Source organism: Scardinius erythrophthalmus (assembly GCF_964197995.2).
Source record: "Scardinius erythrophthalmus genome assembly, chromosome: 16".
Lineage (NCBI taxonomy): Eukaryota > Metazoa > Chordata > Actinopteri > Cypriniformes > Leuciscidae > Scardinius > Scardinius erythrophthalmus.
In genome coordinates this window covers 22,157,386-22,211,252 of record NC_138236.1, presented here as the reverse complement: position 1 = coordinate 22,211,252, position 53,867 = coordinate 22,157,386, and the positions used below count along the sequence as shown (strand labels likewise).

The window sequence follows — 53,867 nt, the reverse complement described above, 5'->3', positions numbered from 1 at the left end:
ACACAACCTGTTGGTTTAGGGTTAATCCTCTGTCCAACACAACACTTTGCTAACATTGGCATAATACTATACAAGTTGCAACATATACGCCGGGTTTCACAAGCAAGGCTTAAGCCTGTAGTCACAGACTAAAATGCACATTTCAGCTGTTTTACCTGAAAGCAACTTGCACTGACTTATCTTAAAATATGTCAGTGCCATTGTTTTGTCTCAAGATGGTGTGTCAGTGAGAAACATTGAGGAATACCACAATACTTATACTGTAGCAGTGACATTGTCAGGCTTTTCTATTTACAATGAAGTAAGCTAATGCCTGCACAAAATATGAGCATTATAATATAACAATATAATATGTAATGATACAGTGGCTTCATTACGGAAGAGGATTAGGGCCAGGCAATAATAAAAAAAATAAAACCATCTCGAGATTAAAGTCATTATAATGCGGGATTAAACTCGTTAAATTTCGAGAAAAAAAGTCGAAATACAATCATGAAAATAAACTCATTAAATACCCAGACAGCATGGTAACATTGATTCAATATTGAGTTTTGATCCAAACCATCATTTTGGTTGACATCAAAATTTCAATGTTTAAAATGTGTTGGATCAGCATTGAAATGTTAATGAAAGGGAACAGCACACATGGTTGAAGACTGTGACATTGAACTAACAGTGAGTCTTAGTTTATGAGCACACGATCTTGCAGGCATGTATCTGTGCAAAACACTACTGGGTGTTTCCCAATCAGTGAGGCGTTTCAGTTCATGATGGGCACTTTCAATGGTGTTATCTCATTTGTTCTAATACACTGGGGGTTTGGTTTAGGGGTGGGCCCTCATGATTTTAGCAAGTCTTTTGAAAAACCAATTGTAGTTTGCACTAAAAGTTGGCACTAATTGGTATACTCCCATTTTGGTTTTGCATGTGGGCTTCTCAGTAGTTAATTGATGCTTCCTTATTAGAGAGAAAACACAAGGTGCATCCTATACGGAAGTCTTGTGTGTTTGACATGCATGAACTCTCCGAGTTTCAAACAATGGTGCATATAATGTATTTCTGTTTTTAGCATGCTTTTTACTTGCATTTTATTTATTGTTACTAAATCTACTAACATACATTACTTTTCCAAGTAAGTAAAGTGTTGAAATAAATCACACAGATAGCATGGGAACATTAATACAATGTTGAGTTTTGATCCAAACCATAATTTTGGTTGAGATTGACATTTCAGTGTTTAAAGTGTGTTGGATCAGCATTGAAATTTTGATGAAAGCCAACAGCACACATGGGTGGAGACAGTGACATTGAACTAACAGTGATTTGTAGTTGATGAGCACAAGATCATACAGGCAGGTATCTCTGCAGAACACTAGTGGGTGTTTCTCTATCAGTGGGGCGTTTTCAAACCACAATGGGTATTTTCAACCGCTTTACCTGATTTGCTCTAATCCAGTGGGGGCTTGGTTTAGGGGTGGGGTGGTTTAGCAAGTCTGTTGAAAAATGGTTGAAAAACATTTATTGTAGTTTGAAATTGGCCACTGATTGGTAAATGCCCATTTTGGTTTTGCATGTGCACTTCTCAGTAGTGTAATGCTTCCTCATTAGAGAGAAAACATAGGTGCATCCTATACAGAAGTCTGGTTTGTTGAAGCACCTGACATACTTACATGACTTCTCTAGCACAGTTTCAAACAATGGTGCATCTACATACTTAAAAAAATGCACATTACTTTAGTAAGGTTTATTACGAATTTCCTGAATAAAGTTCTAACGTCATTTAACACATTTCTTGAAGTGCAGAAGACGTGAACATGAGCAAGAAAGTTACACTACAAACATAGCCCATGTCTTGCATCCATCAGTGCTTGCATGCAGAGCACATTGCTCCTTTAGTAGGAATGAAGGCCGACGAAGATGGACAATAAATAAATAGAAAGCACCCCCCTCCTGATAATGCTGACATTGATTATACACCGAGTTGTTGTCGACAGCATAATCACCTGACCTGGGACTTGATGATATCCTGTGCCTTATCACTGCTTAATCAGGTAATCAATCATATTCCTGAATCTGTATTAAATTTGAGAAATTTCCACTGAAATATAAAAATAACAAAAAACATCTTGTGTTTATTAAGAAAGTGACTGACATGGCTATTTTATTTTGTGATATTTGAAAAGATTAAGTTCTACATAAGGTGAATCTGCAGCTTCAAAGGGATAGTTCATCCCGAAATGAAAATTCTGTCATTATTTACTCATCCTCAAGTTGTTCCAAACCTGTATGAATTTCTTTCTTCTGCTGCACAAAAAAGAAGAGAGTGAAGAATGTTGGTAACCAGACAGTTGAGGGTAGCCATTGACTTCCATGGTATTTATTTTCTACTATGGAAATCAATGGCCATATCGTCAACTTTCTGGTTACCAACATTCTATAAAATATCTTCTTTTGAGTTCAACAGAAGAAAGAAACTCATACAGGTTTGGAACAACTTGAGGGTGAGTAAATGATGACAGAATTTTCATTTTGGGCTGAACCATCCCTTTAAAGAAATTTTCATTGTAAAAACCAAAGTTATTTTATTCTACAAGATAAACGTGTTACTTGAATGCTATGTAGTTTCACAGAAATTGAACTGAGATATTGTTAATGGCTATAGCCCATAGGTGTTTGTTCCTCTTCATGAAGTCATGAGTTTAGCTCCAACACCTGCCTGGAAGTTTCCATTGATCCGAATGACCTTGATTAGCTTGATTAGCTGCTTGAGGTGTGTTAAATTAGGGCTGGAGATAAAATCGGACACCCCTGCCGTAGTGATTTTTTTTATATCGAAGCATTAATAGATTTTAAAAAAAAAAATGAAATAATCAGAATTTAATGATACTTTAATCATAGTTAGAATATTTTGTGTTCAGCAACTTTTTTTAAAAAGCGAATTATATTGTGTTTAGTATATTAACATTCTTGAATGTGGCAACTGAATTGACTTGTTCTCGAGTAACATCATGCTTTCTTTTTCAGATTTCAGAGAACCCAGAGGAAAAGAGGCAGTGGTCTGATGTATGACAGATTTTTAAAAACCTGAACCGTTGGACCACCTGTAGTTATGACATCAGACTTCTGAAGCCAATTTTATTTTTAAAGGTTGAAATGCTTTTGTCCTATTTCTCCCCCTTTCTTTTTTAAAGAATGATCTTTTAATATATTTTTGTCATTGATTGATTGAATAAAATAAATTAACTCAACTGCTGGAAATGTGTCATTTATATTTTAAAAGGTTTTTGCCAAATTTTTGGTCAGGAATTTGTTGACGCATCATTGAAGTGTAGTTGAAATATTAATGTTGTTTCAACATTAACTTAGTACATCAGATGGCAACATTGGTTGACATTCCTTTTCAGTTGTATTTTCAGTGTTTCAACTAAATGTATTTAGAATCAACATCACATTGTAACATTGATCAAACCATATTACCAAAGATTATTTAAGTTAATTTCAGTGTTGATTCAACAGCAGTGATGTAGATTCAACATCATAGGGTAACATTGATTCAACAATATTACCATTGATTTTTTTTAGTTAATTTCAGTGTTGATTCAACAGCAGTGATGTAGATTCAATATCATAGTGTAACGGTGATTCAACAATATTACCATCGATTTATTTTAGTTAATTTCAGTGTTGATTCAACAGCAGTGATGTAGATTCAACATCATAGTGTAACATTGATTCAACAATATTACCATCGATTTATTTTAGTTAATTTCAGTGTTGATTCAATAGCAGTGATGTAGATTCAACATCTTAGTGTAAAGTTGATTCAATATTACCATTGATTATTTGTGTTAATTTAAGTATTGATTCAGCATTGGTGATGTAGAATCAATCATAGTGTAATGTTGATTCAACATTAACTGAGGGTGCAAAAGTGACATTGAAACAACATCACTTTGTAATGTTGAAGCAATATTAACACCATTGATTTGTGATTGAAATCTGAACATTATTTCAATATTAACCGAGGGTGCAAAAGTTATGTTGAAACAACATCACTTTTTAATGTTGAAGCAATATTAACACCATTGATTTGTGGTTGAAATCTGAACATTATTTCAATATTAACTGAGGGTGCAAGAGTGATGGTAAAACAACATCACTTTCTAACGTTATTTCAATGTAATCAGCGTTGACGCATCAACACTGACTCAACGTTGTTTCAATGGTTACATGCTATCTGGGTATCGAGAATAAAGTCGTTGTGTTTCGAGAAAAAACTCGTTAAATTTCGAGAAAAAAGTCGAAATACAATCTTGAGAATAAACTCATTACATTTCAAGAATAAAATCGTTGTGTTTCGAGAAAAAAAAGTCGAAATGAAATGTAGAGAATAACGCATTCGATCTGTGTTCATTAGCCTACTGATAGAGGACATGGCAGAGTTGGATCACTTAGTCAAGCTATATTTTAGACTTTCTTTAAGTAACAAAGCCGTCTAGGTCGGCTAGAGGAGGAGCTGTAGCCTACTATCATGGAACAATGTCCACTTTAATGCACCCTATAGGCGGGTGAGAAACAGCGCCATGAATTATGCAGAAAATGCAAGACTGCTCTTTGTGCATTGTCAAGTCAAGTCATCTTCATTTATATAGCGCTTTTAACAATGTAGATTGTCTCAAAGCAGCTTTACAGAGATAAGCGTATAATTTAAGGTAACAGAGATTGTTTCGGCTTTACAGCAGAGTTAAGTTATTTCCATCTAAAGTTAGTTTTAATTGATTTGGTTCCGTCGCAATGATCATTTGTTATTAAATTAGGGGCCGCTAAGACGACACCATTCTCTCTACACAGACTTTAAACGCGAACCTGTGAGAAACGCTGATGGCGGTCACATGCGCATTTAGAATGGGTTCTATAGTTATGTGCGTTACAATATACGCAGGTTTGGAATTCCCTACAAGCCAAGCCTAAACAAAATACTTGTCTTTCCTTATAAATTTTGATAAGGAATTTTATTTTATTTGTTGCTTTGGGGTAGGACCGCAAGACGAATTTTCCCGACAACGCCTTATCTGTAGAGTGGTAGTGGGATCCTCCATAGGGAGAGACTAGTTGGCACTTCAGCACTGCGTTGTCATCGGTCCAGGGGAAGGTCCTTCGTCAGATCTGGATACGGCCTGGATCCGGCAGGCTGCAGGAAAAACCTTGGGATAAACACAGACACTAAAATTAGAGTAGATGCCATTCTTCTCATGATGTAACGAGTACATCAGGATTTTTGGGAAGTGTTCCCGGTTCCGGCTGACCTAATCTATGCAGCATAACATTAAATTATAGAAGTCTATAATGTATTATGTGAAAGCTAGGTCAAAGAGATGTGTCTTTAATCTGGCTTTGAACTGACAGAGTGTGTCTGCTTCCCGGACAATGGTAGGAAGACTGTTCCAGAGTTTTGGTGCTAAATAGGAAAAGGATCTACCGCCAGCAGTTGATTTTGATATTCTAGGTATAATCAACTGGCCGGAATTTTGAGATCGTAATAGACGTGACGGACTATAATGCGTTAAGAGCTCGCTCAAGTACTGCGGAGCTAAACCATTCAGTGCTTTGTAAGTAATCAGCAATATTTTAAAATTTATGCGATGTTTAATAGGGAGCCAGTGCAGTTTTGACAGAACTGGGCTAATATGGTCATACTTCCTGGTTCTGGTAAGAACTCGAGCTGCTGCGTTTTGGACCAGCTGTAGTTTGTTTATTAAGCGTGCAGGGCAACCACCCAGTAGAGCATTACAATAATCTAGCCTTGAGGTCATGAACGCATGAACTAATTGTTCCGCATTTGTCAATGAGAGCATATGACGTAATTTAGATATATTTTTAAGATGGAAAAATGCAGTTTTACAGATACTAGACACGTGACTTTCAAATGAAAGATTGGTATCAAAGAGCACACCCAGGTTCCTAACCAACGACGAAGACTTAACAGAGCAGCCATCAAGTGTTAGACAGTATTCTAGATTATTACGTGAGGAAGTTTTTTGTCCAATAATTAGAATCTCTGTTTTTTCAGAATTTAGAAGTAGGAAATTACAAGTCATCCAATTTTTTATATCCGCTATGCATTCCGTTAATTTTGTGAATTGATAAGTTTCGTTAGGTTTTGAAGAAATATAGAGCTGAGTATCGTCAGCATAACAGTGAAAGCTAATTCCATGTTTCCTAATGATATCTCCTAATGGTAGCATGTACAGAGTGAACAGCAGCGGTCCTAATACTGAGCCTTGTGGTACGCCATACTTAACCTGTGATCGATGAGACATCTCATCATTTACTGCTACAAACTGATAACGGTCAGATAAGTATGATTTAAACCATGCTAGTGCATTTCCTGTAATGCCAACATAATGTTCTAATCTATTTAAAAGAACGTTGTGGTCGATGGTGTCAAATGCAGCGCTAAGATCGAGTAACACTAATAGAGAGATACAACCACGATCGGATGATAAGAGCAAATCATTTGTGACTCTAACGAGAGCTGTTTCGGTACTATGGTACGGTCTAAATCCGGACTGGAAATCCTCGCAGATATCATTTCTTTCAAGAAAGGAACACAGTTGTGAGGATACTGCCTTTTCTAATATCTTTGACAGAAAAGGTAGATTCGAGATCGGCCTGTAATTGACTAATTCTGAAGGATCAAGTTGCGTTTTTTTAACAAGCGGTTTAATCAAAGCCAGCTTAAAGTTTTTTGGTACGTATCCTAGAGACAAAGACGAATTAATGATATTAAGAAGAGGATCTATGACCTCTGGAAGTATTTCTTTCAGTAGCTTAGTCGGTATAGGGTCTAACATACATGTTGTAGATTTAGATGATTTAATGAGTTTAGTAAATTCTTCCTCTCCTAAAGCAACGAATGAATCAAATTTTTCCTCAGGGAGACTACAATGCACTGCCTGATGCGATACTGTAGTAGACGGTTGCATAGTTATAATTTTGTCCCTGATATTATCAATCTTATAAGTGAAGAAGTTCATAAAGTCATTACTGCTGTGTTGCTTGGAAACTTCGGTGCTTGAAGCTTTATTTTTCGTTAGTTTAGCCACCGTTTCAAATAAATACCTAGGATTAGTGTATTGTGTAATGTGTCAAGTTCAAAGCTTCATAAAACAATAATTCCAGTAAAAACTGCTTAAAATTTGGATTTCGTTAGACAACAGCTCTTCTATAATGGGATAATGTCCACTTTAAAGGACAAGTTCGGTATTTTACACATAAAGCCCTGTTTACAGATCGTTTCTGATGAAATAGAACGGTTATGATTAAACTTTTGACAGATGCTGCTGTCGCGAGAATTTTAGGTTTATTTCGCTTTCCCCTCCCCCCTCAAGAATGGTAGTCTATGTGCACTGGAACAATCCTTCCTAAAACGCATTAAACTTTCATTTAAAAAGAGATGAAACTCACCGAGTGGTCAGGGGTGTTCACTGATATGCTCATACAAAAATCGCTGCAAAAGATGCTTTCCAACAGGTTTTATCATAGTTTTTTATGGAAGTAAAATAATCTCAAATGTTTTTGAAACAAAAAGCCTGTTGAATTGCACTACTTGAAAAATAATAGGCATTGCATTAACCATGCTTGCATTTTAATGCATTGTATTTTTAGGGCTTGCATTTTTATGGGCTGAAATTCAACATGGTTGAATATTTAAGCTGTGAATTTTTCAATTAAAAACATTTCAAACACATTTTCATTATTAAAAATTCCATAATCCATATTCACCTTTCATATTTCACTTCCAAAATATTCAAACTGTTTAAAAATACAACCTATAATATTCAACAGGCAATTTTCGGTCCATTTTATTTCGCTTCCACAAATTCAGTGGTTCAAATTCGACAGTAAATTCAACGGAACTGCAGGAAAACCAATAGATTATCGAGCATACTATCCATCTGCTGTTAGTCAATCTCACCAGCAGGAGGTGCAAAAGCGCGTGTTGTTGACGAAGACCAGCAACTGTTAGAGCAAGCCATTCATTCATTAAACTCATTTAACAGCAATGTAAGTGTATTTGTGATTATTATGACGGCGGTTGTATGTTAAATTCAGTGTCTTCACGGTTACTTTCCCTGTGTAGCCTACAATCATCTTTCTCTACCGTGAACAAGATTATAATGTTATTCCCCGATGCGGATACGCAGATCCAATGTTACATTTTTGAGGTTGACGTATATTTCTCTTGGTTGTTTAGTTGCCTTAACTTTATATTGTGGCGATGTGCTGCATGCAAGCTATTAGGGTTTCCCTCAAAACGTCAGGATTCCCCTGCTGGACATATAAAACGCTTAACGTAGCTTAATGGACTTATTACAGTGATATAAAAGACCAAACTCGCAGGCAAGCAGATGGACTCAGAATAACGCGCAGAGCGTTTCCCCAGTGATAGACTGGCATTGACGTTGGACATTCGCACATTTAGGGACCGTCTCTAAAGTTTATACTACTTTGGTATACACGTTTCAAACTTCAATATCATTTGAATAGAACGACTTACAGTCATAAAACCAACTGTAAAGTGTTCATGTGGTGCCAGCCATAATGCACACCCTTTGGATTTTTGATATTTATTCAAATAAATTAAAGTTTGCTATTGAAGTTAGAAACGTGTATGCCAATGTTGTATGCAACTTTTGAGACGGTCCCTAAATGTGCGAATGTCCAAATGTCAAGCCAATTTTACATTTATTAGGCTACATTTAGTCATTTATTTAGCAGACGCTTTTATCCAAAGCGATTTACAGTTAAACTAACAATAGGAGGACAACAATATGCAAGTACTATGACTCTTCACAGTTTAAGCTAATGCAACGTACTTTCTCTCTCTCTCTCTCTCTCTCTCTCTCTCTCTCTCTCTCTCTCTCTCTCTCTCTCTATCGTATGAGTGTCATTTGTTGAATTTTATTTTGGGTAAAGCCAAAATGGCCATTTATATTAGTAGAAGAGACAAAATTGAGCAAAAAAGTGAATATAATGTTGAAAGGGTGTTTGTAGCGATGATCAAATCAAGGATTGTGATTGATTTTCGTTTTTATAAAGTAATGGACTCTTTAAATGTTTTTGAAGGAATATGGTGTCACAGAAGAGCTTTGTGTTCTGTCATTGAAAATGAACTTTACTTCGCACTCTCTTTATAAAAAAAAAAAAAAAAAAAAATTTGTAATAAAATATACATTGTTTTTATGTAAGTAATCTTTTTTGTTAAATAAAGATGCTTGAAAAATCTCTCTCTCGTGTGTGTGTGTGTGTGTGTGTGTGTGTGTGTGTGTGTGTGTGTGTGTGTGTGTGTGTGTGTGTGTGTGTGTGTGTGTGTGTGGAGAGAGAGAGAGAAGAGAAAAGAAAGTGTTAATGATCAAGTGTTGATTTTATGCCAGTAGGGGAGAGTGGGGTGATTTGTGCCAGGGGGGGGAAGTAGTTCCACCCTTGTTTCTGGAAAACCATAGAATAATTTGGTCATGTGACCACATAATTTTGAAAAGCAATCAATTTTACTCATCCTCCAAAAAAGAGAGATACATGGCATGAGAGTTAAGCACATTTTAGTGCAAAAACTGTTTTTTCCCTTTCAAAGTAAATTTTCTATGATTAAGGTTTTTTGATTGTAGTGTCTGAACAATTATAGACAAGTTTGAAAACATTTCACACATGTTTTAGTGCTTTAGTAGGCTACACAATGAGTCTATACAGTTAGCATGATGTTAGCTCTTAACTGCTGGATCATGCTAATTATTCAAACTTGTGGGTCTGGGGTGATTTGTGCCAAAGGGCATGGGGTAAGTTGTGCCAGATGCAGACCACCTAGAGACCTACATACTCACAGGGGATAATCTTGAGAAGTGAGGAGATGGGCATTCCTCATCATTGTTTGACTTAGGCCTGCCTGCTATTTGTTTAATTTAGCTAACACTGATTTCAGTTTTAAGTTTGCACTATGTTAATAAAGAGAAGTTTTATTCAGTTTTTAAGTGGCCTAAGTCACAATAGGATGTTTAGAAATTAGCCTAGTAACTTTATTCTTATGTTACATAATTGACAGACAGCGTTCTGTCAACAGGCATCTATTGCCAAAGCCTTTTTTGCCTGACATGATTCACAAATATCATATATTGTGTTGCTATGGTGCTCTAAATGGTTGCTAGGGCGTAGCTTGATAGCTTCACAATGGTCCTGAGAGACTGATTGGTCGTCTGAGTAAAATGAGCCTGCCCCCTTGTCTCTATGACACTGTGATCCAGAGTTGTGTTCAATACAAAATCCCTATGCAACTGACCATAGTAGGAAAAACGCATGCTATGGTATTCCAGGGTGACAATATCTAAATAAACCTTAAATTAGTCATTTTGTATTGAATTTGTCTTGCTTTCATATAGCATACGGTTCATAACAGTAAAATGTTCTGTTTTACTTCAGAAAGCACTGGCACAACTTACCCCAACACATTTCCCCAAAAGGCACAACTTACCCTGCACCAGGGGCAAGTTGTGCCATGAGACCACATTTTTCCCAAAAGCTATATTTCTGAAACTATTTATTTCAGATCCAAAGTTATTATTCTCAGGGATGCACAACATCCTGAAATACATGTACATCCTTAAGTTGAAGGCATTACTGTCATGGCCTCACTTTAAAGTCACTTTGAGTAAAAACTGGCACAACTCACCCCACTCTCCCCTATATCACGAAACGCTCTGCATGAAACTTTGCGCGTTACGTTCATATTCTTAGTCCATAGTAGCCTACAGCCTACATCCCCATAAAGGTGCGAGTTTGGTCTTTCATATCACTGTATTAGTCCATAGCGTTTTGCCCCGACAGAAGGGGAATCCTTGAGTGTGAGGTATTGAGGGAAACCGATTATAATCCTGTTCTTGTAGGTAGAGAAAGCTGATAACATGTAGGCTACAAAATGTAACAATGAAGTTATTGAATGAAACATAAACACAGCTTTTGTGTCTTTATCATCTTTTCCGCATATACTAATCATTTTCATTTTATGAATGAATGGCTTGCTCTAACTGTTGCTGGTCTTCGTCAACAACACGTGCTTTTGCACCACCTGCTGGTGAGGTTGACTAACAGCAGATGGATAGTATGCTCGATAATCTATTGTTTTTCCTGCAGTTCCGTTGAATTTACTGTCGAATTTGAACCACTGAATTTGTGGAAGCGAAATAAAATGGACCGAAAATTGCCTGTTGAATATTATAGGTTGTATTTTTAAACAGTTTGAATATTTTGGAAGTGAAATATGAAAGGTGAATATGGATTATGGAATTTTTAATAATGAAAATGTGTTTGAAATGTTTTTAATTGAAATATTCACAGCTTAAATATTCAACCACGTTGAATTTCAGCCCATAAAAATGCAAGCCCTAAAAATACAATGCATTAAAATGCAAGCATGGTTAATGCAATGCCTATTATTTTTCAAGTAGTGCAATTCAACAGGCTTTTTGTTTCAAAAACATTTGAGATTATTTTACTTCCATAGTTTTTGTCCGACTCCATTGACTTGTATTGAAAGAGCTGTGTGGGGTACGGTATTACTCCGCCGCTTCTTCTTCTGCTTCTTCTGTGTATTCAGTGAAATGCCAGTGGTTTGCTTGCAATTGGCAAATGTGCATTATCGCCACCAACTGGGCTGGAGTGTCTATTATTCAAGCTCTCAACGGAAGAATCTACGGGTGTGAGACGTTTGGAAAAATAGATCCACAGTTTTACAACAATGGTAAAACACCTGTTGGAAAGCATCTTTTGCAGCGATTTTTGTGTGAGCATATCAGTGAACACTCCTGACCACTCGGCGAGTTTCATCTCTTTTTAAATGAAAGTTTAATGCGTTTTAGGAAGGATTGTTCCAGTGCACATAGACTACCATTCTTGAGGGGGGGTGGGAAGCGAAATAAACCTAAAATTCTCGCGACAGCAGCATCTGTCAAAAGTTTAATCTTAACCGTTCTATTTCATCAGAAACGATCTGTAAACAGGGCTTTATGTGTAAAATACCGAACTTGTCCTTTAACGCACCCTCTGATGCGGCCTAAATGCACAACTAGTAGGAATGATGGCGCAATAAGGCGACTCTGAATTTGTTTGCCCCATTTAAAACTTTAACGGTCCATAAAAAACCCGGTAGCCTACAGAAATTTGTGCCAATATTTCGGTTTCCACTAGATCAATACCGGTATGCTCTATTACTCCCAGTCGGATTTAACGCACCCTTACATGGCTGAGAAATGCAGAATTTCTTCATTCATTTCTAACACAGCTTGGTGCGAGCAATGCCATACACACAGGGTGCTTAAGGAAGCGTTGCGTCATTTAAAGGGGGGGTCCACGCGTCAATAACGAATAAGTAACTGGATTCAGCCTCGTATGCAATGAACTCTGATCGAATGCGTTATTCTCTACATTTCATTTCGACTTTTTTTCTCGAAACACAACGACTTTATTCTCGAAATTTAATGAGTTTATTCTCACGATTATTTCGACTTTTTTCTCGAAATTTAACGAGTTTTTTTCTCGAAACACAACGACTTTATTCTCGAAATTTAATGAGTTTATTCTCAAGATTGTATTACGAGTTTTTTCTCGAAATTTAACGAGTTTTTTCTAGAAACACAGCGACTTTATTCTCGAAATGTAATGAGTTTATTCTCAAGATTGTATTTCGACTTTTTTCTAGAAATTTAACGATTTTTTTCTCGAAACACAACGACTTTATTCTCGATATTTAATGAGTTTATTCTCAAGATTGTATTTTGACTTTTTTTTCTCGAAATTTAACGATTTTAATCTCGCATTATAATGACTTTAATCTCGAGATGTTTTTTTTTTATTAATTTAAAACATAAAAAAATAAATAGTAACACCTCATGAATACAAACTTCCCAGGAGGACCTAAACGCACCATACAGTATGTTAAACGCACCACCATTAACCGTTGGCCTGCTGTCTGACCAGCAAGGTCAATTTAACAATAATTGTGCAGTTTGCTTGTATCCAGAATTACAGAGTTTAAATGTAAAAATACACTTAAATCTAAAAATAATAACATTTACTTCAAAATGACAAGGAAATATGTTAAATTGTTAGTATGGATATAAACCTTTAATATAATGAGCTACATATTTAATTACACAATTTGATTGTAATTTTACACAACTTTGTATGTAATTAAAAAAAACAGAAAAATACTGTATAAATAATACAGTAATTGTCATGTGAAAAAAATAATCACTTTAATTTGTAATTAATGATATAATCCTTAAATTAACAATCAATTAATTAATTTGCAGATATTGTTTGTAATTTTACAGAGTTTTGAATATAATAAAAAAACAGAAAAATACAGATTAAATAATACAGTAATTGTCCTGTGAAAAAAATAAGAATCACTGTAATTTGTAATTAATGATATAATCCTTAAATTAACAGTCAATTAATTAATTTACAGATATTGTTTGTAATTTTACAGAGTATGGAAGTAAAATAATGTCAAATGTTTTTGAAACAAAAATCCTGTTGAATTGCACTACTTGAAAAAAAATAGGCATTGCATTAACCATGCTTGCATTTTAATGCATTGTATTTTTAGGGCTTGCATTTTTATGGGCTGAAGTTCAACATGGTTGAATATTTAAGCTGTGAATATAAAAACATTTCAAACACATTTTCATTATTAAAAATTCAATAATCCATATTCACCTTTCATATTTCACCTCCAAAATATTCAAACTGTTTAAAAATACAACCTATAATATTCAACAGGCAATTTTCGGTCCATTTTATTTCGCTTTGCAAAATTCGCTTCCACAAATTCAGTGGTTCAAATTCGACAGTAAATTCAACGGAACTGCAGGAAAAGCAATGGATTACCGAGATACTCTCCATCTGCTGTTAGTCAACCTCACCAGCAGGAGGTGCAAAACTCGTGTTGTTGACGAAGACAGAGCAACAGTTAGAGCAAGCCATTCATTAATAAAAAAAAAAAAGAAAATGAGCTGAAAATCAACACTTGAGCAATACTAACACTTTCTCTTCTCTTTTATCTCTCTCTCTCTCTCTCTCTCTCTACAGTATATATATATATATATATATATATATATATATAGGCTATGCCTACGTGTATTGCATTAGCTTAAACTGGGAAGAGTCATAGCACATATTGTTGTCCTCCTATTGTTAGTTTAACTGTAAATCGCTTTGGATAAAAGCATCTGCTAAATAAATAAATGACTAAATGTAGCCTAATAAATGTAAAATTGGCTTGACATTGGACAGTCGCACATTTAGGGACCGTCTCAAAAGTTGCATAAAACATTGGCATACACATTTCTAACTTCAATAGCAAACTTTAATTTATTTGAATAAATGTCAAAAATCCAAAGGGTGCGCATTATGCCTGACACTACATGAACACTTTACCGCTGGTGTTATGACTGTAAGTCGTTCTATTCAAATGCTATAGAAGTTAGAAACGTGTATACCAAAGTAGTATACACTTTAGAGACGGTCCCTAAATGTGCGAATGTCCAACGTCAATGCCAGTCTATCATTGGGGAAACGCTCAGCATTAAACTTTGCGCGTTATTCTGAGTCAATCTGCTTGCCTGCGAGTTTGGTCTTTTATATCACTGTAATTAGTCCATTAAGCTATTCGTTAAGCGTTTTATATGTCCAGCTGGGGAATCCTTAAGTATTGAGGGAAAGCCTAGCTTGCATGCAGCACATCGCCACAATATAAAGTTAAGGCAACTAAACAACCAAGAGAAATATATGTCAACCTCAAAAATGTAATATTGGATCTCCGCATCGGGGAATAACATTATAATCTTGTTCACGGTAGAGAAAGATGCATGTAGGCTACACAGGGAAAGTAACCGTGAAGACACTGAATTTAACATAAAACCGCCGTCATAATAATCACAAATACACTTGCACTGCTGTTAAATGATTTTTATGAATGAATGGCTTGCTCTAACTGTTGCTCTGTCTTCGTCAACAACAAGCGCTTTTGCACCCCCTGCTGGTGAGGTTGACTAACAGCAGATGGAGAGTATTTCGGTAATCTATTGCTTTTCCTGCAGTTCCGTTGAATTTACTGTCGAATTTGAACCACTGAATTTGTGGAAGCGAATTTTGCAAAGCTAAATAAAATGGACCGAAAATTGCCTGTTGAATATTATAGGTTGTATTTTTAAACAGTTTGAATATTTTGGAGGTGAAATATGAAAGGTGAATATATGGATTATTGAATTTTTAATAATGAAAATGTGTTTGAAATGTTTTTAATTGAAATATTCACAGCTTAAATATTCAACCATGTTGAATTTCAGCCCATAAAAATGCAAGCCCTAAAAATACAATGCATTAAAATGCAAGCATGGTTAATGCAATGCCTATTTTTTTTCAAGTAGTGCAATTCAACAGGCTTTTTGTTTCAAAAACATTTGACATTATTTTACTTCCATAACAGAGTTTTGAATATAATTTAAAATAACAGAAAAATACTCTAAAAAAATACTAAAATTTAGAGTTATTCTCTGTAAAATTAGGATATACAAATTCAGTGTTTCTTTACTGAAAAGACTCAAACCCAACTGGCTTCAGATATTTTTTGAGCTTGGAAATGATTATGAGAGATATCTGAGAGGTAAATCAACAAAATTAAATTTCTTGGTCACAAAGAATGAGCCACGTAGACAGGATAGCGATTGAAATGTCAAAAGGGTAGGGGAAATTTCATTCGAAAGAAAAACCAAACTTTCTGCCTAGAAAACAATACCTCTTTTAAAAATGCATCCGGTTCTTAAGCAAAGGCAGGAGTGAGAGTGGGAGCAGAGGAAGGGAGGGAGTCTTAGATAAATACAAGTTAAAGGGTCATAATGTTGTCTAACAGACATCGCTTTCCTTCGAGACACAAAGGCGCGATAAAAACAACAGTTCACCATCTCTGTGGTGGGTACAGGCTGGTCTGCAAGTAGTGATACACTATGTGAATGGTCGTAGAGCACTGCACTCGCTCACTGAAATCACTGAACTCACAGAACTCACACTGTTATTGCCTGAGAGAAAACATGTCCTTGGAGAACATTTCTTACACTGTTGAAATTTAGGAAAAAGACTGGATTAACAATATTTTATATTATATAACAGGATTTTTTTTCTTCATATTTTGAAATACAAATATATTAGTGTGACTCTACATGCAAGAAAAAGGTAAGAAAATTATACATTTGACTAAATACATATTTATGCATTTGATATGTTTCTTTTCAATCAACACATATCTATTTATAACATTTTAATTTTAAGGTACAGTTTGGGGTCGGTTGGGGTCCATTTCCAATTATTATCAAGTTTCGCTGCTTCATATTTTTGTGAAAATCATGATACATTTTTTCATGATTCTTTGATGAATAGAGAGTTCAGAAGAGCTACATTTATTTTAAACAGAAAACTTTTGTAACATTATAAATGCCATTACTGTCACTTTTGATCAATTTAATGCTCCCTTGCTGAAGAAAAGCATTAGTTTCATTAAATGCAATACTCTAGAGCCTCGGATTCAAGAGAAACAGTGCGGTTTTCGTCCCGGTCGTGGAACACTGGACCAATACCCTCTCAATACCTCAATACCCTCTCCAGGGTGCTGGAGGGTTCATGGGAGTTTGCCCAACCAATCCACATGTGCTTTGTGGATTTGGAGAAGGCATTCGACTGTCCCTCACGGTGTCCTGTGGGCTAAGGTCTGTCCAGTCCCTGTACAACCGGAGCAGGAGCTTGGTTCGCATTGCCGGCAGTAAGTCAGACTTGTTCCCGGTACGTGTTGGACTCCGGCAGGGCCCTTTTTCACCGGTTCTGTTCATAATTTTTGTGGACAGAATTTCTAGGCGAAGCCAGGGGCCGGAGGGTATCAGGTTTGGGGACCACATGATCTCATCTCTGCTCTTTGCGGATGATGTTGTCATGCTGGCCCCATCAGACCAGGACCTTCAGCATGCACTGGGACGGTTTGCAGCCGAGTGTGAAGCGGCTGGGATGAGAAACAGCACCTCCAAATCCGACGCCATGGTTCTCAGTCGGAAAAGGGTGGCTTGGCCACTTCAGGTTGGTGGAGAGTTCCTGCCTCAAGTGGAGGAGTTCAAGTATCTTGGGGTCTTGTTCACGAGTGAGGGAAGGATGGAACGGGAAATTGACAGACGGATCGGTGCAGTTTCTGCAGTAACACGGTCGATGTACTGGTCTGTCGTGGTGAAGAAAGAGCTGAGCTGCAAGGCGAAGCTCTCGATTTACCGGTCAATCTACGTTATACCCTCACCTATGGTCATGAGCTGTGGGTCATGACCGAAAGAACAAGATCCCGGATACAGGCGGTCGAAATGAGCTTTCTCCACAGGCTGGCTGGGCGAGATAGGGTGAGGAGCTTGTCACTTGGGAGGAGCTCAGCATAGGTACAAGAATTACATAATGTCTATCCAACCAACTCCCAGATTTCTACTTCTGTGGATCTTTCTAACATATGTGTATTTTGCAAAGTTGAGGAAGAAACTTTGCTTCATTTATTCTACCATTGCAATCAGGTTAAATCTCTTTGGGATATCTTAAAGTGTTAGTTCACCCAAAAATTAAAATTATGTCAGTAATTATTCACCCTCATGTTGTTCCAACCCCGTAATACATTCGTTCATCTTCGGAACACAAATTAAGATATTTTTGATGAAATCTGACAGCTGGATCACTCCTCTATAGGCTTCAAAGGGAATGAAACTTGCTGGCCCAGAAAAGTTATTAAAGAGATCGTTAATATAGTCCAAGTGACTACAGTGGCTCAATCTTAAGTATATCAAGCAACGAGAATACTTTTTGTGTGCAAAAAAAAACAAAAATAACGACTTTATTCCACTATTCATTTCCTTCTCTCTGGGCCTCGAGTTGGTTCACGTAGTGTTTTTGCGCAGGGCGTCAGTGTTGTTAAAATGTGATTTAAACTTTTATAAAATGTGATTTAAACTGACAGATATTTCTTTAGGTTTCTAGGAGTGACTATGCTATTGATCTTGTTCTTAATTTCTGTGTTCGAGACCAGGCAGGTCTTGACCGCATTACAGTTCCATATCACTTCGCGTAGTCAACCGTAATAACGGAAAACAGGATACAATTCATAACAAGAAAAAACATGCACGCCCAAGCGCTTGATCTGCAATTTTCAATGTCTAGCTTCACAATCAATGGAAACATGCAGTTTAATTTTAATAAAGTATATAGTCCTAGGCTATCTATAATCAATAGAAAATTAAACTGAATAATTTATTAATTATTAAAAATAAATAAATAAATAAATAAATAAATGGATAGTCCTGCAGCAAGGATTTTTATTGCGGATAATATATAACAAATAAATAATTATTGATAGGCCTACTTGTTAAAATGGCTTTGTGTTTCATTTATTTAGCTAGTCTACTGTCATCTGTCAATAATATAAAAAAGAATGAACAAATTAATTATAACGAATTGAATTAATAAATAATAATATTGACGCACATGCTTTTCTGTCTCATTTTTGCAACATCTCTCTCTAATAACTGCATTAATAACTGCATAAAGCCGGGGACACACTTTAAGGTCGGTTATGAATGTAATTTGATACGTATGACTGCGTTTTCAGCGCGTTCAGTCTGTGTTCAAAGTCGGTGTTTAAAATCTGCTGCAGTCGATGAAAACAGTCAGACAATGTGTCAGCTAGCATTAGTCTGCTATCAGTGGCTCAAACCTCCGTTACTAACTCTAAAATGACGTTTTGGAATTAGCAACGCATTGGAATTGGATTAGATGCGTAAGAAATTAGTCCTACATACAAGAGCGTTTTAATGACAAAAACTTTACAAACGTCTTGAAATACATAATCTGAACAATGTTTCGAGGTGTGGTAACTGTAGTATAAGCGGAATAATTGACTTCAGGCCGTTGAATTATTAGAAAAATAATGCACACCCGAGGTGAACGGCCACTCCGCTTCGCGTCGTGACCGCACCTCGGGTGTGCATTATTTTTCTAATAATTCAACGGCCTGTCGTCAATTATTCCTTACATATAGGCTATATATAAATAATATAAAAAAAACAATAGATTTGATATCTTCATCGCTGAGATTTCCTTATTGTAAAATCTCTTAAATCATTAATAACAAGAACAACAACTGCCTTAAGAATTATGATCATATTTTTCTCACTGGGTGAGATGTCATTGTTATCTGTATTTTTTTCTTTACTTTATATTTTATGTCAATGTATCCCCAAGTTTCACTGAAATGCTTTGCAACTTTTTAAGGACCACCCGACCACTTAAAGTTTAGCTTTGATGATTTACGTGATTTTGTGGTTTCAGATTCGGTTTTATGCATTTGGCAGGTTAATTAATTCGCAAACGAATATCTCATTTATTTCAAAACACGTGACTTACAGTAGGCTAGCTAGGCCAAGGAAGGTGGTCCTTTAACACCAGGGGATTTCTGCATGTTGGTTATAAAAGTAGCCTATATCTAGGACACAAACACTCCCAAAATGCTCACGAATGACGAGGCATAGCCTACCTTTGAAAAGAAGAAACTGCAGCACTAAGCCTGTGTATCACTTTCAGGTAGGCAGGCTTGTTTTAAAATTGATGTTTTAATGTTTTAAGATGTTTTAAGATGAGAGCTGGCCATTATTTTTTTTCTACTTGGGTATTTTTTTATATGCCTCTGAAGTGTAATAATGTGACATAGGGGAGAGCGGGGCACAACTAACGCGGGCCTCGTTGTAACACATGTAGGCCTATCTTGTTTTAAATAGCCTACATCCACATGCAAGCTTGACGAAACTTATATTTAGGCTACTAGATAGAACACTATATAGAAAAAAAATTGCGCCGAAATTCTGAAATGTCTGGAAGATATCACTGAACATTTATTTAACTAGCAAAAGTAAATTGCTTATTTATGTTAATTTTTCATCTCTATTTTGGTGTTTATTTTAAATTAGACAAATCTGATATTATTTTAATCTCCAATATGTTATTTAACAGTTGATATGATTCTTTAATGCTGATCTAACCAGCAGAAGACACTAACAGGGTTTAAATCCCAGTTGCACAGGTGGGGCATGTTGTAACACTGCGTTACAATGAGCCCCTATTATAAATATGCTATTTTCTATTCTATACATTTATGAATTCTTTTGAGAAAACATGAGAAAAAGGTGAATAAAGACTTAAAGTCAATGTTCAGAAATGATTAATTATTATTATTATTATTATTGTTTTGAACTATGTTGTATAGCTGTGTTTCCAGTGTGTTCATTGTCAATTTAGTTTGTCTTGTATATATATTTTTTGATTAGATCAGATTACATTTTAAGCTGTCATATGGTCATATTAGCTTACTATGTGCCCCTCACATGTTACAATGTAGCCCACCTATGGGGCATGAAGTCACATTTCACTTCCATTCTTTCAAGGTATATCAAGAAAAATGTAGACACTGTATTAATAAAACAAAACCACATAATTGTACTAGACGTGGGAAATTTATGTAGGAAAAAATAAATACTCTGAACCCTAAGTAGATTTACACAAACTGAGAAAGTGACCTTTAAAGAAAGAAAAAATATTATTCAAAGTAATACAACACTTATTACACTTCATTTTTTATTAGGTATATGTGTATGTGTTTTCTAGGAGGGAAAAGAATATGGGATACAATTAGCTACATAATGCCACAATACAAGACCACAATCAAACATTTGTACAAGAACTTAGAATGCAGGAAATTAGCTAGGTAGCCTACAAACAAAGTCAATACATAAGTTTTCTCTGCCCCGTAACTAATTAACTGGTAATGCCTATAAATACTCAAATGCACATATTCTTACAATTACCACAGTGAGTCACATGAGCAATATAAACCAAATTAAACTGTTCAATCTAACAGTAGAAACGTATGGAACTTACATAGTTCAATAACGCACACAAGGCAGGAGACACAGCATTTCCAGCAGCAACACACAGGGATTCCTCCATGTGGCATGAACAAAAGGAAGGGGCTGTGTGTACAGGTGCTGTCTAATGAAGTCTGTGGCTGATTGAGGCTAATTAGTTGAAGGTGTGGTGAACTTCATGGGGAACTGAGGAAAACATCCAAACAATATCTATCCTTTGAAGGCTATATATAAAACAGTTAGCTCCGGTCGTTATTAAATAAATTCAGATTGTATATGTTGGTAAAAGGCACTTATCTAAGGGTGTACTCACACTAGCCAGTTTGAACCGTGCCCGAGTGCGTTTGACCACCAAAGCGCGGTTCGTTTGACTAGTGTGAGTGCTCCGAACCGTGCCCGGGCGCGGCTCGATTAGCCGGCCCTGGCCCGCTTGGAAGAGGTGGGCCAGAGCACGGTTCAGTTGGACTCGGGCGCGGTTCGCATGCAGTGTGAGCGCTAACTGTGCTGGAGCACGGAACAGGACGCGCGACGTCACGGTTTTGCGACGCTCCAAAACCAACATTGGCGGGGAAAGGGTCGCTTTGGTCTACGGCAGAGGTGCAATGCGAAACCTCCTCATACGAGCAACACGATTACGTGAAAATTTTCGTGCCACAAAGGCGATAGATCTGTTTAACAACAGGCTGTGAGAGGGCTGTGGACCACCGTGGACCAAACGACTCAAAATTATCCACAAAGTAAACAGAGCGATGGACTCCATTGTGTTCAGTGAAAGCGCCACTCTTTCTGTTTATCCCGAAACCGTTGCACCATAATGACGTAAGCGTGCTCCGGCACGAATGCTGAAACCCTATTTGAGTGCAGGCCAAAGGGGGAGTGTGGAGGGGGGACAATCTTACTCGGGCCCGGTTCATGGCAACCGTGCCTAGTGTGAGTACACCCTAACACTAAAAGAGGTTTTGTGCCTCTAAAAAGTGCGTTCGACCTTCTTTTTGATCTGAATGGTGTGTGGAAAACAACACTCGGTTACTAACGTAACCTTGGTTCTCTCTAGAGAGGGAACGAGTGTTATGTAAGTTTAGCTTACGCTACGGGAAAAACTCCTTTTTCTCGAGAATACTGAAGCCAAAAATTATCCTTAATTTTTAATAATTTAAAACGCATTTGATACAGCAGCAGCCCTAGGCGAGGCAGCTCGCATGCCCATAGGCTGCTCTGCGGCAGCTGCTGCAACCTATCAGTGCGTCTGCCATGACTTCAGCACCAATGGGAAGGCTTCCCTGCGCCACGTCATGGCCCACCAATATGGGTGTGGCCTAAGCCTATAAATACCCATCGCTCAGGTTGCACTATGATTTCAGTCGACTGGAAGTGAAACCATAACGCAGCACAAGCACGGCAGGTTGTGTCTCTAGAGAGAACCAAGGTTACGTTAGTAACCGAGTATCGTTCTCTTACGAGAGTACTCTCGTGTTGCGTAAGTTTAGCTTACGCTACGGGAACCCAATGTAAAACGCTGTGCGTGCTAAGTAGGGCTGACTTCTAATAGTCGAGGATTCGACGATTCGATTCGGAGAGGTCTGATTCGACTATGAACCTCATAGTCGAATACATGGGCGTCAGTTTGGTTTGAAATGTGCTGGGGACAGAGACGCATTCGCATTTCCAGAAGGGCTGGGTACCATTTTATTTTTTCGCTTTCGCGCAGGTCATGTTTTGAAAGACGATGTCCTGTAGCTTACTAATGTAAATAAATAAAAATGTATTCAAAAATCTGCTTCACATTTTCTGCAGGGCTGCGGAGCGGCTGTGAGTTGACTCCACACGGTTCTCATGTGCGTTAAAAAGCTTTACGTGGTTTAATGTACCTAAACAATGATTACCAAATTCCCCTCTCATGTTGCTCCTCATAACCACTTAAAATGGTAAAAAAAATCGAACCCAGAGTCCAATTATTATGGACGTTAACTGATATTAAGCGTTTCTGCTTCACATTTTCAGCAGGGCTGCGGAGCGGCTGTGAGTTGACTCCACACGGTTCTCATGTGCGTTAAAAAGCTGACTCCACACGGTTCTCATGTGCGTTAAAAAGCTTTACGTGGTTTAATGTACCTAAACAATGATTACCAAATTTCCCTCTCATATTGCTCCTCATAACCACTGAAAATGGTCAAAAAATCGAACCCAGAGTCCAATTATTATGGACGTTAACTGATATTAAGCGTTTCTGCTTCACATTTTTAGCAGGGCTGCGGAGCGGCTGTGAGTTGACTCCACACGGTTCTCATGGGCGTGAAAAAGCTTTACGTGGTTTAATGTACCTAAACAACCATCACAAAATTTCTCTCTCATATTGCTCCTCATGTTTATGAAATGTTATGATATATGTGTGATATATATGTGTTTTTTAGCTCTTTTGTTTGAAATGGAAAAAATCTAGCTGCTATCTAAAAAAAAAAAGAAAAAAAAAAAGGTTCGACTATCAGTCGACTACGGCAAAATCTAACGAATCAGATTCGACTATGAAAATCCTTAGTCGAAAACAGCCCTAGTGCTAAGTGTTCAACACAAATGTCCCAAGGGCAGAATGCCCAGGGCTCATGTAAGAGTGGAAAGACGCATAGCGGCAAACGGGGCGTGACGACTCGGTAACATGAAGATAGGTGCTTACACATATATACAGTTAAGACAATATATCAGCCTTGAACTGCATAGGCCCACAGGACATTGCAATATATATCAACAGTCTAAGCAAACTGGGTTGGGTAGACATAGTTAATACTGCATAATTAGACTGAGAACAGCCTAGCCTGTAGGGCAGGCACTTCCAGGTTGTAAAACCTTATAAATATAGACAGGGAGGCCCAGCCTTCGGAACGTAACCATGTCTTGGTTTGAGGATGACCTTAGAGTCATTAGGCCCAAATTCCAGACATGTAGCACTCACAGAGAGCGTGTGTAAGTCGCTCACCCGTTTTACTGAAGCCATTGCCAGCAGGAAAACGGTTTTGAAGGAGAGGTAGTTTAGCTCCACCTCATGTAAATGTTCAAATGGGCTACCTTTCATGGCCTCTAGGACCGTAGAAAGGTCCCAAATCGGAACTGATGGAGGTCGAGGATGGTTCAGCCTCCTAGCACCTCTGAGAAAACGGATTATGAGGTCGTTCTTTCCCAGCAACTGGCCATTTGCAGACTTTGTAAAAGCTGCTATGGCCGCCACATACACCTTTAGCGTGGATGGGGTTCTCCCACTGTCCAGCAGCTCTTGCAAGAAGGAAAGCACCACCGTTACCTCGCCACATAGCGGGTCCAATTCATGAGCTGAACACCATTCTGCAAACACCGACCATTTAGACGCGTAGAGCCGTCTAGTAGACGGAGCTCTAGCCTGCGTGATCGTGTTCATCGCTCGGGGTGTGGGTGCCAAATCGCGCCCTCGGCCTGAGACAGCAGGTCCTTCCTCAGCGGAATCGGCCATGGGGGTGCGCTCCCCAGCTCCATCAATTCTGGGAACCAAACTTGATTCTCCCAGCGTGGAGCTATCAAAATTATTGAGCATTTGCACTCCCTGATTCGCTTGATTACCTGTGGTAACAAGGCGGCCGGGGGAAATGCGTATAGAAGACGTCTGGGCCAGCGCGTCCCTTTCTTTCGAAAATAATATTGGGCAATGAGCGTTGGCCTGTGACGTGAATAGGTCTACCTCCGCTCTGCCGAAGATGCCCCAGATGTTTTGTACTACCAGGGGATTCAGGGACCATTCCCCCGGGGGGAGCTTGGCCCTGGACAGCATGTCTGGGCCCACGTTCACGGCGCCCGGAACATGCGCTGCTCTCAGCGAGCGCAAGTTGTGCTGGGCCCATATAAGGAGGTGTTTTGCTCTTGCAAAAATGCTCCGGGACCTGAGGCCGCCTTGGCGGTTTATATATGACACCACTGACATATTGTCTGTTCTGACTAGAACATGGCGACTCCTCAGCACAGGGAGGAAGAACTGCAGGGCATTCTCGACCGCTTTCATCTCTAGACAGTTTATGTGTATGCGCTTTTCTGTGTTTGACCACAGGCCCATCGATGGCCTCCCTTCGTAAAGGGCACCCCAACCCGTGTTGGAGGCGTCTGTCGAGACTACTTTGACCACTGAGGGTAAACCCCGGTTCACGCCGGACTGATACCAGTCGGCTCTCATCCATGGTTTCAGTGACGCTGCGCATGTCCGATTGACCGTGAGGCCAGATTCGAGCGAGGATTTGTCTGGTTGTGAGCATTTTGAACGAGCGTATCATAAGAGCTTTGTTCAAAAGCCTGAGATCTAGTATAGGGCGGAGCCCGCCATTCTTCTTTGGGACTAAGAAGTAACGGCTGTAGAACCCCGACTCGCTCTCTGCCAAGGGGACGGTCTCTACCGCTCCTTTCCCTAGCAAATTCGCTATCTCGGCGCGTAGTAGGTGTGCTACTTCCTGATTCACCGAGGTTTCGACCCGTGCTGTGAAGTGTGGTGATCTGCGAGCGAATTGTAGCAAATAGCCCCATTTTACTATTTCTAGCACCCATTTCGAGACCCCTGGAATCGATTCCCATGCTTTCGCGTGAATAGCCAGGGGTAGAATGAAATCTGGGTTCTGGTCGCTGGTATTCAGAGTTAGGGTTAGGACTCGGGGACCCAGCCATGATGACATGCTTTGTTCATCAAGCTCATATTCATTGGGGCAGTCAGCACTTCGTGCAGCGGCTTCGTATCTAGCTTCCTGTCCGTGGAACCGGGAAGGTGTTGTATTACAGACGAAGCTGTGTGAGCTCGCGGCGGAAGGCGCAGAGCGCTTAGCAACACAGATACAGTCGTGTTCATAGGTAGGGGTGGGCACTGTACAGCGGGCACATTGCCTACATGTAAAATATGAACAGCAGAAGCCGGTTTGACTGATATGGACCCCGGGGTGGTGTGAGACACTGTGTGGGTAGTGCTTATGTGTAGGGGTGAACACTGGGCAGTGGGCACTTTTCCTACACTCATAGGTCGAGCGGCATGAGCCAGCTTTATTGATTTTAACCCTGGATGAGTGTGACACACAGAGGGGGTAGTGTTTATGTGTAGGGGTGGGCACTGGGTAGTGTAGGGGTGGGCACTGGGTTAGTGGGCACATTTCCTACATAGCAAACACCTTCGGCGTGAGCCGGAGAAAGACATAATACTCTTTTTGAGATATGTGTGGGTCGCCGTGAGAAAGGTGTTTACGGGCGGGAGGCAGTCTGCGTCGGCTGGTGGAGCGCGAGCGCTGATGTTCCTCTCTAGCCTGGCGATGCTGGGTGGCAGGCGACGGAGGCAGTGGGGGAGCTGGTTTCCGAGCAGACGGCTGCTTCTTATCGCGGCCCGCCGCAGAACTGGTACGTCGTGGCAGAAAATGTCTCATGGCCTGAGACGCCTTCTGCACCTCAGAATAGCGCTCCGCGAAGCCCTTCACTGAGGGACCGAAGAGACCCAACGGTGACACAGGAGCGTCCAAGAAAGTGTCGCGGTCAGAATCAGACATGTCGGACAGCGTTAACCACAAGTGACGCTCCGTGACGGTGAGGGCAGCCACGATGGCCTGGGTGGTGGCTTTGATAGCTCTCAGAGACAGATCCGTAGCACTCCTCAGATCCGTTACACGCTCCAAAGTTGGGCCAGCCTCGTCCAGCGAGCGGAGAAGGTTGGCCTGGTGTATTTGCAAAATCGCCATAGCTTGTAGGCGGACGCGGCTTGGCCGATCAGCGCCGAGGTGGTCCGGCATGCTTTTGTAGGCAGGCTCGACTTGGACTGCCATCCTGCAGAGGGCTGGCACAAGTGAGTCGCCACGGCTTCCTCGACCGGAGGAACGGAAAGGTATCCTCTTTCTTTGGCGCCGTCAACCGCAGAGAGCGCCGAAGAAACAGAGGATCTCAGCCTGGCCGAATACGGGGCTCCCCACGACCTGGAGAGCTCATCATGAAGTTCAGGGAGGAAGGGAGTGGGTCTCAGAACAGGCGAAGAGCGGCGTCCAGGCAGAAAGCGGCCATCCAGCCTCTTGGGCACGGGCTCCTGGGGCGCAGTCCACTCGCCTTCGTGAGGAAGCGGAGAAGCTCAGCATCGACCGAAGCCCTGACGCTGGACTCACGTGTTGATGGGGTGGGGTCCGGGACAGATCCCGACCATTCCTCGCTCCCAGACGCAATGAGAGAGCAGCTGTCATCCTCCATGGCACCCCCGTCCATCTCGTCAAGCACCACTGAATCGGGGCGCTGACCGTCAGTGAGGGAGACGGGGGACTCTGAGAGAGAGGCTCACAGTGAAACCATCGGTGAGAGCTCTTTCACCGAAGTTTCCGGTGGCCTCTGCGAACGGCGCTTCTTATGGCGCGGTCCAGCAGGAGGCATCTGGGGGACAGACCCGGCGGAAAACCTCTCTCCCCCTTGAGAGAGGCAGCGCTTCTCATTCACGGCAGCCGCCGTTGGCAAGCACGAGATCCGCGTGCTCCTGGCCCAGACAGGAAGCGCACAGCGTGTGGCGGTCCCAGTCGCTGAGCCTGAGTCAACACGAGCTGCAGGACATGGTGGGCATTGAAAAATTCCTTTTAGCTCTTTTAGAGAAACGTGCGTATAAGCGCCGGATAGCGCAGCAGGTACGGTGAGTGAAGGCCTCAGGCTCAAGCTCATCCCGCTGAGATGCTCTTTCCACGGCGTGGCTTCTTTTTCCGGAGGAAAATCCAGCGATGTGCAGACAACGCTGAAAGGAGACGAAATCATAGTGCAACCTGAGCGATGGGTATTTATAGGCTTAGGCCACACCCATATTGGCGGGCCATGACGTGGCACAGGGAAGCCTTCCCATTGGCGCTGAAGTCATGGCAGACGAACTGATAGGTTGCAGCAGTTGCCACAGAGCAGCCTATGGGCACGCGAGCTGCCTCGCCTAGGGCTGCTGCTGTAGCAAATGCGTTTTAATTATTAAAAATTAAGGATAATTTTTGGCTTCAGTATTCTCGAGAAAAAGGAGTTTTTCCCGTAGCGTAAGCTAAACTTATGCAACACGAGAGTACTCTCGTTAAAGAGCCACAGATTTGTCCCACCGCCTAGAACGCAACTGAATGCTTTTTCAAGCGTCTCCTTACTTATTTTAAACAGGAAATGACGGAATATTTACGTACATATTTACAGCGGTTCTATTCGCACGGGATTAGTAGGCTAGACTATTAACGTTACCTGAGGTAATTTTCCTCAGTGACATTCAAACGGGACTAAAATCACTGAGAAGCTCCTGGTAATAATTAGCCTACATTACCCCACCTCTCCATGTTAAACTAGTCCCGTCCAAATAGGGCTATAGACACTACGTATAAGGATGAACAGAAGTAGGCTACCTACACAACAATCTCAAAACATGGCAAGCGCAATCTCTCTCTCTGCTGTTCCTGAAATTACCATAATCATAGTAGGCTAATACGCGCTAATTGTTTTTTGTCGCGGCTAGCTTGACCGTGAATTTTCAGTCAGCGAACTGCATTTGAATTGGCAATATGCCTATATCCAACATCATTCATCCTCAGTTTCAGAATTCTGGACTGCAAAAACACAAATTTTAGTTAGTCTAAATCACTGGTTAATCTAATGAATGCCTGTGCATCAAAGATGACAGACCTTAAAGATTATTATAGCCTACATTAGTGGTTCTCAAACTTTTTCAGCATGAAGGTGTAGGGTGCCTAACTTTGGGGCCCTCCAAAGAAAATTCATGACACAAAACAACCTCAAACTTACAATTTTAATTAAAGCAAAAGCATATTAAATTATACAATGCTGGAACATCAATTATGTTGGTTGGTAGCCCTGATTTCTCCAATGTTTGAATACACTATTTATGATACATTTTATAAATTACATTAAAGTTATCACGCTGACCGACACAGCCATTAAGAAAAGTGAATACTTTTAATCATTAATTTACTATTCACAGTAAATGCAGATAAATATCATTTCAACATTTAATTAACAAATTTTCAATTCAAGTCTTAAAAAAAACAACTTCTGTACAGCCACCAGTTTGAGAACCATAAAGCACAGTTATACATTGATTCTTATTAAAGCTACTATTTAAGTTCTCAGTCAAGAGCAGTGAGTGAAATTCTCTTTGTGTTTTGTTGTTTTCTTAACATTAAAGGGATAGTTCCCCCAAAAATGAAAATTGTCGTAATTTACTCACTCAATTTGTTTTAAACCCGATTAAGTTTCTTTCTTCTGTTGAAAACAAGTTATTTTGAAGAATGTGGGTAACCAAACAGTGTTGTCCTCAGTGACTTCTATAGTTTATTTTTTCTTATATGGAAGTCAATGGGAACCAGCAACTGTTTGGTTAGCCACATTCTTCAAAATATCTTATTTTGTGTTCAGCACAAGAAAGAAATTAATACAGGTTTGGAACAACATAAGAGTGAGTAAATAATGACAGAATTTAAATGTTTTGGGTGAACTAAAAAAAACTCCTTTAAGGGCAGCATGTTTACAATTAGGCTACTGTCACTTTAAGACTGGGATGCATCTAATATACACACATATGACATGCACCAGATTTTCTCTCAAATGATTGCTTTCATTTTAGACATATCCAACTGTGTTTATGTAAACCTTGTGTGTATTTGACAGTATTGGCGCAATAAGACTCGAAAGATAACTTTGTCCAGTAACCAGGCGCTGTTTGACAGGCTTTTAGTACCTGTGCGCTTCGGGTGTATGCTCTCAGAAAAGCGCCTGTTAGAACAGCGCATCAGCACACAATGAAATGTTTAACCGGCAAGGCTCTAACCCCTTAGCTGTCACCCCCCTTTTTGAGAATGGACATTAAAATGCACTATTCAAGCTTAAATGGTTGTAATTCAAGAATGCTTTGGAGTATAGACCTAAGTTTGGTCTTGTATTAAAGTTAAAAAATAGCAGATTATTGCTGAAGTGAAAGCACTTCAAAAAATTAAAGTATGAAAAAGTTATGGAAGTTTAAATTTACATTAAATCAAATATAATTTATTTAATATTTTTATTTTATATAAAATATATATTTTACAAAATATGTTTTACAAATTACTATAAAATCAAAGCCAAATATCTAACCAAGTTGTGTTCCAAATTTGAAGTTGATATCACAAAAAATGAAGTTCCCATGAGATTTTGTTTAGGCGTATTACCAAAAATAGCCAACGGGTGTCATTGAATTCCATTGAATTTTACTGTATGCATTCTACCATAACAAATTAATAAATTTCTGTCCAAATATCACTTCTGTCACAAAATATGGAATCTTGAGACTCAGACCTTTCTGACAATATGTGTTTTGTCAAGATTAGAAAATATTCTGATCATAAATTATGAAACATAAGGATGCCCAAAAGGGGAGGAGCCTGATAAAATAATTTAGAGTACCGTTTCTATGGTAACACAATGTCCAAATTCAAAACAGTTTTCACAGGATGAATTCTGAGATCATAAGCTTTCAAATGATACCTTATTTATGATAACTAATAAAATATGTAATATAATAAAAAAGCGATAAAAAAATATAATACAATATTTTAGAGGAAAATATATATATTATACTTTTTAGAAGATAATATTATTTTATATTTTTTTATTGACAAATACTAGATTATATACTTTCTAATGAAATTTTTGCATAAAAACCAACATATCAATTATTAAAAGTGTGTGCGTCAACTTTTTGTGACGAAGGTCAGAACTCCTGTTATTACGTAGATTTTTTGAGGTGCACTCTTGTCATAAATTCATCTATTTATGTTCCTACATAATTTATAACAAAAAAAAACAGTCCTAAATATCTATTTAGGAGTCTTAGAACTTTCCAACGATATATAGTTTGTCATAATTAGATTAGGATTAAATAGTAATATAGGGAAGTAAAGTTAGGCGTGCCGTATACGGTACGGTGACCGTTAAGGGGTTAAAGCACATGCAAATAATGAACTTTTGTGAATTGCAGAGTCCTGTGAGTACCGATACCTCTACGTTAACATGTAATGTGAATGTATGTCGCGTTGTTGAGACGGAGGGACCAGAATTGCAACTGATATAATGCATTGTAGCCCGATACTACAATATTTCTTAAAAAGCAGAGCGTGCAGACATTTAAAAAATCATGGCCCACGCCCACTTCATCCTACGCTCTTGATGTTTTTTAAATTTCCTGTTACGACTCCGTGTGAGAAACCGCTTCAGACCATTCAGTTTGTGCAGGGAACTGAACAAATAATTCAAACTGATTTGTGAACCAATTTAGACAGTTTTGCCAACTTGTTTGATCAAGTCTTTGAACAGAATCAACTCAAAGGAGTGATTAATTTGTGATTCATGCATGCTTACACATAATACTAACGTAACCTCAGTTCCCTGAGATGAGGGAACGAGTTTTGCGTAAGGCTAGCTTACGCTATGGGAAATCTCCCTTTCTCGAGAATATTGAAGCAAAAATCTTTAAAACGCAGTGCAGCTGCACAGCAGACACAGATGAGCGTCCAGCGCGGTCATTGGCTGTGCTGCAGCAACTGCACAAACCTATGGCGAGGCGGCTCAGACGCTTGAAGCGTCAACGCGTGAGCTGGTACATGAGGTTTCAGCCAGTGCTGAAGAGGCATGTTCATTAGTCCTAGCTGGAGTACTGATGATGCTAAAGCCATGAGACCCAACATCTTCTGAAATCTTTTGAGGGGGGCGCACGCACCCACTCTGAAAGATGCCGCTAGGCATTGAATGGAGAGCGCGCGCTCTGGTGTAAGATGCGCTTTCATTTGTATAGAGTCTATCACTATGCCCAGGAAAGAAATACTTTGGCTGGGAGACAGTGTGCTCTTGGCAGCGTTGATCCTGAGACCCAGGCATTCTAGATGGCTGAGGAGTCAGGATCTGTGCTTTATCAACTGAGTCTTCGATTGAGCTATAATCAGCCAATCGTCGAGGTAGTTTAACACTCGCACTCCCTGCTGTCTCAGGGGGGTTAGTGCTGCGTCCATACACTTCGTAAATGTACGAGGTGCTAGTGACAGGCCGAAAGGTAGTACTGTGTACTGGTAAGCCTGCCCCTCGAAGGCGAATCTCAGAAATGGCCTAAGATGAGGCAATATCTGGATGTGAAAATAAGCATCTTTCAGATCCACTGAGAAAAAACAAACTCCCGGGCGAATTTGCGCGAGGATCTGCTTGGTTGTCAGCATCCTGAACGGACGCGTAATAAGCGCTTTGTTCAGGTGTTTGAGATCTAGAATGGGTCTGAGACCGCCATCTTTCTTTGGGAAGAGGAAGTAACGGCTGTAAAAGCCCGACTCGCTTTGTAAAAGGGGAACTGGTTCAACAGCTCCCTTTTCTAACAGTTTCGGGTTGAATGAAAACTGGAGACGGGCTGCTGTGAGATAGGGACTCGACCATCCAGCCATCTTGTGCTTCTAACACCGTGTGAACAGCACTCATGTGCAGGGGCGCGCGCTTCACCGCGGGCGCATCCTTTATCACATCTCGAGCGCGAGCTGGGGGATAAACAAATAATGTGGGAACAGTTTTCATGAGTAGTGGTGCGTATGTTACAGTGGGCACACAATCTACATTTAATATCTCTCCCGTGCTTGCTGGGGGGAGAGTTGATACTGTGTTGGCAGTGTTTGTGTGTAGGGGTGCGCACATCATAGTGGGTACAAAAACTACATGCATTACACCTACAGCGTGATGCCCCGAAAGAGACGAGGCCCGCTGCTCGAAGAGAGGGGTGTTGGTCCGCCTGTGTGAACAGGACCGGCGAGGGAGTTTCAGGAGAGAGTGAGGCACACGGGGACTGGGCGAGGATCAATATCAGCATGGCATACTCTAAGATGTATACGACTTTCCTTCTTCAGATTAACACGAATGAAGGGTTTTAGAAAAAAAAAAAAACATCTCTGGGAATACATATAATGCAAACTCATGTGTTCCTAAAAGTTGGAGCATCAAACAGCGCGTACTGCAGTAATCCATACGGCCCCCAATGGATGGATCAATGTCTTCTGAAGTGAAACAATAAGTGTTTGTAAGAAAAATTGCAATATTTTATACTTTTTAAACTTTAGACTATCACTTCAGACCAACTGTAATAAGTTGTTTTTCAAATAAAAGTTTCTGAGTCAGTGATATAAGATTGATCATTGATCATTTAAAGGGACAGACACAAAAATGGAGCGTTTTTGCTGACCCTCAAAAAGTGACATTTTTAACATGCTATATAAAAATATTTGTTTGGTATTTTGAGCTAAAACTTCATATATACACTCTGGGGACATCAAATAATTATTTGACATATTGTAAAAAGGGCATTGTACCACCCCTTTAATATTAGCCTTGAAACATGTAAGCCCAGACTTAAACATCTTTTTGGTATAAAAAAACAACAACAATAAATGCATAGATATGTACCCTGTAATTTTAAAAAGCCTATATAGTATGTATTGGTAAACTAGCCTAGCAAGCCAGACCTACATCAAGATGTTAGATCTGGCAACTCACCATAGACACGGCTCAATCCGAGGGGCGGGATAAACAGCTGTCTTTCAAATTCACTCTGCATGCAATAGGACAGCGCTTCATCCAACCAGAGTGTTTTCCCAACAGCGGAGCTAGTTGATAGATTCAACTTTTGACATATCTGGCCGGCAAAACTACGAACACATCTTCCTTTTTTTAAGAATGACTTAAGTGTCATTTTTTGCTCTTTTCTCAAAGAAAAACTTAACTCCAAGTCCTCCAGAGTCGCGGCCAAGTGTATGCTCTCGCTAAATTTCTCACAAATGTAAGATTGTTGGATCATAATGGTAGATTATGTACCCCTTAGTTCTATAATACTTACAGTATAATGATTTTTTAAATCTCCTGGTTGTTACCCTTTTTTCCCTAAACTTTACATATTGTTCTCTTATACTTACATGTAAGTACTTTATAGGTATACTATAATTATAGAAAGTTATGCTGTAAATTTGTCTTAATTACGCAGTACTTTCCGTGCTGTAATCTAAAGCGTTACCAAAATATGATTTAATGGATTATCACTTTCGACCAATAGGTGGCACAATTACGAAATGTATGTGGTGTGGTCACAGTGAGGTGACAGTGATACAAAGTTTGGTGTCAATATGTCAAGGCATTGTAGAGATAAAGCCTGAATAGCCATTTTGGCATCATGCCTCAACTTTGCTGCTGTGGTATACAAAAACGGTTTCGTCTATCGACACGAAATTCAGCACCTTTAGTATGAGCAGACGGGCCTCGCCCTTTCTCTCCCTCCCTCTCCCGAGCACGGACGTGGCATGCCAGTTGAGTTCGCACATGATTATTTATGCCCCAGCCCGGGAGCACGCGAGACGGTTTCTTTCGGGCTGGAAGACGTAATTTATACTGCAGCTTCCGACTCCGAGGATTCCGGGCCTGCTTTAACCGACGCCATTATCCCGCCTAGCGGCCAGGAAACGCAGCCTACTGCGGCTTACACGGAGCTTATGGACGTGCTTTTGCTCACTACGGAGAAGCTCGCTATCGACTGGCCTGATGAGCCCCGCGAGTCACAGTCGTCTAAACTCGACAAGAGATTTCTTAGTGGCCCTAATTCTAGGCAAGAGCGAAGAAAGCTGCCCTTTTTCAGTGATCTGCATCACGAGATTTCCAGATCCTGGAAGCAGCCTTTCTCTGCTCGTCTGACGAATGCAGCAGCCGCTGACTTTACCAACCTCGTGGGTTCTGTGGAGCAGGGTTATTCCTCCATTCCAGCGGTCGAGGACACGTTAGCTAATCACCTCGCTCCGTCGTCTGCACCATCATGGAAGTCGCGTCCCCTCCTTCCTTCTAAAGCATGTAGGACTACTTCCTCCCTTATCGGAAAATCCTACATGGCAGATGGTCAGGCAGGCATGGCCCTACACACTATGGCCATTATTCAGGCCTACCAGGCGGACATCCTGAAGGAAATGGACGAGGGAAATGGAGTGACTGCTGATGCTGTCAAAGAGCTTCGTAAAGCCACGGATCTGGCCCTAAGAGCCACCAAACACACCGCACACGCTGTAGGCCGTTCTATGGCGGTGCGGTTGCAGCGGAGCGTCATTTATGGCTTAATCTCACAGAGATCTGCGACAAAGAGAAAGTTTTTCTCCTAGACGCCCCTATTTCACAGTCTGGTCTGTTTGGGGAGGCGGTCAACATGGTGGTTGAGAAATTCCGAGCTGCTAAGTCTCAGTCAGCTGCATTTAAGCAATTTATGCCTAGGAGGGTTGAGGAATCTTCCAACCCCTCCCCTTCTCAACCCAGAGAACGCCCCTCTCATAGAGCGGAGTTCCCTACTAGGAGGAGTGACCCGGCTCATCTCCCACCAACCACGGCTTGGGGAGCCCACGGTCGCCCGTTACCCCGCCAGCGACCTCACAGACGTCTTAAGCTGAAGCAGTCCAACAAACCGGCCGCTCCAGCTTTCTCGAGCCGTTCCTGACCCTCTGGTCAGAAAAAGAAGAGCTCCTCTCCATCTACGAGGTTGGGACAGACCGTGCAAGCATTCCTACCCTGTCACCTTCGCCACCCAGCGTGTTTCAAAGTGCAGTCCCTATTTTACCATTTTCACTCAGTCCGGCGCGGGAGGAAGGAGACGCACTTTGCTCTCTACCCTCACCCCCGACGCACTTAATACCTGCCGATCGCATCCTCGGAGGCACATTTCGTTTTCCTCAGGAGCAGGCAGACCCAGTCACTCTGATTCAGGCAGTGGTACCTCCCATCACGTGTCAGGACGCCAGGTGCTCTCCTCCACGGACAACCACGCCACCCCACAAGAATCAGCACAACACCCTGACTCAGGTATGTCCTCTGCACTGCAACACCCCTCTTCCTCTATCACATTTCTTTCAAGGATGTGAGCGCCTACCAGGGGTATCGCCTTGGATCCTTCACACAGTTCGACTCAGCTACACGCTTCAGTTTTGTCGCAACCCCCCCCTTTCCTACTGTAGTTGACAGCACCGCAAAGGCTTCTGTACTACAGCAGGAGATTTCATCCCTTCTACTCAAAGGGACGATAGAGGAGGTTCCTTCGGGGGAAATCGAACAGGGCTTCTACAGCCGTTATTTCCTAGTCCCGAAGAAGGGCGGTGGCCTAAGACCCATACTAGACCTCCGCCGACTACATTTCTCCCTTTACAAAGGGAAATTCAAGATGTTGACGCTGAAAACTATCATATCTCAAATTCGGTTGGGAGATTGGTTTGTGACAGTAGACCTCAAGGATGCCTATTTTCACATCCAGGTCGTACGGCGACACAGGTTCGCCTTTAGAGAAAGAGCGTACCAGTACAGGGTCCTCCCTTTTGGCCTCGCTCTAGCACTGAGGACGTTCACGAAGTGTATGGATGCTGCTCTGGCCCCGTTGTGGCTCCAGGGCTTCCGTATTCTCAATTACCTGGATGATTGGCTCTTTTTAGCCCACTCCAGGGAGTTAGTGACTCACCACAGGGACATTGTCCTTCATCATATTCAGTCTCTCGGTTTGAGGTTAAATACGGAGAAGAGCGTTCTTACCCCAGCTCAACACACTGCTTTCTTGGGGGTACACATGGATTCCGTTCTTATGCAGGCCCGCTTGGCTCCTGCGCGGATTTCCAGTTTGGTGACATGTTTGGCCTGCTTCACGCTAGGCCATCATGTTTCTGTGGGCACTTGCCGCAGGCTTCTGGGCCTCATGGCCACAGACTCCCCTGTGCTACCCCTAGGTCTGCTCCACATGAGACCTTTTCTTTGGTGGATGAAGCTCTCAGGGGCTTGGCCCACGGGTCCAGCCCTTCGCCTGTTGAAGGTGTCGCGCAGTTGCTTCCGCGCCCTGTCAATTTGGCGGAACCCCCTCTTCCTTCGGAAAGGGGTCAGCATGGGTGCGGTATTCCGTCGCCAGATGATTACGACGAATGCCTCTCTGACCGGATGAGGAGCGGTTTTCGAAGGCAGACCAGCTTGTGGGATCTGGACTGGCGAGACCCTGTCTTGGCACATAAACAGCTTGGAGCTGAGAGCTGTCTTTCTGGCTCTACACCACTTTCTACCTTTTCTCAAAGGACACCATGTCATTGTCAGAATGGACACGGTCGCACACCTTGAACAGGCATGCGTGCCACCTCCTCCTGTGGTCTCAGGACAAGTTCCTCTCACTGAGGGCAGTCCATGTCCCTGGGATCCTGAACCTCGCAGCGGATTTTCTGTTGAGGCAGAAGCTCAGGTCGGGGGAATGGGGGGGAAAGTGCGAGAGCCCGTTCCACGAGAAGGCTGTATTCCTCTAAGTGGAGGGTTTTTGAGTCATGGTGTTCAGCACACACTAGGGACCCAGTTAGCTGCCCAGTGGGTTCAGTGCTGGAATTCCTACAGGAGAAGTTTGCTTCTGGAGCGGCCGCTACAACTCTGAGAGTATACGTTGCTGCTATTGCCGCTCATGAGAGTCGGATGAGATCCCCCTGGGTACACTAAGGTTAATCTCAGCATTTATGCGTGGGGTTAGGCACCTGAAAACAGCACGCTCCCCTGGCATTCCCTCTTGGGACCTGTCGGTCGTCCTGGAGGGCTTAACTGAGGCTCCCTTTGAGCCCTTGGAGTCAGCTCCGGAGCGGATTCCGGCTCTCAAGGTTACTCTTTTGTTAGCTTTGACTTCGTTGAAACAGGTAGGGGATTTCCAAGCTCTTTCTGTCAGCGAGTCATGTATGGACTTCGCTCCTGGTCTGGTCAGGGTTACTTTGAGACCGAGACCAGGATATGTACCCAAAGTATTGTCCACAGCATTTCGCTCTCAGGTTATTAACCTTCACTCTTTCTATCCTCCTCCTTTTGTTTCTGAGGAGGACAGGAAACTTAATTTGCTCTGCCCTGTCCGAGCATTGAAGTTCTATGTGGATCACTCTTAGCCTGGTTCTACCAGACTCTTGTACATTTCATTTGTACAGAGAGTCTGGAATCTCTCCATTGAGAAACGTTTACTTCCTTGTAGGCGGGTTCTCTGTTAAAGTTCAAAACTATTGGATCTGCCCAGAGTCACTCAGGATCTGCCATAGCCAATCGCTAACGTGTGGTCGTGACGTATGTCATGCGCCAAAACCGGCCGGAAACATTTACAAATTCTAAATGTATATTTGACACTAAGGACAGTGATGTATTCAGTCAACTGTCGAAGCTGGGTCTAATCATTAACAATACGCTGCTGTGGTCGTTTCGGATCTGCCGCAAATGCTGTACAGTGATCACCAGGCTACTGCGCGATACGGAAACAACTTTTCTGCCTCCTTTACTTGGTCCTCCGTTAGTGCAACAAGAGGGGAGACGACAACAACTATCGGCTTTGCATCCCTATCGTTCGCCTTAGCTAACTCATTCACCACTAGAACTGCCATGGCAGTCATTTTGACCGTTTTGAATTTTATATCTGCAATAACTTTGTTGAAAAAATAAATACAATCCTGCTGGTACCTGACTTTTCCTAAAAGTGTCTGTATTTTCATTTAAAATGTTTTTCATATAAATTACCTATGTAAATTACACATAAGGCAAAAAAAAACCAATTGAACATATTTACCTATTTCGGCCATAAACGGTCATATTGACCACACTGAATTTCGCGGTATTATTATACCAATAAACGCAACAATAAAATGTGGTAAAAAAATACACTAAACATATTCAACAACAAATCATTTAAATGTAATGATATTCAGAACAGAACAAGAATGAAAAAATAACTAAAGCCAAAATGAAATGCTTTATAAGCGAAAGTGAAAGTAAGCGACGTTAGGCTCACCTAACTCTCTAATTAGAATCAAAATGTTTCAACATTTGCAATGTATTTGGATGCTAAACTATTCTTTATCATAGGCTTTGAACTTCACTCACGTTCCAATATCGACGGAAAAAATCATCCTCTTCACAAAAATGGTACGAATTGTAGCCTACTAGTACTGAGAAACAGAGCAGTGGAATTTTTATACGTTAGGTTGACTATTTTATTATGGCTATAATGAACAGGCTGCAATGCTGGAATATGGTGTGTGTGTCGGCGGGCGCGGGCGCGATCGAACAGTGGAAACATGAAAACATCTCCGTCATTTTGTTCAGGGCATCTACGAATATTATTTATTTATAAATTATAATTAAACTTGTTTAAATGTACAGTTTGGTGTTGTTTTGTTTTTAAAAGACATCCTAATACAATAAATGCATTAATCTCTCAATTGGGGATTTATCATTAAAGATATAGAGTTTTGAATAGCGATCAAAATGACCGCTTGCGGCAGTTCTAGTAGTTATGGAATTCTGGCACTTTTAGTGCTAGCGGAGTAAGCTGGAAAATCAAACTTTTCCCGAACCACGTGGGGAGGAGGGCCACAACATCATGGCCACCAACAAAACTTAGCAAACATTGTTCTTGCTCCGGCTTTAACTTCTGTATATTCGGCAGTTTTGCAACAACGCACCGAATAGCTTTTCTCACATCTTTCTCCGCTGCCATTACTCCAACTCAAACTTACGCACTACATCAACGTCATCGTTCTTAGCCACTCCCTCTGTTCGCTGATTGGTCCTACAAAAAATTGGTTTCTGGAAACCTAAGAATATACAGCAGTCCCAGACGTAGTACTGAAGTAAAATGAAATTGAGCGGAAGTACGTAGGAGGGCGGAGCCAGGCTAGATCACTCTGGCGGTTGGAGAAAATCGAACCAGCTCTTGGGATGTTTTGGTGCTGGTAGCCGCGGGCTTGCTGCATCAAAGCAGAGAATTTCCCACTGGGTTACAGAGGCTATTTCACTGGCATATGAGGTGCGGTCTGCCTTCACCTCTTAGCATCAGGGCACATTCCACCAGAAGTGTGGCTTCCTCTCAAGCTCTTTTTAGAGGGGCGCTCCTGGAAGACATTTGGCTGGTCCTCTCCACACACTTTTGTCAGATTTTACAGTTGCATCATTCCCACTGCGTCTTAAGCTACCTCCTTTACTTGGTCCTCCGTTAGTGCAACAAGAGGGGAGACGACAACAACTATCGGCTTTGCATCCCTATCGTTCGCCTTAGCTAACTCATTCACCACTAGAACTGCCATGGCAGTCATTTTGACCGTTTTGAATTTTATATCTGCAATAACTTTGTTGAAAAAATAAATACAATCCTGCTGGTACCTGACTTTTCCTAAAAGTGTCTGTATTTTCATTTAAAATGTTTTTCATATAAATTACCTATGTAAATTACACATAAGGCAAAAAAAAAACAAATGAACATATTTACCTATTTCGGCCATAAACGGTCATATTGACCGCACTGTTGAGTGAACCTATGAAAGAGAACGTCTCTGGTTACTGATGTAACCTATGTTCTCTGAATAGGGAATGAGACGCTGCGTTCGCTGCCAAGCTCCTCGCGCTGCCGACAAGCTTCTTTTTCAGCAGAGAAATCTGAGGAGCAGATGGCGCGCGCCTGTATATTGTGACGACGTAAGAGCGTTGGGGCGGCGCCCGCGCCATCAGCCAATGAATTGCCATGATTCTATAAGGGCTTCAGAGTGCCAGTGGCGGTTCTAGGATTTTTATGTAACACGGGCCATTAAGGGGCCACTTGTTACATTCAGGGGCCAAATACAGGGTACATTCAAGCACACAAAATCATTTATTCAGTAGGCTACGGTGCAAATACATTTCGGCAGTCATTCCTTTTTCAAACACTCTAATAAAAAAATATGAGCTAGTAAAGTTCTTAATGATTTTTTTCATTTATTTATACTGTGCATAAAGGACACAATGCACTTCTTTCTGAATTCCACCTTTCAAGTTTCATAATCATGTCGTCGCTTATAAAGAGTAAATTATTGTTAATTGTGTGGGGGTGGAATTGCATCTGTGGAAATCATCTCTTCTCGTCGACGATTGATGGGTGGGAATCTCTAGGCACCTCACGATTCGATTAGATTACGATTCAGAGGGTAACGATTATCGATTATTAACGATTTTTTTTTTACTACTTGGTACTTATATAGCAAAGTATTTATGATGACCCATAACGAACTTACTTCCAGTACTTCCTATATTAATTTTATTAATAAAACAAATGGAAGTGATTTGGCAAGTCAACTGTAAGGTTATATTTGCCAGCATATGTCCCAACCAAAAACCAACAGGAAAATAAATGTGTGCCTGTACTAGTAGCAGCGTACTTGTAGTAAATTAATACACACTTCAGCATATTCTAAATCTCTAGCATTTAATAATAGACTTCTAACCAACATCCTCTTGTTATTTCCAATGAGCAATATAATCCTTCAGACAAAAAAAGTATATCACAAACAGTTTTGGTTCATAAATATAGAATGATGTACCAGCAGCTCGCATATTCTGAATAATTAGTAATAAACAAAGCCGCTCTTATTCAAAACTAAATAATAAAGAGTTATGACTTGAAATGTTTGCAAAAACAGCTTATACAGTGAATGAACATCTGCAGAGAGCACAGTCAAAATGTAACTTTGTGTGACTGGCATTGCACTGATAACACTGTGAGTGTTGAGGGCAGTAAAACGTTCGTATAACAGATCGGTTTACACAGCATATTGATGTGAAAACTAAATAATACAGAGAGCATCTCTCATACAAAAAATACTAAATAGGTAACAATGAAATTGCCAATTTTCCATACGTTAGCTTTTAACGAAGAGGGTGCTGTACGGATTTGGCGCTCAGCCATCATGCGTCTGTTATGGGCACGTCTCTGTTATGTGCACGCCACAGACTGTCCGCGCACTGCACATCCGCTTTAGAGTTCCGCCTTTTGCATTCCGAACGGGGGCCAATCAGGGGCCAATCAGATTTCAGCAGGGGCCAGGGCCCCTGTGGCCCCACCTCTAGAACCACCCCTGCTTCAGACAATCGGCACACCCAGATGGCGTTCCCACTGCGTCTTAAGCTACGTAGCGTCCCCTATTCAGAGAACATAGGTTACATCAGTAACCAGAGACGTTTTAAAAGAAAATAAAGATTGCGGACAGGAAGTTTGGCTGACTATGACAAAATTGGTAACTATGTTTTTGGCATAACCCAAGAAATCTATTGAGACCAGTGTCATTACAATAGGCAAATTTATTCAAAATTTATAAGTATTTTTGGAAAATTTGTTTTTACCATTTTTTTTTACCACATGGTGGCGCTGCCCCAAAATTTTTGAGTACCTTCAAGGCATGGTGCCAATGACTCATACCGAGTTTCGTAACGATACGCTAATGCGTTCATAAAGTATAGCATTTTATATCATAATACTGTATTCAAGTCAATGGCAATTTCCTGTTTTGTTCTATTATAGCGCCAACAAGAGGCACAATCCCGTTATTTTGTTTATGTGTTCTCAGAGTGAGCCCATACATGTGTGTGTCAAATTTGGTGAAAATATCTCATTTTGTTTTGGAGCTCTAAACATTTATATGTATAAACACATAAAAAATCTGTGTATAAAAAATTCAGGAACCTAAGGAAAAATAAGTCAACCACACCCAGAGTTATAAGCATTTGAAAAATTTATTTTACTACTAGGTGGCGCTGGTTCGAAACTTCTCTGGCTCCTTCAGTGCATCGTACTGATGACCCATACCGAGTTTTGTAACCATGCGTTCATAAAATACAGCATTGTGGTACAGAATTCAAAATGGCCGATGCCTAAAATGGTCAATATGGAAAAATTGGATATCAGTCGGCTCGACATGATATCCTGAATCTAACGAGACCACTATTATGATTTTTGGACAAACCGTTCAAATGTTATAAGCTAAAATAGCTAGTTTTCGTATATCTCCGGACCAGAGGGTGCCACTGCGCCGAAACGCAGCATGTAGCCTCAGGTCATGCTTGTGATGATGTACCAAGTTTGGTCTGAATACGATAAAGCATTGCGAAGATACAGCCTTACGTCTGTTTTTGCAAGCACTACGTAAAATTAGTGTGCGCAGTATTCGAGAACGTTTGACGAATCAACATGAATTCCATAACATTTTGTAGGCATGGTCTGAAGATGATCTGGTTCAATTGTCATGAAAATCGGAGCAACGGCCTAGGAGGAGTTAGAAAAAATAGGGTTTTCAGAGAATTCAAAATGGCGGACCAATTTTCATGACGGAAAAGACATCAAAGGGTGCAAGACTGAATTGTCTTGAGCCAAGGAATTAGAGGAAACGGGAATTTTGTTTCTAGCCCTTACAGTTCAAAATTTATTAGCATAAACATGAGTGAAACTTTGGACAGATGGTGGCACTAGAGGGATTGAGACTCCAAATTTGCTATGGTGACAGTTCAGATCGTCCTCTATCAGTGTGCCAAATTTCATAACTTTGGCTTAACCATTGACTTCCAAGATGGAAGAAGAATAATAAGAATGCCAACGATTTCAAGAGTTGCCTACGCACTTTCAGTGCTTGGCCCCTAATAATAAGGGTAACAACAAACAGGTGAGAATGATCAGGCAAGGGAACCAGGAAACAGGAACACAAAGCACAAGACAGAACTAACGAAAAGATCACAAAACAAAAGCACAAGGAATACATAATTTGTGACAGAAGATTATCATTATGTGCCTGAGAACAACTGCAACCTTGTGTGATATTGTTATTTAATCCTTTTCACTAATTGGCTCAGTGAAGACCACAGATATTTTATACATTTAAGTTTCTTTCATTTTGTGTTTCAGTATGGCAGTCGAAATGAGACGGTAAGCTTTTTTTAATCTAATCTCTTCACAAAGTGTTGCTGGTATTAAAATTGAATGATCAATTATTGATATGATGTTGTACATTAAAAATGACAAATATTTCCATTGTAAATGCCATTCAAGGTGTCAAAATATTTTTTTTCTTTCCATATCTTCGAACTCGCAGTGTAATGGATTTGCAGGACATGGAGGCAGTTTCTGGGCCTCTAAATGAGGGAATTGTCTCTATCTGCAACATCTGCAAGTCCCTCTTGGATGCACATGTAGATCCCAACACTGGCAAATTCTCCAATTACAAACAAATCAGGAAACATATTGAGCACGCTGAGCAGTGCCTGAAAAAATCAAAGAAAATGATGGAAGAAAAACTGAAATATTTAGATAAACGCATGGAGCAACTTACTAACGAAAGACAAAATGTTGAGCAACGGAACAAAAAAAAACGCATGGCCTTGGATGAATTAAACATCAAGAAGAAATCTGCCGAAGAATCATTAAAGATTTCTGAAGAAGCTTTGAAGCAGGCTAAAAAATTTGTAACATCCAGAAAATATGAAATAAATAGAGAGACAGATAGGAAGAACACAGGTGAAGGTGTAGCAATTGCAGGGGCAGCAGTGACTGCAATACCAGTTTGCGGATGTATTGTTGGTGAGAAATCATCTCTGATTCACTATTATATATTATATATTATCATCCTAATGAGTAAAATTAACCATATTGGTGGCTGATATGATTTCTTGCTTTCCTTTAGGGCCAATAATGATGGCTACGGGAGGATGTGTACGTGATGATGCCTCAAAGGCTATACGCGATGCTGAAGATGAGCTAAAAAAAAATCTGTCCCAAGTGAATGACAGCAGCATAAAGGTGTCTAATTACCAATCCAGGATATCTACCATACAGAATGAGATTAAAGAGACTGAGGAGGTGCTGGGTAAAATTCAGAGGGAGATTGAAGAGGTGAAGCAGCGTCTAGAGTTCATAGCTGATTATCAGCTATTAACCAGGGAAGCTGTGAAACTTCTGAGTGTTCTTAGTGGAAGAGCCACTGTATTGGAGAAGCAAACTCAGCGTTCCATCCTCTCTGGGCCTGTGATGAACTGCATGGAAGATGTGATAAAGGCAGCAGGAAATGTTGGAGAGAATCGGCTCCTTTATAGTCAGGGTGTACCAGGCTTCATAAATACTTTGAAGGAGAATGTTGGAAGACTGCTAGCTTTGTGCAACTCAACCCAAAATTCTGAATATGACAGCTATTACTAATCATCTAAATGTAGAATGCATAGAAACCATCTTAGAAGCAAGGCAAGAAACAAAAAATTAAAATGAGGCATAAGACTTTCTAAATGAAAGCATTGTATAACAACAAACAATATCATAGTAAGACTTTTATATCTTAAATGGTAACAGTAAAAATTATAATCAGAACATGTATCTATAAACAACATTACCTGTTTTTTTATATTGATAAACATTTTAAGTTATATTTTATGCGTTAAAATGTTTTATAAACAGGCTACAAAATCAAAAGTTGTAATATCTCTCTCTCTCTCTCTCTCTCTCTCTCTCTCTCTCTCTCTCTCTATATATATATATATATATATATATATATATATATATATATATATATATATATATATATATCGTACTACGGAAGAGGATTAGGGCCAGGCAATAATAAAAAAATAAAACCATCTCGAGATTAAAGTCATTATAATGCGAGATTAAACTCGTTAAATTTCGAGAAAAAAAGTCGAAATACAATCTTGAGAATAAACTCATTAAATATTGAGAATAAAGTCGTTGTGTTTCGAGAAAAAACTCGTTAAATTTCGAGAAAAAAGTCGAAATACAATCTCGAGAATAAACTCATTAAATTTCGAGAATAAAGTCGTTGTGTTTCGAGAAAAAACTCGTTAAATTTCGAGAAAAAAGTCGAAGTAATTGTGAGAATAAACTCGTTAAATGTCGAGAATAAAGTCGTTGTGTTTCGAGAAAAAAAGTCGAAATGAAATGTAACGTTAGAGAATAACGCATTTGATCAGTGTTCATTGCATAACCTGATAGAGGACATGGCAGAGTTAGATCACTTAGACAATCTATATTTTTGACTTTCTTTCAGTAACAAAGAATAGAACATTAGGTCTAGGTCGGCTAGGTGTTTTTAGAAGAAAAAATCAGTCCAATTGGCGCGATGTACTCGCTTTTGTCCAACATGAAATTCATGGAGGTTTCGTGGTTTCCCAGGATACCATAAGACGCATTATTAAACTTGTTGATCCTCAAGGTGTGGAATTTCGACGGAGACGCTTGAGAAGACGCCACTTGCGCTGGCCCAAATACACTCTGGCATATGGACAGCTATGATAAACTAAAACCGTACAGCATTGCCATTAATCGCTGATGGTTACAGTCGTTACATTCGTTACATTCTGTGGATGGAGGCGTACACAACCAACAACGATTAATAATGTGTCTTATGGTATCCTGGGAAACCACGAAACCTCGATGAGGTTGATATCAGTAGGCTATGCAATGAACACTGATCGAATGCGTTATTCTCTACATTTCATTTCGACTTTTTTTCTCGAAACACAACGACTTTATTCTCGAAATTTAATGAGTTTATTCTCAAGATTGTATTTCGACTTTTTTTCTCGAAATTTAACGAGGTTTTTTTCGCAACACAACGACTTTATTCTCGATATTTAATGAGTTTATTCTCGAGATTGTATTTCGACTTTTTTTCTCGAAATTTAACGAGTTTTTTCTCGCAACACAACGACTTTATTCTCGATATTTAATGAGTTTATTCTCAAGATTGTATTTCGACTTTTTTTCTCGAAATGTAACGAGTTTAATCTCGCATTATAATGACTTTAATCTCGAGATGGTTTTATTTTTTTATTATTGCCTGTTGAGAAATATATTCCCAGATAAGATAAATATAATCCCAATGATAAGTAATTTTTTTTTTATAAGTACAACCTTAGTGGACAAATTAGTATAGCTATTTACCACCGTGAAAGCTCCTGGTTAGGGGTTAAACCTAAGGGTTACTTTAAATGTCACTGTTGAGGCAAAAACAAGTAGGCTAACTAACAAAATAGCATCAGGCATAAGAGACATCAGGATTCAAATTGTCCTTAAAAGATATTTATTCTTGCAAGAATGTTCCCAGTCCATCCACAGTCCAGCTGCAGGCGGAGTGAGACCCAGAGCAGAGGTTGGCCAGCATTTTTATAGTGTTATCTCTTGTCACCCTTCACAGCACAAGGAACAAAAGGGACCCCCCTTGACCCCTCCCCAGCACGGGAATCTCCTTACCTCATGTTGTCTGAAATCTCACACACACACACCCTGCAGCTGTATCAATATCATAAAAGAAACTCAAAATACAGCCAAAGAATGCATGGCATTCGTTTGTTAAATTGTTGAAAATAAAATACAAAGAAAAGATGAATTTTTCCACAACAGTCACCATTGTAATCACTGTGATATAATATTGTGCAAGGTAAAACGTTTTTATATGTGAAAACAAACAAGATAAATTCTATTAAACATTTTATTAATTGCCAAACTACTGATGTTATTTAGGCTATAGACTGGAATGTCCTCAATGTAAGGTTTGGGAGAACAAAAATACGTTTACTGGATCGATTGGCTGAACATAAATATGCCACCAAGAAGGTAAATGAAGAATATCAAATGGCAAAACATTTAAAAAGTAATGCATAATGGTATTGGTAGTCCATCTACCCTAAAACTGTATTGATCATGTGAATATCACACTAAAAAAAAAAGTCAAATTTACTTAATTTTTCTAAGTTTTTGCACAAATATTTTTTAAGTAAATTTCACACACATATTTTTTAAGTAAATTTCATATATGGAATTAAGTAAACTCTGCTTAACTAAGTTAAGTGAAAGTAACAAAGAAAATAAGTCATTTTAACTTGGCTAGTTAAAGGTTGAGTAATGTTTTATTAGCCATACTTTTAAGCCATACGTGAATTAAGCTATACTTTTAAAGTGTTTGCTTTACATAAAAATACCTACATAATTAAAACAATAGATATTGTGTAAGAAAGCATACTTGGTAGACAATACACAATGATGGTAACATTTGATGGATCGTTTTTTGTTTGAATGTGTCATTTTGACTAGAAAATTAACTCAAAATGGCACGTTACTAATCCTAACAACAAAAGCAATGATAAACCAGTGTAATACAGCTGGAAAACAGTGAAAAATCAACCTCATTAATTATTCAAGGCCCAGTGCATGATGGGAACACCAGTATCAGAAAAGTTGAGTAATTTTACTTAATTTTATAACGTTGATATTTACACTTTCATTTCTACACGCTTGAATTGAGTACTAATATAGAATTTACTTTTTTTTATTCTTGCCTGAACTAAATTTTTCATGTAAATTACATTGTTTTTTTCTGTAGTATTTACTTCACCACAAAATCATTTTTATCATTGTAGGCCTACTATTAGGAAAGGGAACAGAGAACTTAAACTGAATCAAAGAGAGACGTTTTGGATTTATAAACTAAAGGCTAAGCTGGGATTGAATGAGGACTTGGATTTAACAAATTTTTATAATCTTTTTTTTTATATATATATAATATATATTTTTTTATTTTTTTACATTTGAAGTGGTGTTTTTGAGTATGGAAATACATTGTATTGGTGAATTTTAAATGCTGTAAAGAGATGTTGGTCACATGACATATGTTAAAGGGGTCATCGGATGCAAAATTCACTTTTATATGGTTTGCGTACAAATATGTCTTTGCAGTGTGTGGACACAACCACCATACAATGAAAAAAAATCCATTCAACCCTTTTTTTAATCCTCAAAAAAGCCAAAACACTCAATCATCAAGCCATTTAATCAACACTCAATAATCAAGCCATTTGGATTTTCTTAGCAATATGATGTCATATTGCTCATGCTCCGCCCACAACCGCTGACGGACTGTCCCATATTAGCATATTTCTGCCCTTAGCCATTTGTATACTGGTTTGTATTGAGAGTGAGGAGTTGTCGTCACGGTATAGAGCCCCTCCCCCGATCCGCCATGTTGGCAGGATTCCAGCGGCAAAACATCATTGTTTACGTGTGTTGTTAACTCGGTAGTAGAGGAGGTTTTCGCAATTCCGCACTGTTTTACCATGCCTGGAAGTAAAAACTGCTCCAGTGTTTGTCACAAGAAGCCAAGCGCCGACATTAGGCATTTCTCAATAGCAAGTACGCAAAGTTTGGACTTAAATGCCAAGTCCAGCTCAGGAGAATGACTCCCGAGGACGCGCGTCACTCAGCTCGCTCTGCTACTCCGGTTATCTCTGTATGTACATTTTAGGCAACAATAAAACGAAATATGTTATAAAACACTACACTGCCTCTTTTCGTTTTCATTTAAAGAAATCTTAAACATTACACAAATGTGGTTCAGGCAACGCATATTTATTATATTCACTACACGTAACGTTAGCATATTTATAACAAAACTTTTTTTTAAAATTGTTATATTTAAATTGTTCTTTTCGTTTAAATTTTAAAAATATTAAACTTATTAATATGGTTCAGGCAATATATTATGTGCATTTGTACTCTGATCATGACTGTAATAAAATAAAATAAAAATACAAAACTAAACCCTGTCTCTTTTTGTTGAATTTCAGTTTTATCAATAATAGTCATTATAAAAGTAGCCTATAAGTAAAAAGTACAAGAAGCTATACAATAAGAAATAAAGCAAACGATTCAGTCAAACATACAAAGTCAGCGCTCTAGTCTAACATTACAACAACGGTAAAGTTAAATAGCCTAAATATAAAGTTATGAAATTTCACTTAGCCCTCAGTTTGGCCAGGGAACAAGATTCAAGACCAAAGATCGCCCGTTAGGTCAACACAAGACAAATTATATCTCATGTTATCTTCTCTAAATACCGCTGTTTTGCGCTTGGTGTGAGCTTGTTCCTGTAAGGTCCCTTTTCTTTCGCCTTATCTTTTTGCATTGCTTTACTTTCTTCCTTTTCTTTTTCGTATTCGTAGATCAGTCTGTGTCCCGCTGAAATAATAAATAGCCTAATAATAATAGCCTAATAAATGCGCAAAAATGAAAGAGCTCTGGAATGTTTAGTCGCGCTTCTGTGTAGTTCTGAAGGCGTTGCCCCTGGCAACCGATAGCGTCTCCTTCCATCATGGCCGACAGGCTCAGACCCCGCCCAAATCAACCCAAGTCGGCACGTGACTCCTCACTCTCAATACTGCACTTTACATGTCTCGTCGTGTTGACCATAGATATCATATGAAGGATGTCTCGTCCGCGCTGCTGGCCAATGGAGCTCGACATCCGCACACGGCAGCCATCTTACGAAAGGGTGCTCGCTCACTCATAACATGGTGCATGTACTTTTAAATAACCATAACTAGCTCAATTTTCTACCGATTTTCAAACGGTTTGGTTTGTTATAAACGTCAGAGATGTAGCTATTATACTGCATACATATGAATAATTATGTTCAAAATGTTTAAGCATTCAGAATTATAGCCACGTTAATAACGTTTGTAAGAAACCAAACCGTTTGTAAATCCGTCCAGATTTCAGCGAGATAAGAGGATTTGTGTGCGTGCTGCTCACTCACCTTAATTCACAGAGCCCTGTCCTAAGATGGCCGCCGGTGATGCCGGAAGTGACTCCGCCTTAAGACATCTAGCCTTTATATGATATCTATGGTGTTGACAGGCCCCATGGAAGAGAGGGGTGGGGTGAGCAGTTGCTCATTATCATTTAAAGAGACATGCACCGAAACGGGTCGCTGTGAACAGAGCTGTTTTTGAGGAGGTAAAAAGGGTGTTGCACAACCATTGAGGAATTTTAACCAAAGTATGTCACAAACTTTACATGAAGCCCCTAAAGAATCATAGCAACTTGTGGAAAATGGGCATCCGATGACCTCTTTAACTATTCAGAAGACATAATAAATGATACTGCTTTCACCTGTTGCTGAGTTTGTTGTGCTGCTGAGGAGAGCATTGGCCGAAACGCTGAAAAGTGTTTAGATGTTTTTGTATGTAGCCATCCGATAATAAAGGCTTTATAATTTGAAAGAGTGCCATTGTCATTCTAAAGTTTTCTTTGATGGATTATTAAAACGTTTATTTAAAATGTAATGTTTGGTAATACATTTGTAGTTTGGTAAGTGTCCACTAGGAGCAGCACATTAGACAAATAGATGGCAGTCATGATAGTTTTCAGGCATGCTTTTTTAATATTGCTGTAACTGTAAGTGGAGCTTCGTCTGCTGCAACCAAATAGATCATCTTTTGTTTTGTTTTGTTTTTACATCTTCTCATTTTTGTCTTCAACCGATTGCACACAGATGGATCATTTGAACATGAAAATGAGAAAAGTTAAGGACTTGCCAACGTCAGTGCAGAGCTGTGCGTGATTAAAGTAGCCTATATTTTAGCACATTAGCTTTCTTTGATTAATGTTTTTTCAATGTTTTTTCTACATTGTATAACATATTTATGTAACATTGTTCATTTTCTCACTAGTATTAGTGATAAAAGCATTAATGATAATACTATTATATAATATAGCAATAATCATTTATCACCACTACTGCTAATAATACATATCATCATCATCATGATATAAAAAAGAATAATAACTTGATTATTTCAGTAAATATACATCTTTATGAGAGGCAGTATAACGTTTTACAGTATGAAGTAAATCACTGCAAAGAATAATACAAGTGACCAGCAGATGGAGACAGATATTAACGTTTTTACACTGAACAATTTATTTGTAAAGTTTCAAAGATGTTTTAACATGTAGTTACACAAGTTTGTCTGTTACTGTAAATTTGCCTCCCTAATGATACTTTAGAGCAAGAAAAAAATCTTTGAAGTCTGTTCAACCATGTCATTGTTACAATTCGTTCATTTAATTTACAATTCATTTCACTAGTTCACACTTACAAATAAGTCAGATAGAATAAATACGTATTTGGCGTGATGTCCGAGGAGAGGGCTCCGGGCTCGGTATTCGGCCCGAACCCAGAGTACTCCCCCCGTATTCCTGGCTGTAAAAGATTGAGCCAAGAGTGAGGAGTCGGGGTGGTGGAGGGATGCTGGAAAAACTGTCAAGGAATATTAGGTGAGTTGACAGAGTGGATATATATAGGCTATATACTTCTTGTCATGCTGATTAGGGTAGACATAATTGTTTGATGACGAGTAGATTGGATTGATTATTTGAAGGTGCTCCTCCCGAACTTTGTTTATAAAACATCATTTAAAATAGCACTGGCACATGGTATAAAGTAAAATTATTAGTAGTAAGAATAACAATGTTAAACAAAATAACACTTAACAACAGGCTTGAAAAAAATCTGTAATGTCTTTTTTGTAGTGGATCATTGTTTATAAAATCCACCTTGTGCTTTCAGAAAAACATTAATAAATGACTCAAATAACACATACAGTGCATGCATATGTAGAAAGGCAGTGGGTTTACTCAATCACACAAGCTGTTAACAATTTTAGATAGGCTACCCCATACTATATATTGCTAAACTATGCAGATGTGATTAATTTGGGCCTCTTGTCATTTTATTGACAGCATTTGGCAATGAAGAAAATGTAGTTTATGTAATATATTGATATATCAAAATAAGTACAAAAAATGGTTTCAAGGGCTTAGGTTTAAAAGTTAAAAAGCTGTGGAATAATATGAATTCAAACTTAAATTAAAAATGTAAGTCTAATAAGAGTGGTAAATAAACTGTTTTTAATAAATACACACGAATGCATAAAGAAATGTCTCTTGAGCGTTCTGAAATCACACAGGACATAGCCAAGTGTTTCCTGTTGCAGTGAACCCAATGAATTTCCTGTGACATTCCTACATGATTAAGCAAACTGTGATGGAGAAAAAGAAGGATGAAGTAACAGGGAGTCTGACTCATTCAACGAGAACAAAACTGCTATGTATTTTTTCCCTTCACTGCTCTTTTACACCGTGACTCTTTTTAAAACAATCTCCGCATAATCATTAACCAACACTAAATTTGCTTCTGCCCTCTCTCTTCTGGCCATCATTCTTCTCTTTTTCATTAAGAAACGGAGGACAAAGATCACGGCTACCAGACTCAAACTGGTAAGCAGCAGTACCAATCCAAGAGCCAGAAGGTGTGACGGCCCACTGTTCTTGTACTCCAAATGGTCCCATAAACCCAATGACACAATACTCAAACCAACCAGAGTGCCCCAAACCCCAAAGGCCAACATACAGGTGCCACAGGACAGCTCCGCTCCCCCCGTCACCACCGTGACACCGGCCACAGAAACCAACCCGTTTGGTAACGTTACAGTTTGAGACTTTGGATCATATTTCACGGATTGGGACGGGTTAGGCTGGGATGAAAGGTCCTCGGATGTTGCCATCATTAATGTGCTCCACAAAGGTAATATCTTCCCGAAGTTGCCTGCCTCTTCTGTTGATGTGTGATTTTTATAAACTCCTTAAATATTGATGATTTTAACACAATAAATATTTTAGGAAGCAGTTGTCCACACAGACTGTGCTTCTTCTGTGGTTGTCCTTATCTTTCCTCATAGGGTTGTGTCAGTCATTTCTATACTCCCTATAAATGATACAAAAGCACAATATACATCAGCATAATAGCCTATGCATAGAAAATGACATTGTGATGACAACAAATAAAGTTATAAATTATAGAAAGACTACTATTAAGTGAATCAATATCCATGTATGAAAATGTAGACCACATACATTTTAGAAATATTGATTGTTTTTTTAGCTCTCATTATAAGAATTACTTATGTTGTTCTGTTAATGGTCAAAATTAGTATTATCTATCAGTATCTTGACTAGTTAAAAAAAATCATTAAGTGTCATATAAAGTACACTACACTATTGTAAGTTTGGGTTCAGTACGTTTTTTTTTATGAAACTAATGCTTTTCTTCAGCAAGGGTGCATTAAATTGATCAAAAG

The 53,867-nt window shown here is 39.6% G+C and overlaps 2 protein-coding genes across 2 annotated transcripts; one reads left to right on the top strand and one right to left on the bottom strand.

Moving 5' to 3' along the window:
* The first annotated feature begins 19,635 nt into the window (after nt 1-19,635).
* On the top strand, nt 19,636-45,377 carry LOC308704496 (uncharacterized protein). The gene is made up of 4 exons (XM_081388866.1): nt 19,636-19,704; nt 43,795-43,815; nt 43,982-44,466; nt 44,570-45,377. Exons 2-4 carry the CDS (start codon nt 43,796-43,798, stop codon nt 45,079-45,081), a joined length of 1,017 nt encoding a protein of 338 aa, XP_081244992.1. The 5' UTR covers nt 19,636-19,704; nt 43,795; the 3' UTR covers nt 45,082-45,377.
* A 7,485-nt stretch (nt 45,378-52,862) lies between these two features.
* Nucleotides 52,863-53,294, bottom strand: LOC308704510 (transmembrane protein 100; the record flags this gene model as incomplete). Its single annotated transcript, XM_081388881.1, has 1 exon — nt 52,863-53,294. The coding sequence occupies one exon, from the start codon at nt 53,292-53,294 to the stop codon at nt 52,863-52,865; it is 432 nt and encodes a 143-aa protein (XP_081245007.1).
* Between the last annotated feature and the right edge of the window lie 573 nt (nt 53,295-53,867).

Bases quoted from the DNA above. Each gene is read 5' to 3' on its own strand.
- LOC308704496 (XM_081388866.1), top strand. From the start codon at position 43,796: ATGGCAGTCGAAATGAGACG. The intron at 43,816-43,981 runs GTAAGCTTTTTT...TCGAACTCGCAG, and splicing joins ATGGCAGTCGAAATGAGACG to TGTAATGGATTTGCAGGACA. The intron at 44,467-44,569 runs GTGAGAAATCAT...GCTTTCCTTTAG, and splicing joins AGTTTGCGGATGTATTGTTG to GGCCAATAATGATGGCTACG.